This window comes from Vitis vinifera, chromosome 12, assembly GCF_030704535.1.
Source record: "Vitis vinifera cultivar Pinot Noir 40024 chromosome 12, ASM3070453v1".
NCBI classification, from domain to species: Eukaryota; Viridiplantae; Streptophyta; class Magnoliopsida; order Vitales; family Vitaceae; genus Vitis; species Vitis vinifera.
In genome coordinates this window covers 17,876,434-17,948,522 of record NC_081816.1, presented here as the reverse complement: position 1 = coordinate 17,948,522, position 72,089 = coordinate 17,876,434, and the positions used below count along the sequence as shown (strand labels likewise).

Here is a 72,089-nt window from a genome sequence, read left to right as displayed (position 1 = left end):
CTCCTTACAGCAACCCATCTCGGGTTCGATACTCACTTCGCATCATCATTAGACATATCATTATCAGTTCGTTTTGCTTCATTTGTCTCCTTATCGACATCACATTCACGTTAGGCATCTTCAGGTCCATGGCTCACGATATTTTCTATACATGTTGCATTTTATACATGAGGGCATGGGTTTTGATCATTGGGTATTTGAGCCTAGTTTCCCTTCATTTCTATCACCCTATCACCCTAGCCTTCGTTACGTCCTGAGTCTTAAGACCACCCTGAGGCCATGACATCACACATTGTGTTTGATAGCTCTTATGTGAGCGATACTTGGGATTGATTCGGGAGCATTCTGTTTGTGATGGACTAGGAGTTATGGTATAACCCTACACTGGGGCATAGCCATCTCAGAGAGTTTTTTTCTATCGGATGACCATTATGTTGAGGCATATTCTTCTCAGTCGATGACGGATTTTTGAGCCACGTCCATTCCTCGGAGGATATCAGATGTCCTTTTTCACATTGGAGCATGAGACATGATTGGCGCATTTCATCTAGAGTACTTTACACAGGGGCATACCCCTTTCGGTCGATGATGGTTTTTAGGCATAGTTGTTCCTTGGAGGCGATTAAATTCATTTCACATTGGAATATGGGATATGATTGGGCGATATCTTTGTTGTGATCACAGGAGTATAGCCTTCTCATCATTGTTGACATATTTTTTGAGATGATTGGATCAGGACACGGGCACTTATGAGAGCATGCAACGGAGTTTAGTCATTTCAGGGTTTGCTCTATACTGGGGCATAACCCTTTCATTGGAGGTTGATCTTAAAGACACCAGTTCACAGTGGGACATGCTCTTTCTTTAGAGGAGGTCAGATACTCTCTTCACGTTACCACGATGGCTTTGAGGAGCAGAGGTTCATTTTGATCAGATGATGTATGATTGGTTGCACTCCTCTCATCGACGTTTGATTTAGAGATGCTTACACTAGGGCATAGCCCACTCATCGATGATGATTTTGTGAGATGACAGTTTATGTCGGGCACTTACTTTCCAGAGATCATTCTGCACTGAGAGCTTACCCATTCTGAGATGATGCATTCACACTGGGGCATAGCCACCTTGCCGATTTTGACATTGAGACTCCATTTCGTGTTTATGATTGCTGTTTTCGATGGATCATAGAGTCATTGACACCTTAGGCTCAGTCTTCTCAGCGTACCTAGTTTGATTTGGATATTCACTTATCTTTGTTACACACCCATCCATCCTACATTGGACACTGTTATACCTGCACCCATCTTATCAGAGCCTTACATCTTTTGAGCCCACATATTTCATCGTCTTACATGACCTTATCCATTTCTTTTGTGATCAGAGGAGGATGCAAACCAGTCTCGGGCTTTCTAGTTGAGTTTTCACATGCCTTTGGACATTAGGTTCAACATCCCCCATGATGGTAGGGCCTGTTATATTGTTAATGCATTTGGGATGATGTACTCATATCGATAGTTGAGATGTTGTGTCTTGATTTGCTTACATTTCAGACCTAGAGTTTTGGTTAACATTTGTTTGATCCATTATTTTAGTTTTGCTTTGTCAGCATAGTTTCAGTGATGTTTGGACTTGTTTTAGCGCTTGTTCATTGAGGCTATGTATATCTTTTTCATTGCATCATCATTGAGCATATCCCAAAGTGTTTTGTTTGGCAAGATTCTATGTTTTATGTTAGTTACTATCCTACACTGGGGCATACCCCCATCCTTGAGTTCATCAGATCTTTTGCGTACTTTCTCACTGCTTGATCTATTTCTTGATCTTTATGGGTCGTCACACTGGGGCATACCCCCATCCTTGAGTTTGTTAGATTCTTTTGCGGTTTTTCACACTGCTTGATCTATTTCTTGATCTTTGTGAGTCGTCACACTGGGGCATACCCCCTTTAGGGCTTTTCTACTGGGGCATCCCCCCTCTCTTTGGGTTTACCGTGTCTCGTGTTGATTTCATGGTTGTCGGACCCATTTGTCGATCTTTATGAGTTATCACTTAGGGCATCCCCCTACTGTCATCTTGTTTAGGGCATCCCCCTACCATCAGTTTGTTTAGGGCATCCCCCTACTGTTAGTTTGTTTAGGGCATCCCCCTTCATTCAGATTTTCACCACCATAGATCAGACATCTATGGGCTTTGATCAGTTTTTCACCATCATAGATTTTCATCTATGAGCATTTGTTTCAGTTTCACCACCATAGATCAGACATCTATGGGCTTTCAGATTTTCACCTCCATTTTCACCACCATTTTCACCACCATAGATCAGACATCTATGGGCATTTCAGATTCACCATAATAGACTTTCATCTATGAGCATTTGTTTCAGATTCACCACCATGGATTTTCATCCTTGGGCTTTCGAGATTATCACCACCATAGATTTTCATCTATGGGCATTTCAGTTATTTCACCACCATGGATTTTCATCTATGGGCATTTTTTTTATTGTATCACCACCGTAGGTCTTCACCTATGGGCCTTCTAGTTTAGTGTTTAGAGTTAGGTTTTGGTTTGGCTTTTAGAGCCATTTTTTTCTAGTTTAGTGTTTAGAGTTAGCTTTTTGGTTTGGCTTCCAGAGCTATTATTTTCTCAGTTTAGCATTTAGAGTTAGCTTTTTTTTTGTTTGGCTTCCAGAGCTATTACTTTCTAGTTTAGCATTTAGAGTTAGCTTTTTTGGTTTGGCTCCCAGAGCTCTTATTTTTTAGTCAGTGTTTAGAGTTAGCTTTTTGGTTTGGCTTCCAGAGCTATTACTTTCTAGTTTAGCATTTAGAGTTAGTTTTTTTGGTTTGGCTTCCAGAGCTATTATTTTCTCGGTTTAGCGTTTAGAGTTAGCTTTTTGGTTTGGCTTCTAGAGCTATTATTTTCTCAGTTTAGCATTTAGAGTTAGTTTTTTTTGTTTGGCTTTCAAAGCCATTTTTTTTTCTAGTTTAGTTTTAGAGTTAGCTTTTTGGTTTGGCTTCCAAAGCTATTATTTTCTCAGTTTAGCATTTAGAGTTAGCTTTTTTTTGGTTTGGCTTCCAGAGCTATTACTTTCTAGTTTAGCATTTAGAGTTAGCTTTTTTGGTTTGGCTCCTAGAGCTCTTATTTTCTAGTTTAGTGTTTAGAGTTAGCTTTTTGGTTTGGCTTCCAGAGCTATTACTTTCTAGTTTAGCATTTAGAGTTAGTTTTTTTGGTTTGGCTTCCAGAGCTATTATTTTCTCGGTTTAGCGTTTAGAGTTAGCTTTTTAATTTGGCTTCCAGAGCTGTTATTTTCTCAGTTTAGCATTTAGAGTTAGTTTTTTTTTTTTTTTGTTTGGCTTCTAGAGCTGTTATTTTCTCAGTTTAGCATTTAGAGTTAGCTTTTTGGTTTGGCTTCCAGAGCTATTATTTTCTCAGTTTGGCGTTTAGAGTTAGTTTTTTAGTTTGGCTTCCAAAGCTATTATTCTCTCGGTTTAGCATTTAGAGTTAGCTTTTTTGGTTTGGCTCCCAGAGCTCTTATTTTCTAGTTTAGTGTTTAGAGTTAACTTTTTGGTTTGGCTTCCAGAGCTATTACTTTCTAGTTTAGCATTTAGAGTTAGTTTTTTTGGTTTGGCTTCCAGAGCTATTATTTTCTCGGTTTAGCGTTTAGAGTTAGCTTTTTAGTTTGGCTTCCAAAGCTGTTATTTTCTCAGTTTAGCATTTAGAGTTAGTTTTTTTGGTTTGGCTTCCAGAGCTGTTATTTTCTCAGTTTAGCATTTAGAGTTAGCTTTTTGGTTTGGCTTCCAGAGCTATTATTTTCTCAGTTTGGCGTTTAAAGTTAACTTTTTAGTTTGGCTTCCAGAGCTATTATTCTCTCGGTTTAGCATTTAGAGTTAGCTTTTTGGTTTGGCTTCCAGAGCCATTATTTTTCTTAGTTTAGTGTTTAGAAGTCAATCTTGTAATTCAGAGCCACTTCTCCAGTTTTTCGGCGTTCAGAGCCACCATCGTTTCTCAGCTTTGGCGTTTAGAGCCATTGTTAGTTTTTCGTTTGGTGTTCAGAGCCACCATCGTTTCTCAGTTTTGGTGTTCAGAGCCATGGTTAGTTTTTCGTTCTGCGTTCAGGGCCGCAGTTCACCCTCGTTCGGCATTTAGAGCCGTCTCTCCAGTTTTGGTGTTCAGAGCCATTATCCCTTTCCAGCTTGGCGTTCAGAGCCACTTCTCCAGTTTTTCGGCGTTCAGAGCCACCGTCGTTCCTCAACTTTGGCATTCAGAGCCATTGTTAGTTTTTCGTTTGGCATTCAGTGCCACTTCTCCAGTTTTCGGTGTTCAGAGCCACCATCGTTTCTCAGCTTTGGCGTTCAGAGCCATTGTCCCTTTCCAGCTTGGCGTTCAGAGCCACTTCTCCAGTTTTTCGGCGTTCAGAGCCACTTCTCCAGTTTTCGGCGTTCAGAGCCACCATTGTTTCTCAGCTTTAGCGTTCAAAGCCATTGTTAGTTTTTCGTTTGGCATTCAGAGCCACCATCGTTTCTCAGTTTTGGCGTTCAGAGCCATGGTTAGTTTTTCGTTCGGCATTCAGAGCCACAGTTCACCCTCGTTCGGCATTCAGAGCCATCACTCCAGTTTTGGTGTTCAGAGCCATTGTTAGTTTTTCGTTTGGCGTTTAGAGCCACTTCTCCAGTTTTTGGCGTTCAGAGCCACCATCGTTTCTCAGTTTTGGCGTTTAGAGCCATGGTTAGTTTTTCATTCGGCATTTAGAGCCATCTCTTCAGTTTTGGTGTTCAGAGCCATTATCCCTTTCCAGTTTGGTGTTTGGAGCCACCGTGTCTTCTCGTTTACTATGTTCAGATGTCGTCTATGACAGCCTCTACTTGGACAGGTGTTTGAGATCTGGTTGGCATTTAGATATCGTCATGCTTCTTCTTCTGGGAGTCGCCTCTTTGATGTGTAGGACTGATTCATTTGTGTTCGGATTACCGGGATCATGAGTTTGGCGATGATTGACTTGGTGTCACCTGATTTTTGACCTATTGTACCTCTGGTGCCACAATGGGGGCATATCCCACTTCATTTGGAGGTTTATGGATCCCTGCAGACTTGCACAATCATTATCACTTACCGGATGCTCACTGAGACATGGACATGATCGTTACCTCACAGAGCCCCCGAGATCCATCCAGCTAGGTCCGCACTTCTTGACACTTGGATGCCATCATGCCTCTCCATATGGGAGGTACATCTTGGACATATGTGCACGATTCAGTTATGGATTTGGACGACCAGTGTTAGATGTGCGACGATAGATGATCTCATGACATTTGTTCTTCGGACCTACCGTGCACCCTATGCCCATACTAGGGCATATTTTTTGTTTCGGATGAGATTTACGGATCTTCACGGAAGTTACATGTGCGACAACAAATGATTTCATGACATCTGTTCTTCGGACCTGCCGTGCATCGGATGCCATACTGGGGCATATTTTCCGTTTCAGATGAGATCTATGGATCTTCACTTATGTCGCATGATCGATGATAGATGATTTCATGTCGCCCGATTTATGACCTGTCATACGTTCGATGCCCACCCATACTGGGGCATATTACCGTTCTAGATGAGATTTACAGATCTTGGTGGGATTGTGCACTTATCCCCATTTGCGAGACGTGTGCCGAGACGGTGATCTATTCGCTATCTTTACGATGATTCCTCAGTGGAGCCTCTCGGGAGTTGCCCAGTCAGACCTACACTTCTCGGCACTTAGATGCCATCATGCTTTCCTTCTAGGAGACGCCCTTTTAATCTATCCGTCTGATTCAGTTATAGACATGGATGACTTGGATCGCACATTCGATTGTGGATGACTTGAGCCCATCTGATTTTTCGATCTGTCACATTTTCGATGCCACACTGGGGTGTATCCCCTGTTTCGTTTGAGATTTGTAGATTCCCCCACTGATTTGCATGACTACCCTCGGTTTTGAGATACACATCGGATTGATGATGCGATTTCATTGTGTCCTGATACTTTGCGGAGCCTCTCTGGAGCCTTTCAGCCAGATTCACGTTTTCTGATATAGTCGTGATTCCTGGACAGAGTCATCTCGGGCGCGTGGATTCCCTTGTTACCATTTTAGCGGGGTACATGCTAGATCCCTTGTACGTCCCCATGGAGGTACTCTTGAGTTATCAGGACAGATCGGGCATATACGATGCCATACTGGGGCATATCTCCCTCATTTAGCCAGGGAGGCGATCGTTCTCTCACAGACCCTTCACAGTTTCCATCCCTCAGCCGGGATATACTGTATTTGCCTTACTGATCGTTATTCTTATGATTTTTGTCGAGATGAGTTTTCAGTGGAGCACGATGTTCGGGTTTGGATCGCCCCATTGGCCAAGGCTATTCAGTAGATTATTATGTTAAGATCATGGTGTGTCTCTTACCAGACTACCCCTTGAGACTATTGGATTATCCGTTCGGCATGACGATAGGTTCTTCAGACAGAGCATCATGAGTTAGAGGAGTTCGACTTATTACGACGCTCTGACAGACCTCGTGATTTCTTCGGGCAGTTTCTGACTAGCTAGCAGAGCATCTTTCGGGACTCATAGAGCCTTTTTCAGACCCTTCCAGCGGATTGAGATTTGCAACGGCATGCCACACTGGGGCATATTTCCCTCTCACCATCACTTTTTAGCTTCGGCGTTCAGAGCCATCATCACTTTTTAGTTTCGGCGTTTAGAGCCATCACCGTATTTTCAGTTCGGCATTTAGAGCCATTTCTCAGTTTCGGCGTTCGGAGCCATCATCACTTTTCAGTTTCGGCGTTCAGAGCCATCACCATATTTTCAGTTTGGCGTTCAGAGCCGTCATCGATTTTCAGATCGACATTCAAAGTCGCATCCTCGGTTTCGGCGTTCAGAGTCGTTATCACTTCTCAGTGTCGACGTTCAGAGTCATCATCACTTTTTAGTTTCGGTGTTCAGAGCCATCACCATATTTTTAGTTCGGCGTTCAGAGCCGTCATCGATTTTCAGATCGACATTCAGAGTCGCATCCTCGGTTTCGGCCTTCAGAGTCGTTATCACTTCTCAGTTTCGGCGTTCAGAGCCATCATCACTTTGTTAGTTTCGGCGTTTAGAGCCATCATCATATTTTCAGTTCGGCGTTCAGAGCCATCATCGATTTTCAGATCGACATTTAGAGTCACCTCCTCGGTTTCGGCGTTCAGAGTCGTTATCACTTCTTAGTTTCGGCGTTCAGAGCCATCATCACTTTGTTAGTTTCGGCGTTCAGAGCCATCACCGTGTTTTCAGTTCGGCGTTCAAAGCCATCATCGGTTTTCAGATCGACATTCAGAGTCGCATCCTCGGTTTCGGTGTTCAGAGTCGTTATCACTTCTCAGTTTGACGTCCAGAGTCATCATCATCACTTCTCAGCTTCAGCGTTCAGAGCCATCACCATTCCCCAGTTTGACGTTCAGAGTTGACATTCTCAGCTTGACGATCATAGTTATTTAGTTTGGTTTGGTGTTCATAGCTAGTACTCGTTTTCAGTTTCGGCGTTCAGAGCCGTATCACCATCCGTTTTCTATTTGGCATTCAGAGCCATTGTTCGTTTTCAGTTTGGCGTTCAGAGCCATTGCACGTTTTCAGTTTGGCGTTCAGAGCCATTGCACGTTTTCAATTTGGAATTCAGAGTCATCGACCGTTTTTCCATTTGGCGTTCAAAGTCGTACTTTCAGTCTAGGCGTTCAGGGCCGTTATCACATTTGCACTTTGGCGTTCAGAGCCACTTTTTCAGTTCGGCGTTCAGAGCCGCTGATTCATGCCCAATTGGTGTCTCAGCTGATTCGTGTTCAGCTGGTGCTCCTTGATTGAGGGAGTAATCAACAAAATTTATAACCTATTACACCATATACTAGGGTAGTGATTCGACTCATGGTAGCTTAGCTTTAAAGGCGTATCAACAAAATTTATACCTTAAATACTATTACTAAAGTAGCCAAGCTACTATATCATAGTGGTTCTAGGATCGTTCACTGGGAAGGGTTTTCGCAAACACAAGTGATATTCAAATTAGGAAAATAGGTGATTTTCTTATGGATGTTAGCTTTAAAAGAAGATGTAAATGTTTTAGAAAGATTTAAACTAATCTAAGCTAACATTAAAGACTAAAATGAAAGGGTGTAAAAACAAGTTTCTCAAAGATAGGATAGTTATGCTCTGGCTCTTATGCAAATTGGAAATCTCAGGATAGGCTCCTCGCGTTGGGGTTGCAACTATGGTGATGCTTGCTTCCCGAACCGGTATGGATTTAGCAAATCAAGTTTTAATCCTTTAAAATGGCAAAACAGATGGTAGTGAATTTCATCAATGGTTATTCACCTTAAACTTCCTTTGAATGGCTCGTAAGAGATAACTAATGGTCTAAAGCCAAAAGCTTACCAAATATTGGCAACTCAAAGTCATTCCAAGTGATAAACTCACCTTTCAATGGCCATTGAAATTGGTTCTAACGGATTAATGCAAAACTTGGAATTGAAAACCTCACCTTCCAATAGCTCGTAGGAGATAACTAATGGATAGAAATCCAAAAGCTTATCAAGTATTGGCCGTTGGAAGTTGTCCAAAGGAAATAAAAACCAAACTTTGCCTTAATGAACCTTTAATGAAAAACGTCTACCTTACCTTCCGGGTGCGAGAAATTTCCATGGGATTGCATCCAAGCCATCACATAACATCCATACTTTGAGAAACTAAAAGTTTTAGCCAATCATCCTCTGAGGAAAAGCCCTCAGAGGCTGTTTGGCTTCCAAGAAAATAAAATAGTAAAGAGAAAAGAGAGACGAGAGAGCTCTGTATATCACTAAGTGTAAAACGTAACACGCATGTTCTATATTTTTCAAGAGGTGATTTCCACCCCTTATATAGTCTTTACAAAAGCAAAAGCTTGTGATTGGTTAGTTACAAGGATAAGAAAGGAAATTACATCAAAAAAGACATAAGAAAATATCTAAAGTGGAGTCGGCAAAAACAGAGGAAAATTCGCACCACGCATGGGTTATGCGAATTTTGAAGGTGTTATGCGAATTTCGCATAACACCTTGTGTCGTGCGAAATTTTCGCACAACCTGAAGCAGTTGGCTTCCGAAGGCCATATCTTCCTCATTTTAGCTCCAAATCGTACAAGGTTTGAAGCGTTGGATTCTTGACTTCCAGAGATTTGAAATGGTATATAGTATGTAAAAAATGGACTTCAGGAAGTGCTCCAGAAGTGCGAAAGAAGACTGAAGCTGCTGTCCTCTGATTTTTTCACTTTGCTTCACTTTGCTTCTCTTTGCTTCTCTCCTTTGCTTGACTTTGAACGACTTTGGCAAAGGGCTATGGAGCTCCAAAGCTTGGTTCTTCATGAATTTGAGCTTCCAAAAGCTTTGCCATTACTTGTCCAAGTAGCTCCTCCATCATTTGGCATGCTTGAATTGATTCATAAGCTGATAAAAACATGTAAACTTGCCACAAAATGGTTAAAACCAATTACTAAGGACCTTAATGAATTAATTGGGTTAAATGAATATGATTACTACTCAAAGGTGCTTAAAACCATTATAATTAGGTCTACAAAATAGCACTTTTTGGTAGTAATCAGGTAGCAAAGAAAAAGCTACTATAGTATAGCGGCTCTAGGATCGTTCACTGGGAAGGGTTTCCAAATTACAAATGATACCAATTCAAAGTGAATTGGTACTTTTTCATTTCAAGGTTAGCTCACGAAATAAAACAAAAACTTTGATTGGTAAAGATTTAGATTTAAAATGATTACAAAGCAAGTGATGGAAATTACTTAGGAAGAAAAACATTCCTTGGAGGGTCAGGTTCACTGGGGTGGTTCCTCATGCAAAAGACATAGCTCCGGTCAGTTGGTTCATTTCCTTGCGTTAGAGAATCAACATATAGTCAATTCTCTAACCGGTGTTGTACAGATATATCCTTTAATTAGATTTCAGCTTTAATTCCCTCTCACTGATGCAACTTGCAATGGTTCATGCCTCTCACGAGCACTTACCCTTCAAGATGATCTTTAACCTTGGACTTCCCTTCAAAAGCTCGCAAGAGATAACTAATGGATGTCTCCTTGGAGTCCAAAAGCTTACCAAGTGTTGGAAATTTTAGAAAATCCTACCTTCAAGTCACCTCCCAGAGGCTCGCAAGGGGTAAACTAGTGCATCTCCATGGTTGGAAATCACTTGCCTTACCAAGTGTTGGCCCAGGTGACTCTAAGGTGTTTTAAGTTAACTAAAAACATAGAAATCACTAAAGGATTTCACTTCCTCTTCATTAATGGCTGAAACCACAAATCTTTGCATTCTTGCACTTGGAACCTTCCCCAGCAACCTTAGCTCCAAGGAACTAAAGGTTTAATTACTCATTCTCTGGGGAAAATTCCTCAGAGAGTGCATAACTTAGTAAGAAATAAAAAATACAAAGTGAGAAGGTAAGGCAAAACAAAGGACCTGAACTTTACTTGCTTTTCCAAAACTTTACAAGAGGTCTCCTCTCCTGAGAACAGGCTCTCGAGAGGTATTTATATGAACATAATATAAAACTAATTATTACATGGATATTTTCTCTTTTTACTAACTTAAAAGCTAAGGAATCTTGTAATTGGTGGCTTACAAGGAGTATTTTGGGATTTAGACAACAAAAATCTGATGAAAAATATCTCCCAATGTCGGTAGCAAACATCGGGAAGCACTACGGACCATTTCGCAAGAGAAAATGATGTCTGTGAGATTTCGCAAACACTCAAAAAGGGTTGCGAAATCACTTCGCAGCAAAAGGCTATTCTCGCAGGGCTGCGAAGTTGGCTTCCATCTTGAGGTTCTCAGCTTCCAACTTGTCGCATATATCGGGCAACTTCAGGAGGAAATCCATCACACTGTACAAAAAGGCTGCGAAATCACTTTGCAATAAAAGGGTGATTTCGCAATACTTTGCAAAATGCTTCCTTCAGCTTAGAGTGATTGACTTGCAATGGCTGTAACTTATTCGTTTCTACTCCAAATTGTTCACCGTTTGAAGCATTGGATTGTTGACTTCCTGAGCTTTGAAATGGTATATAGCATGCATCAATTGGACTTCAGAAAGTGCTCCAAAAGTGGCTGTCACGACTGTCATCAAGAATATGCTTCATGGCAGTTTCTCTTTACTTTTTCTCCTTGCATTCCGGATCAACTCTTGGAAAAGGGCTTCAAAGCTTTAGTTCTTCATGTTTCTGGGCTTCCAATTGCTTTGCCCAAGATTCCAAAGAACTCTCCTCAATCTTGGATTGCTTTGGTGATCAAATTACTAACAAAAACACCAAAACTTACACAAAGTGATTAAAATTGATTGCAAGGGTTCTTATCATGCCAATTGAGTTAAAAGGCCAAAACTACTACTCAAAAGTGTTTAAAAGGATTAATTACAAGCTATCAAATAGCACTTTTTGAGTAGTAATCAGCCGTTTTTTAGTTTGGCGTTCAGAGTCGTGTTTTCATTTGGCTTACATTGTTTCCATTTAGCGTTCAGGGCCCTTGTTTCGTTTTGGTGTTCAAAGCCATCATTCGTCTTCCATTTGGCATTCAGAGCCCTCATTCGTTTTTCATTTGGGGTTCAGAGCAATCATTCCCATTTGGCGTTCAGAGCCATAGTTCATTGTTTCAGTTTGGCGTTCAGAGCCGTAATTCCCATTGGGCGTTCAGAGCCATCGCTTATCGTTTCATTTTGGTGTTCAAAGCCATCGTCCATTCTCCATTTGGCGTTCAGAGCCACTATTCAGTTTTCATTTGGCGCTCAGAGCCATTGTTTATTTTCCGTTTGGCGTTCAGAGCCATTGTTTTCATTTTTTGGCGTTCAAAGCCGTTCATTCCCAGTTCGATGTTTAGAGTCGTAGTTTCATATCCACATCCATAGCCATCACTTTCTTTTTCTTTAGTTTTTGGCGTTCAGAGCCGTTTTTCGTACTCATGCATGTATTTTGAGTCGCTATTTTTCTTAGTTTCGGCGTTCAGAGCCATTTTTCATGCTCATTCAGGCAGTTGATGCCACCACTTTTCTTTATTCTTGGCGTTCAGAGCCATTGTACATTATTCATTCAGGCACTTTGAGTTACCATCTTTCCGTGTTTTTTACGTTCAGAGTCATTCCCCCTCATTTGTATCATTCTGAGTCACAGTTCCTCGGTATTTGCATTCACTAACATTGCCCACTCCGGCTTTCATGGCTTCCCACTTACTCTCATTTTTCCTCACCTGGTTACCCTGTGCTTATCGCCTATTCGTCTGTTAGCCTGAGTGAGATTGCATTTCGCTAGTGTCCCTATGGGGGTCTCCTTGGTTCTTTGGTAGAGTTCACATCATTCCACTCACTATTCACACTTTCTTTTCACTCCAGTGTTCATCTCTTACACTCGTGAACTCTACCGAAGAGGGGCATATTTGTAGACCCCCTCCCGGGAAGAAGGGTTTTTCTTTTGGGCCATTTTTATTTTGCTATCATGATTACTCTTCTGACCACCCCAGGAATTAGACTGATGGGGGCGGCCAGATTAGATGGAAAATAGAAAAGGAGAAAAAGAGAGGGAAAATGGCTTGTAAAGGAAGATAGCACCGGCTGGGAGAGAGGGGGGGATCCAGAGAGGAACTAAGAGAGAAAACAGGGGAAAAGAGAAGGAGCATCCTCAGGTATGTTTGTTGAACCATATTTTGTTTGCTATAGACATCTTTTTGGGTCACTATAACCATGTGATGATGTATTCATTCCTTGTTCTCCATGTGAAATTTTATTTGAGAGTATTTAATCTTTTTTTTTTTAGCTCTCCTTTGTGTTTGAATCATATCCTTGGATCTTGTTTCCACCTGGTTCTCCCACCTATACCGAACCTATTAACTTCAATATAAAAGAGGGCTCATGTAGTGTTAATATTAAGCTCATTTGGATGCTATATTTTTTTTGGTGCTTGCTTCCTTGCTATTCACTCTCTGTTCTCGGAAGCTATCCGTACCACCAAGGAGAAAGGGTCATGGCCAGCATTCGCCTTTGGTCTTCGCATGGGCATAGTTGCTGAACCTAATTTGCGGCATTTTCATTGCCCAAAGAGTTGTTGGATTATTCTGCCAGGTTCATGACTGCCATCTCCAGAACAGAGAATGCGCTCTCTCACCTGAAATCTCAGCAGTCCCATTTCCTCCTGCTCCATTGGGGATGACACGACAACCTCTGTTCCTAACACAACCTGTCAAGCCTCCTCTCTCATTCCACTCGTCTTCATACTCGGTTTCCTCATTTCTTTTCCTCATCACCTTTTCTCTCTCTACCATCAAGCCCACCATGCCCACCATACCCACCTTCATACCCACTGAACCCGTGTCTTCTTTCATCACCCGTGCCTCTCCATCAAACCCAAACATCCCCACATGCACCCCTCATGCCTATCATGCTTGTACCTCCCTATACCCGACTCACCCATCATCTTCCCTATCATATTATCTCTTCTCTCCGCAGACCACCCCAGAGATTCAAAAGCCTTAGACGGTGCAAGGCACAAGGGTGACAACCAGGTTCAAGAAGAATAGGAAGTGGAGAGGACACGTCAGCGCCGGCCATGGCCGGATCGGCAAGCACCAGAAGCACCCTGGTGGCCGCGGAAATGTTGAAGGTATGCATCACCACCGCATCCTTTTTCGACAAGCACCACCCTGGCAACTTCGGGAAAGTCGGAATGAGGCACTTCCACAAGCTCCGCATCAAGCTCCACTGTCCTATCGTCCACATCGACAAGTTGTGGTCCATGGTGCCGCCGGCAGCAGGAACTCCCTCTGAGGGCGATTTCCAGGCGGAGAGGCAAGCAACGGAGGAGATGAAGTTTTGGGCTTGGTGGAGATGGAGCCCAGAGCCTTTTTTCTTAATGATGGACTTGGGCTTATGATAGAGATGGAGCCCAAAGCCCCATTGTTATTATTATTATGCTAGTTTGGGCTGGGTGGAGATGGAGCCTAGAGCTCTTTTTAATGTAGGATGTGGGCTTGGGCTTATGGATTGAGCTCTTTTTAATGTTGGACGTGGGCTTGGGCTTATGGATTGAGCTCTTTTAATGTTGGATGTGGGCTTGGGCTTATGGACTTGGGTTTATGATATCATCATTATTCATTATTATTATATTTACTATTATTATTATTATTATTATTATTATTATTATTATTATTATTATTATTATTATCATTATTAACTATTATCATTATTATTATTATTATTACTATTATTATTATTATTATTATTATTATTATTAATTCAACTTTCAAAATTTATATTCTCGTAGTTTAATTTCTCAAAGTTCATTTCTTATCATTACTATTATTATTAATTCAACTTTCAAAATCTATACTCTCGTAGTCCAATTTCTCAAAGTTCATTTCTTATAATTACTATAATTACGCATTCAACTTCCAAAATCCATATTATCGCAGATTAATTTCCTAAAGTTCATCTCTCATTTTCTTTGACAAATTTCAATTTAATTACCGAAGCTCTAATATTTTAAAGTTAATTCCATATACTCCAATTTTCAAATAAACTCCAATAATCCAGTTTTCACTCGAATAGTTTTAATCCCATTTCAGTTCCTAAATAATCTTCTGGTATTATTGATTTTACATAAGCAATAGTGAATTCTTCATAATTCTAAAACACGGAATTTGTGAGACTAGTTCGTGAATAATAAATTGGGCTTTGGTGGGGGGCCCTATGTTTGATCTCTATTGATTGTCAACTGTTGTGCTTAATATATTTTGCTTGATCTTCATTTTGCACTCCGATATGCATGAGCTATAATTTGTATTCGTTAATTATGTACTAATCTCATTTCTTGATAGCGCATTGTGGCTCGTGGCCCAGGTACACATACACTTTCATTCTGATACTTCACTATACATGTTCCGATTCTCATATGTGCATGATCATTCAAGATATTCATTGATTTACTCATCAATTGCCACATCAGCTTCATTTTATCAGTAGAGACCCGACTTTAGGGACTTAGAGGGGTGCTATGGTCTTCACCGTACCTTCCCGATAAGTAACCTGACCCCCGAGCCCAATCCGGTTTCGTAGATCGCCTTTTCCAAAACCAGGAGTCGCACTTAGGGTTTTTTTTTTCTTATTTTGTTTACCCTTTTAAAAATAAAACAAAAATAAGTGGCAACTCCAAGTCATTTTTAATCAACAAATCAATTTTTCAAATAAAAATTGAGTGGCCATCGAGTGGGAAGCGCATGAGCCGAAATGTGGGGTCCACACATCGTTCTCTCGTTTGTCCTCATTAATGACCTATAGTGGCACAAATTATTTGTAAAATCGACACTTATAAGAAACTATAATGCTTGGAGAATCCTGTGCCACATAATATAATGACAAATGTCCTTGGTAAAAAAACTTTCAAATATGGTTAACACAAATACTTATAACATGTTTGGACATGATTTAGAACAGGGATTTAACAGTTCTACTCCCAACTGGTGCAGGATTTATAAATAAACACAGTTGTAAGACTAGGGTGTTTGAGCATGATTTCAAAGTAAAAACTGATTCAAATCCACAGATCTGAGCGGTTGCAAAACCACAATTCATTCTTAGGGGCAAAGAGTCAGAAATTTATTTCAAAAGGGCAATATCGAGCTAAAATTTAGATTGCTGGTGACCATATTTTGTTTTATAAAACAGACACCACTATTTCATTTTTAGCCAGAGCTTTAACATCTCTTCACAAACCTGCAGTCCAGAAAGTTAAACATTTTGTTCCAATGGAGCAGCTTTGGAATGAAGTGTACTAAATGTACTAAATCGGGTTCTCAGGAAGAAGGATGGGTCACTCAGTTCCAATCCACTTCATTGCATCCTTAATTGTAGGATCCCCGTACCAATCTTCTGGTGATGTACTAATTTTTGTTACCAAATAATGAAGCAAGGGTTTAACCACCCTTAGAAGTAGAGAGAGTTAATGGAAAAAGGTAGCTTGATGCTTAAATTCTCAGATTTGAATGGAAAATCCTCATCAATTGAGCATTCAATGGTTCCATGCATCTATTAGTGTCAGTATATTGGCAGTTGTACAGAAATATACTAATGACTGATGCTAAATCAAAATGCATTGGTAATAAGACATGGCATGGACTAAATGCCTTGTAGGATAAAATCTTAGAAAGAGCAACAATTTGGGAAAACAACAACTTATCAATTTGTTAGTTAGGATAGCTCCAGTCCAATAATCGAGCTATTCAATAACCCAATTCAATCATGTCATTTCCTTTTCTGATGCAACCACCTGCTAAAAGACAAGGGTTTCAGAGCCTACATTTTAAGCATGCTTTTTCATGGTATAAGAAGATTCTACCGAGTACAGTTCCATAAAATATAGTTCTCAATTCAAAACCAAACATGATTTGTTAGTTTAAGAAATGAAGGAATGAAAGAGAGGAAGATACCTCAGGGGCCATCCGGAATGCAGTCCCTTTAAAAGATTTTATGTCGTTCAATTTGCAAAACTGAAAAGATATACAACCAGAAATATAATATTTAGAAGTCTAGCATTTTGAAACAATAGAGAGATAACTCTAGTAAAAAGAAACTAGCCTTTGCCAATCCAAAATCCACAAGTTTCACGGTTCCATTTACATCCACCAGATATCCCTCGAAGATGATACAGAACCAATTAGTCTTACAACAGAAACAATTTATGTGTAAGTAAATGTACAACATTGTGGCTTCAACTGTCATTCCAAATGTCTAATTTCCTGAAGTAACCTCAATTGATTCCCAATGTCCACCCATCTCTTCTTAACAATGCAATTATTAACCTTTGTTGCGCATGACCAAATCAATAAGCCTAATTTCCCTTATGACCTACTGGTGGTACTTCTGAGTCCCATGATCACATCCCTCCATGGTTCTAGCCTTGCTAGTTATGCCATTTACCATCTCAATAATATGAGAGAGAGAGAGAGAGAGAGAGTTTGTAGCATTGTAAATGGCTTTTGCATTAGGATTCTTTCAATTTGCAGGTTTCCATTCTGTAATCATGACCCAAAAACTCTTTTGAAGAGACACTCAAATCAAGTGAATCAGAGAGATAGAGAGAAAGTTGAATCATTATTATGTATGTTTTCTTATATGTTGCTTTTAAAGAAAATTTTGACTTACAAATTAAAAAAGAAAAAAGAAAAAAAAATTATATTATAGCAAGATCAAGCACTGAGGCAGAATATACAAAGTGATATATAATACAGCTAATTGCATGAAGTCAGATGGAAATGGACCACACCTCATATCATAACTTACATGCAGTCTTATGAAAGGATTAAACTACTAAGATACACAATAATCTCAAAACAAACAACGTAAACCCCACATGTGAAGACACAATGTAAGGTACACAGAAAATTGGGGATATCTATATCTATACCAAGGCTTTGGGTAGTTTCATCTTAGTTATCAGACAATGACCATGTTTAACATCCATGCTCCTGACTCTTCTTTTTGTTTTTTGTTTTTCCATTTTTCTTTTCCTGGAAGAGGGCAGGTGGGAGTGTTGAACTTTTCACTTCACCAAGCAGTCTGTAATCACAGAATTTAGTAAGCGGGCTAACCGGTGCAATCCAAATAATATTGAAGGTTTCAAGAAGATAAAAACAAAAATAAAATAATAAAATAAAAACTGAAGAACTTTCTCAATAGAGTGAACCAATTTTCCCTGAGTAAGAAGGCCATTTAGTTTATGCATATGCAATTCTCTTGGTAGCAAAGGCAGATAATTGAAATAATCAGCACATGTTTCAAGCAGTAATGGCATGTGGATAGAGCAAGGTATAAACAAATAAAGCACAAGCAATATAACCAAAAAATGTAGTAGTAAGATCATTTGAATCACCTGTGAACTACATTATGCTCATGTAGATATAACAAACCTTTCACAATCTGCCTTGTGTATTTAGAGGCTTGGGAGTCTGACAGTTTATGCTTTTGATAGAGATTTAAAAGTGAACCTCCAGTTGCAAGCTCAAGAAAGATATAAAGTTTGGTCTGGTAGTAAGGCTGTGGGAGGAGTTCAATTGGATTTGGAGCGTTGGAATCAAAGATCGGGGTGTCTGGAAGAAGGTGAGGCAAGAAACGAAGTGTGGGTGAGGATATTGGGGCTCTCAATTTCGCTATGGGCCCCGTCGGTGTTGAGAAGGGTGGAAGATGCTTGCGATGGGTTTTTAGACGTTGACCTACAGACGGAGAGCATGGAGAATTTGCAGTGGGCTAGGATATTGGTTAGATCAGACGACGAGAATATCCCTGGCTCGTTGGAGATAGGGGTTGAAGGGATGACATATATCCTAACCCTATGGTGGGAGGCGATACCATCGTTAAGGTAGGAAGAGGGGAGGAAACGCGGCCTGTGGAGTCGTCCAAGAGGGGATGTTAGTGGTGATGAAGTTCCACGCGCCGGGTCGCGAGTGGAGGAGATGGCGTGTGCGGGGTTCGAGGCGCAGCGTCAGTTAGAGGACGGGACGAGTCGTCTGACGTAGGACGTGGGTTCCGCAGTAATGGGCTCACAGATGCAAGTGGGCTTGCTGCGACGGCCCAGATCGAATACTGGGTCCGCGGTTCCAGGCCGGGAGATGAGTTGGGCTTTTGGGCCCTCATTGCCGTCAGGAAGTGAAGCCTCAAAGGGGGATCAGATTGGGTCGAGTCATCCTAGAAGCTCGGGGCGGGCTGCAAGCTCTAGGCTGGGCTACCTCCAGAATGGGAAAGCCATCCTATCCCAGGCCCATATCATGGACAGTGGGCTCTTTTTAAAAACCTTTCCCTCTAGCTCCAACGGTCATAATAAAGATGACAATATGGAGAGAGAGTTCGTCAGATGCAGAAAAGAAGAAATGGGGAGAAGGCAGCAACCGGATCTAAAACATCAGAGGACAAAAAGGATGCTAGAGGAAGAAGCTGCGAGGTATGGTTTAGATGTAAATCTGGGGGGTTTCAGGGCACAAGGGTCTTCCTCTTCTAATTTCTTTTGTTTTGGTCGGTCTCTGGAGAGGGAGGGTTACGACCATTCTGGGGTGCGAAGGGAGGGAATTTTGATTGGAAGTGGGTCACGAAGACCAAGTGTAGAAGAACATATAGGCAGAAGGGATGGCTGTTGGGACCTAGTTGAGGTCAACAGTGTCAAACCTCTGGGTAGAAATTCGGGGTGGACTGTAGACCAAATGGATTTCCAAGAGGGTAGAAAGGAAGATCAGCTGAAATGGGAGGAGAGTAGCCTGGTTAAATTCAGTCACTTTTTGGGTTTTTCAACGGAAGGTCTGGAGAAGGAAATACTGAGCTTTTTGGGCAAAATCAGGAAAATGAGGGAAAAGATTGTAGGTAAAGGTCTGTTGGAGACCTCAAGGTTTGAAAGGGAGCTTAAGAGACTGGAGTGCTCTGTTAACTATGAGAGGGACACTAAGAAGAAAGGCCCTATCCAGGGTAGAGGGAACCAAAGTGCAGTTGTCCAATGAATCTAAGAATATTGAGTTGGAATGTGAGGGAAGTGAATGATAGATCCAAGAGGAAAGTAATTAAGTCAGTTATCAGAAATCAAAAGGTGGACCTATTCTGTATTCAAGAGACGAAGATGCAAGTGGTGTCTGAAGAGGTGGTGAGGAGTCTAGGGCCGGGGAGATTTCTTGAATGGAAGGTTTTGAATGCTATGGGGATGGCAGGAGGTGTCTTGATTTGTTGGGACAAAAGATCGTTGGAGATGTTGGGGATGGAAGAGGGCCAATTTTCCATTTCCTGTAGATTCAGGAATGTGGAAGATGGAGCTATTTGGGTTTTCACGGGGGTCTATGGGCCTTTCTCCAGAGAAGATAGGGAGTGCTTGTGGGAGGAGTTTGGGGCAGTTAGAGGATTGTGGGAGGAGCCATGGTGCTTAGGAGGCAATTTCAATACAATGTTGTACCAAGCTGAAAGAAGTAGAATTGGGAGGGTTACTTCAGCTATGAGGAGGTTTGCCCAGATCATAGATGATCTAGGGCTAGTTGATGTCCCATTACAAGGGGGATCTTTCACTTGGAGTGGGGGGCTCAATAATCAATCGTGGGCCAGGTTGGATAGATTCCTAGCGACTCCCAGTTGGCTAGACCAATACAGTAGGGTTCATCAAAGAAGATTGCCCTGCCCAACATCGGATCATTTCCCGATTCTGCTTGAGGGTGGAGGGCTAAGGAGAGGCCCGTCCCCTTTCAAATTCGAAAATATGTGGCTCAAAGCTGAGGGGTTCAAAGAGATGATAGAGGGGTGGTGGAATGGGATAGTGGTTAGAGGCAGGTCGAGCTATAGGTTAGCGACTAAGCTGAAGGGGTTGAAACAAAGCTTAAAAATCTGGAACAAGGAGGTTTTTGGAAGATTGGAGAAAAACAAAACTGAAGCTTTACAACAAGTGGAGCATTGGGATTTAGTGGAAGAAGAGAGAAATTTAACAGAGGAAGAGTTAGGTCACAAAAAGGAAGCTAAGGAGAATTATACAAAGTGGGTGTCAATGAAAGAAGTGCACTGGAGATAACTATCAAGGGAATTATGGCTAAGGGAAGGGGATAGGAACACGGGGTTTTTCCACCGCATGGCCAATGCCCGTAGGAGAGTCAATGCCCTGGATAAAATTAAGATAAATGGGGTGAGGATTATAGAGGAACAAGAGATGAGGGAAGGAATTTCAAATGCATATCAGCAGCTCCTCTCGGAAAACTCGGGCTGGAAGGCAGATATAGGGGGTCTTTTGCTGAAACAGATCAGCCTCTCAGAAGCGGAAGCCCTTGAGCTTCCTTTTTCTGAGGCTGAAATCTATGCAGCATTAATGGGGATGAATGGGGACAAAGCCCCGGGTCCGGACGGATTCATAGTGGCGTTTTGGCAAAGTTGTTGGGAGATTGTCAAGGAAGATATTTTGGATTTATTCAAGGAGTTCCATGAACAGAACTCCTTCATTAAGAACCTAAATCATACCTTTTTGGTGTTGTTACCGAAGAAAAGGGGTTGGAGGACTTAGGTGACTACAGGCCAATCAGTTTGCTCGGGGGTTTGTATAAATTATTGGCTAAGGTGCTGGCCAATAGGCTTAAAAAAGTTATAGGAAAGGTGATTTCTCCTGATCAGAATGCTTTCATCAAAGGGAGACAGATTCTTGACGGCTCCCTAATTGCAAATGAGGTAATAGACTCTTGGCAAAAAAGGGGAGAGAAAGGTATGATCTGTAAATTGGATATTGAGAAGACGTATGATAGCATCAATTAGCAATTTTTGCTAAAGGTCATGCAAAAGATGGGTTTTGGGCCAAAATGGATAGGATGGACGTGGAGCTGTATCTCCACTGTCAAGTATTCAGTGCTGGTGAACGGGGTTCCCGCTGGGTTTTTCTCAAGTTCAAAAGGGCTAAGGCAAGTGGACCCACTTTCCCCCTACTTATTTGTCATGGGCATGGAAGTTCTAAGTGCGCTTATCACGAGGGCCGTTGAAGGGGGGTTCATCTATGGCTGTAGGATATGGAGAGGAAGAGGGCAGGCCATCAATATTTCTCATCTTCTGTTTGCGGATGATACAATTGTATTTTGCGAGGCAAAGAAAGAGTCTTTGTTGCATTTGAGTTGGATCCTCTTTTGGTTTGAAGCAGCCTCAGGATTAAAGATTAATCTGGACAAAAGTGTGGTTATTCCGGTAGGAGAGGTGGAAGGGGTGCTTGAAATGGCTGCTGAAATTGGGTATAGGGTGGGACAGCTGCCTACTGTTTATTTGGGGCTGCCCCTTGGGGCGTCAAATAGGGCCTCTTCCGTATAGGATGGGGTGGAGGAGAAATTGAGGAGGAGGCTTGCCCTTTGGAAGCGCCAATACTTATCCAAAGGAGGGAGAATTACTCATATAAAGAGTACGCTGGCCAGCATTCCCTTGTACCAAATGTCGGTATTCCGTATGCCTAAGTCAGTGGCTAGAAGGATTGAAAAGCTTCAAAGAGACTTCTTATGGGGAGGAGCCAATGGGGGGAACAAGGCTCACCTAGTCAAATGGGAGGCGGTGTGCGCGGATAAAGAAAAGGGAGGGTTAGGGTTAAGGAAGCTCATTTGCTTAAACAAAGCTCTTCTAGGCAAATGGATTTGGAGATTTGCGCATGCTAAAGAGGAGCTTTGGAAAAAAGTGCTTGAGGCTAAGTATGGGCAAGAGGAGTTTGGGTGGAGGACAAGGAAGGCAAATGGGGTGTTTGGAGTTGGATTTTGGAAGGAGATCTTGAAGGAGTCCTCTTGGTGTTGGGAAAATATGGTGTTCAAGGTGGGAAAAGGCAATAGAATAAGGTTTTGGACTGATCTTTGGTGCGGAAACAATGTGCTGTCCCAAGGCTTCCCGGACCTCTTTTCCATGGCTGCCCATAGGAATGTCACAGTGGAGGAATGTTGGGATCAGAATGTGGGTCAAGGAGGGTGGAACTTAAGGTTGTTAAGGGACTTTAATGATTGGGAGTTGGGCTTGGTGGGCAATCTTCTAGTTGAGTTGATGGATTATAGAGCAAATTTGGAAGAAGACTCGGTTTTTTGGAAGCAAGGAGAGGACGGGCTGTTTAAAGTCAAGAAAACGTATAGTGTGTTGGCAAATACTGAAGGAGCGGACTTCCCCTACAGCAATGTTTGGGTGGACAAAGTTCCAACCAAAATTGCTTTTTTTGCTTGGGAAGCTACTTGGGGGAAGGTTCTCACTTTGGATAGGCTGCAGAGAAGAGGGTGGCAACTCCCCAACCGGTGTTTCTTGTGTGGGTGCGAAGAGGAAACGATCAATCATATATTAATTCATTGTACAGTGGCAAAAGGATTGTAGGACATCATTCTTGCGTTGTGTGGTGTTCAATGGGTGATTACTACTCAAAAAGTACTATTTCATAGCTTGTAATTAACTCTTTTAAACACTTTTGAGTAGTAGTTATCACCTTTTAACCCAATTAACATATTAAGGACCCTTGTAATCAATTATAATAAAATTGTGTTAAGTTTTGGTGTTTTGATAGCTTTTTTATCACCAAAGCAATCCGAGATTGAGGAGAGTTCTTTGGAATCCTTAAGCAAATCTAGAATACAAGGAGTATGGGATCCTGCACAATCCACCCGGGTAGGAATCACACCCGGCTGCCGCCACTTTCCACCCGGCTGCCAAAAGCTTCACATCCGGCTGCCGCCACTTTACACCCGGATGTATCACATCCGGAAATCTGCTGCCGCCGCCTTTCCATCCGGATGTCTTGCATCCGAAATTCAGGAGCCGGATGGGAGAGGAAGACGTTTCAACTTCTCCGGACAGACATATCCGGATCCGCTATAGTGCTCACCCGGAGGATTTCGCAGCCAATTTTGCACAGTGCCGCGATGTTCTCCTGAAGCTTCTCGATATGTGCGACAGACATCTTTAGATATTTATCTTTAGATATTTTGCTTTAGATAATTGATGTCTAAATCCCCAAACTCTCCTTGTAACCCACCAATTATAAGATTCCTTAGTTATTAAGTTAGGAAAAATGATGAATAACCTTGTAGATATTATTATTGTAATTTTGATATAAATATCTCTCGGGAGCCTGTTCTCGCGACGAAGAAACTTTTGTATAGTTTTCAAAGGAAGAAAAATACAAAGCTTTGCTCTGCTTTTACCTTCTCATTTTGATTGTATTTTTCTTACTAGCCAAACAACCTTTGAGGATGTTTTCCCAGAGGATGAGAGGCTAAACCTTTGGTTTCTTGGAGTGAAGGAAGCTAGGTGAAAAGTCCAAATGCAAAAGTGGAAAACTCTTGTGCTTTAAATACAGGTAGTTGGAGTTCATAAATGGCTTTTAAATCTAAAGTTTTGCTTTAAATCCCTTAGAATCACTTTGAATGGCCAATACATGATAAGCTTTTAGATCTCTGTGGATACTTATTGCTAGATCCACTTAAGACCATTAGTTATCATGTACGAGCCATTGGAAAGTGGCTTAAGGTGAAGACCCATAGTGTCTAAAGCCATTAATGGAACTTGACTACCATTTCTATTAACTTTTTATGGATTAAATCTTCATTGTTAAACCTATACCGGTTTGGGAAACAACCATTCTTTATGTTGTTGTCCCCAATACGAGGAGAAAAATCCGGAATTTCCCACTTTGCATTCTGAACTTGATCCTAGCAACCTTTAGCTCCGGGAGACTTTCTTTCTTCCATTTTTACTTAGTTCTATGTTAGTTTAGTTTCAAACACCACTTTCAAAACAAATTTTATTTTCTTTTGAACTTTAAGTTTTTGACAAAGGAAATCATCAGATTCAATTTCTAATCTTGAGTCTATCACTGGTAGAGTGAAAACCCATCCCAGAGTTCGACCCTAGAGCTGTTATACTATAGTAGCTTTGCTACGCTAGTATAAGGTCATAGGATTTATAAACATTTTTTTATTAAAATACCCAACTGGGCATGAATCAGTGGGTCTTTCCAAAATCTGTAAAGGAGGTTCTTAGTAGTTGGAAAGGCTCTTTTATGGGGAGAAAAAGGAAAAAAGTGTGGAAATCCATTCCGCTATTCATTTTTTGGACAATATGGAAGGAGAGGAATAGGCTAGCTTTTAAGGGGGGTGTGTTGGATTTTCAGAAGTTAAAAACTTCGTTTGTGTACAATATTTGGGGTTGGGCTAAAGTGTACATTGATATGGAGTCGAATTCCCTAATAGGTTTCTTGGAGTGGTTAGCCTCCAAATAGGGATTGGGTTGTTTTGTTTTTTGTTTGTGGGGTTGGTAGCCTCGTATACTTCCTGTATGCTTTATGGCTTCTTTGCCTTTTTATATATTCACTTGCTTATCAAAAAAAAAAAGTTTGGTCTTGTCCTGGAATGGCAAGACATTTTGTGAGTAAGCAAGAAAAAAAATATGACATGAACTCCAATCCTCTTGATGCAGTACCAGAACCAGATCACAAAGGAACAGACAACAACAAAAACATGAAAAATACTAATTCACCCCAAAGAACAGAAAAATGTAACTACTGAGTATTTAGACTGTCAATTAGACAGCCTGCGAGGGAAATAAAAGATGCATATGATGCATGAATGTTTAGAAACATGCATTCAGAAGCAGACCTATAAGGCAAGAACATAGCTTGAAACAACAATAAGGCCAAATACCATGATAAAATAGCTGATACGATAAGTAGATGAGAGATTAAAAAAAGGTTCTTTAGAGGAAAAAGTGAACTTGAAAAATAACAGATGGGAAGCTCAACAGACCCCCTCATGAATTTTAGTCTAAGGTTTAGTTCTCATCAAGCAGCTAAAATAGAACATGCCGCTTTAAGAGTCATCCAGTCAGGGCAATCCTTCTATAGCCTCTGAAATAAAATTTTGTGATTAACATCCAAAAATATGATTGAAAATAATAACTCTAAAAGCAAAACCTTGGTTACTCAACATAAAGTTAGAATCCCTATTAACTCTCTAACAGAAACATGTACTCAGTCAACCTCATGAAGATTGCAACAGTGCTGCTGTGGCCTCAGATTTAGGCCTTGTTTGAGGATATTATTTTGCCTTTAACTCTGTTGAGGAACCGAAGCTAAAGCTAAAACCATTATTTTAAAGGGGCAATCTTGGCATTGGTGTCATTTCACTAAACATAAAACAATTTCCCACATAAACTGAAAAACAGCTTGCCCATACGTATGTGTTAAACTCCTTTTAAGGTTAGAAGTACTTCAGTGAAGCCAAAAACACATATTGAAGATCTTATTAGACTTAAGAAGGATCTTTTTGCTTCCAAAAAGTCAATCTAAATAGAGCTTTAGTACTGTTTATTTTTAGTTATGAAGAAATTAAGAAAATATACAAAGAATTTGTAAAAAGGAACAAGCAAAACAAATCCATCAAAAAAATTGCACAGGCTTATAAAAAGACAAATATAGAAGTCCACACACCAGAGAGCCTTTGGCTGCCCAACCTTAAGGAAATTAACCGCCAAAACACGGGGCATGATATCCCCAGTTAAACCAACCAAGAACAGGATCCATTTTTGGCCAACTAATAGCCTTTCTAATTCAAGGATCTAGGCTTCCAGGAAAAAGAGAACACAACTATCAAATTGCATGATCCTCAGCACCCAATGATTGTATCTTGTACAACACTCTCCGACTACTAGCCACCCAAGATAAAACTATTAGTTAATCCACCTTCACCATTAGAGCAAGAAATTTTTGCTTTAATAGTCAGCCCAAAACCAGCTTTCTTTGAGAACCTTGAATAAACTTGCCTGTGATCCTATATTAGATTGCCAATAGCCATCCAATCCCAATTTCCAAGGAACATCAGCAAAATTAAGCTTCAAAACACCAACTGTCAAAGCAGCTCACTACTATTCCAATTGGGAACGTAACTGATGTTGAAGGGAATTCTGATAAATTCTTGGTAACTAATATCCATAGTAATTCTCCTGAAATTCAGTAGACTAACTCTTCCTATCTTCAAATACCCAGGCATTCCTTTCTAGCTTCTTCTACCTGTCATAATTTATCCACCCAGTGAAACAATTTTGAGTAGCAATTACCCTCCCTGACCCATTTCAACCTAGACTCTTGCCTCTAGCTCTTCCCTCCCATAATTCCTCCAACCTTATTTTCCTTTTCATTCTAAGATATCAAAGTTCTTCCGTCATATGACCCATTCCTTCAATTGTGATTATCACAGTGTTCCTCTTGCCATAAATATCAAAAGTTTCTTTCTTCAATACTTTAAAGAAAGGTTTGATTGACTTAAGGCTACACAATAAATCTATGATTCCCATACTGAGACCTGAATCTCATGCAACATCCATAATAATATCACCAAATTTTGGGTGCAGCAACCACATCTTTTCAATGGAAAAGAGGGTGAGAATCATCTAATTAGTTAACCTCCATATCATGGAGCCATAATAAAATACTAGCCTAGGTAAGATTCTTGAATGATGTTGCACTCTGTTGAGATCAAGAACCTACCAAACTTCTTCAAACTGGGGTTTCTTGCTTATTTGACTATGGAAAGGCCTCACTCTAAGAGATGAATCAACTAAGCCACAACTTTTGATTAGCTCATCAGTGTCATTCACGCTACTGGGAATTCTAGACAAAATAGCTTTTCCCTAAAAGACCAAATAACATTGAACTCTCCTCAGTGCACCAAGTCAAAAGCTACCCTGAGCAGTTACTCAGCTTCTCCATAAGCTGCAATTGATTTGGTCCAAAACCTCAAACAACTATGGATCTTCCAGATAATTTTCAATCGAATTTTAATTGAACTTAAGACAGATACCACCAAAGATTCATGCCTTCTAAGGATTTTGAATCCCATAACATTAAGATCCTTTCTAAGTCCTCTTGAACATTGGGCCTTCATTAGAGTAGCCATTATACTAATAAGGACAAAGACTTTTGATGGTTATTCTATGAGGGAAAGACCTAACTAATGTTACTACATGGGGGTTCCCAAGTGAGAGCAACAAATTATCAGTCCCAAGTTTTAGTTGGCACTCTAGATTTACTGCAGAGGAGGGACGTATGCCCACATTTATGCCATAATTCATGTCTTCTTCCTAAAGCCAGGAGCATTCTGAGGAATATTGGGACTAGAAATCTGCCACTTGAGCACAGATGTAGTTAAAAGAATGAGGTAACTCTTCAAAGCTAAAAATTTTCCCGTCCTTTTCACCGGTGTTAACAGCCATCAACTCTGGGCTTTATCAACTGCCTCCACCAATGTTTCTTCCCTATAAATTAGGCCCAACCCAGCACTAGCAGCGAGTTAAGTCCTCCGAGGTACAAAGATGCCAGAGGACTCATGCAACAACTCTACAAGACCCAGATCAAGTTCCTAATTTTTTTTTATATATATCGATATATTCTCCCAAAGATTCAGGTATGAAATTGACAGGATTTCATGAATATACACACAAAATAAAAGGGAAAAAAAATCTAAGATTGCCACAATTGCAAAAATGCAAAATTGCAAATGGTAACCCTAATTCCAAGAGTGGTACATAACAAGAAGCCAATCCAACAAGAAAAATTTGAAAAATACCTTGAATGTGCCATAATATTGAACAGTGTGCTTATGTTGGAACCGACTCGAAAGAGAGATCTCCTGAATCATTACGAAAGAAATTAGGAAAGAACTCTCACGTATGTAGGCTGGATCAATATGAAATTGCTTTTGACTGCATAATATGAGTATGCAATTACTTAGAGGTTAATAAAGATGTATGGAAAATAGATTTAAAGAAGAATTGAACTAATACACAATCAGCACCTTTCATCCTTCTAACCTGTTGAAGTTGATCAATACTTTGCTGCCCGCCCGTCCTTGATCAGTCAACAAAACCTCATTCACAGCAAAAAAGCGTCCATCACTGCAAGAAAAAAAAAATTGTTATTCGATCCAATGGCCAAAAATGTTTTTTCCGTAGGTACCCAAGTGAACTTAAACTCACTATCTCAGAATTCACAAGAATTGAGAAGAGAGGGAGAGACGCCCATCATAGCCGGAGATGAAAGCCACCGGCCGCCGCCATCCGAAGGACTCTATCCGCCCACCGCCACCACCACCTCCCTCCGTCGACCACCACAGCCAATTCAACCGCAACTCTGACACTAGTTTCACCAACAGCCGCCCTTCCTCCCTTGGAATCAACCGCTCCTCCGCCAGCGATGCCCACACCAACCGGTCCTACCAACTCTCCGCCATCCGCACCATCAACTTCTTTCTCGCCTCCCATTCCTCTCCTCTCCCCCTCAAACCCCCTTTCCCCTCCGCCAAAGACATTTCTGAAACCCTAAAATTCCTTATCTCCCAACTCGATTTCCCCACAACCAAACTTGAAGACGATCTTCCTATCCTCCTCAAGCACCTCAATTGCCCGATTAAGCTCAACAAGTCCGCTCTCAAAGCCCCCGGAACCCCACATGCTTGGCCTTCCCTTTTAGGCGTAATGCATTGGTTGGTTCAAATCGCATTGTATAATGACCATCTTGTGTCGAATTTGGAGTGTTTTGACAATACTTTTGTGTATGCATTGGATAGTTACTTGCATTATATTCGCGGGGATGATGATGGGATGGAGGCGGTGGATAGGGAGTTTATGGGGAAGTTGGAAAGGGAGAGGGACGCAGTGGCGGAAGGTGTGAAGGCATTGGAGAAGGAGGTGGCAGGGAGAGAGGGGAGGTTGGAGGAATTGAGGTCGGGGCCTTCGGCTAAGGAGGTTGTGGAGAAGGAGAGGGGGTGTTGGAGGATGATGTGAAGAAATTTCATGCAATAATTGCAGAATTTTGAGGAAGGATTGCATCTGTGGAGAAGATTTTGGATGAGAAGGAGAAGGAGTTGGGGGTGAAGGTTGAAGAGAATAATAGAATTTGCGAGGAGAATGAAGAGCTGAAGAAGAGTGTTGAGTTGCAGACGTTTAATGCAAGAGATGCAGAGAGGATGAAGAGGAAGTTGCAGGCAGTTGAGAGAGATATCACGGAGGCTGAGGTTGCAAGGAATGGTTGGGAGGAGAAGTCTTGGGATGTTGACACGACAATTGGGCACAAGTTTGAGGAGCTTGAAGCTCTTTCAATTGAATGCAACCAGGCTCTCAGGAGGTTTTCTTTTCCTTATCCTCTTTGTTTGGCTTTCGTACCTCTATAATCCACTCCACTAGGATTTTCTTAATTTCTTAAGCTGCATACTCTAAAGTCTTTCTAGTAATCTTTAGTATGCTTTCTGATAATTAATGAGCATGGTAGAATCATGTTCTTTCTTAGGTTTGGTGTTGCTTGGAATTAATTTTCTCTATTCCATTGAAGTCTACTGTGATTCTTATCAACATTAGCTTATCTACCTCCATGAATTAGATTACAAGATTTTTTTTTTTTTTTTTTCGTTTTGACTTGTATGTCATTTATGGGTGATATGAAATATTTTCCTGTTCTCAGCAAATACATTAACATATACAACATTTTAGTATAACTTCAGTGAGAACATAAGATTTGTGATTACTACCAAAAAGTGCTATTTTGTAGACCTAATTATAATGGTTTTAAGCACCTTTGAGTAGTAATCATATTCATTTAACCCAATTAATTCATTAAGGTCCTTAGTAATTGGTTTTAACCATTTTGTGGCAAGTTTACATGTTTTTATCAGCTTATGAATCAATTCAAGCATGCCAAATGATGGAGGAGCTACTTGGACAAGTTATGGCAAAGCTTTTGGAAGCTCAAATTCATGAAGAACCAAGCTTTGGAGCTCCATATCCCTTTGCCAAAGTCGTTCAAAGTATGCAAAGAGAAGCAAAGAGAAAAAGCAAGCAAAGTGAAGAGAAGCAAAGAGGACAGCAGCTGCAGTCTTCTTTCGCACTTTTGGAGCACTTCCCGAAGTACATTTTTTATATACTATATACCATTTCAAAGCTCTGGAAGTCAAGAATCCAACGCTTCAAACCGTGCATGATTTGGAGTTGAAATGAGGAAGATATAGCCTTCGGAAGCCAACTGCTCCAGGTTATGCGAAAATTTCGCATAACACCTTCAAAATTTGCATAACCCATGCGTGTTGCGAATTTTCCTCTGCCTTTGCCGACTCCACTTTAGATATTTTCCTTTGTATTTTGGGATGTAATTTCCTTTCTTATCCTTGTAACTAACCAATCACAAGCTTTTGCTTTTGTAAAGACTATATAAGGGGTGGAAATCACCTCTTGGAATATATAGAATATATATTACGTTTAACACTTAGAATATTACAGAGAGCTCTCCCGTTTCTATTTTCTTAGTAGCCAAACAGCCTCTAAGGGCTTTTCCTCAGAGGATGATTGGCTAAAACTTTTAGTTTCTCAAAGTATGGATGTTATGTGATGGCTTGGATGCAATCCTATGGAAATTTCTCGCACCCGGAAGGTAAGGTAGACGTTTTTCATTAAAGGTTCATTAATGCAAAGTTTGGTTTTTTATTTCCTTTGGACAACTTCCAACGGCCAATACTTGATAAGCTTTTGGATTTCTATCCATTAGTTATCTCCTACGAGCTATTGGAAGGTGAGGTTTTCAATTCCAAGTTTTGTATTAATCCATTAGAACCAATTTCAATGGCCATTGAAAGGTGAGTTTATCACCTAGAATGACTTTGAGTTGCCAATATTTGGTAAGCTTTTGGCTTTAGACCATTAGTTATCTCTTACGAACCATTCAAAGGAAGTCTAAGGTGAATAACCATTGATGAAATTCACTACCATCTGTTTTGCCATTTTAAAGGATTAAAACTTGATTTGCTAAATCCATACCGGTTCGGGAAGCAAGCATCACCATAGTTGCAACCCCAACGCGAGGAGCCTATCCTGAGATTTCCAATTTGCATAAGAGCCAGAGGATAGCTATCCTATCTTTGAGAAACTTGTTTTTACACCCTTTCATTTTAGTCTTTAATGTTAGCTTAGATTAGTTTAAATCTTTCTAAAACATTTACATCTTCTTTTAAAGCTAACATCCATAAGAAAATCACCTATTTTCCTAATTTGAATATCACTTGTGTTTGCGAAAACCCTTCCCAGTGAACGATCCTAGAACCACTATGCTATAGTAGCTTGGCTACTTTAGTAATAGTATTCAAGGTATAAATTTTGTTGATACGCCTTTAAAGCTAAGCTACCATGAGTCGAATCAATTTGGCTCTATAGTTACAGCATGACTAGTTGGTGATTCCTAAGAAGGATCCAGCTATTGTTCTCTGCTTAAATTATTCCGGTGAACATGCCCTTGAGGCCTGGCTCAAGAGGTAAAGGTTTGGGAGGGTTTGTGGAAGTTTCAGGTTCAAATCCCAATAGGGACAAAAAAATTTACCTGACAAAAAAATTAAAATTTCAGTAGACAAAAATTCAGACCAGGTGAATGTAGTTGCTGAACCATTCAATCGCTTATGTCTTCTTGAGTCACATGCATTATTTCCACGTAGCCAAGTCAAACTTCATTTGTTTACTTGGGTTGTGATTCAACATCAACAATGGGTAGTTTCTGAGTTTTAATTTGCCTTACGTGCATTTATCTTTTGGGTGCATTACAGCTTTTGTATTGGTTTATGATTTCATGTTTATTCATCTTCTTTAACCTTTTGAGCTAAGTATTACTCTCAAACTGCTAAGCATTCTGGAGCTTTGTCAAAGTAAGAAAAATAAAAAGGTTTTTAAGGTTAGTTAATGTTCATTCTCGATTTGGCTTTAAAAAAAAATCTCCATTTAACATTTCCACCCTTGGCAACCTCTTTTTTTGAGGTAGCCTCCCCTCTCTCCTCCCTCCTCTCTCTCTCTCTCTCTCGGTATATGAATTTCAACTTGGAACTTTCCCATACCCACCCAACCCTTTGCCTACTGAGCCTTGCCTTAAGAGCCTATTGTATCCCTTGGGACCATGTTCTATTTAACTTTTTGAAGTAAACTAATAGTCATGAAGAGGCAACACTAAATACTTAATTTTCAGGAGCATCTTTGAATTGAAAAATTAGCATGCCACCTCATGCAACTCTTTCAACCTATTAAACTACAATCTATTGTGTGATTGAAGTATTTTCTCTTGGATGGTTTCCAGGTTAAAGTTAGGAAATGGTTTGCAGTATGTGTTGAATGCCAATGGGTCTTCGCTTGCTAAGGTTTTGGGAATTGATTACAAATGAACGCTTAAGCCTGCACTTGACTCCTTTGCTGATGACATAAATAAAAGCTCTATGTCAAAGTTGGAAGAGTTGATTTCTCTTCAGCAATAATCAGTTGAAAATGCTGATAAAATTGAAACTAAAAGAAATCGTCTTGCTGCTCTTCAATCCAGTAGTGATGAAGTAAGTGAATTAGAACTCATTTTTCTTGTTCAGCAGCTATGCATTTATATCCCTCTCATGAAGAATAAAAAACTATGTCTTTTTTATATGCTTTTAGGGTGTCAACAGGAGCAGCTAGATTTTCACTTTGTTTTCCTAAAAATTTTGAAGAAAGGTAAAAGTATTGGTGATGTTAGATACAAATTAACTCCAGAAGACAAATTTTGGAGAGGATGATGAATCCTCTACTCATAAAATTCTCAAAGACATTCCTGAATATCTTTGGTACAAATAACAAGATTGATCATGTTACAAGAAATAAGAACTCCGCAGCACATAAAAATTTTGGAAAGAATGACAGGCCCATAAAATTCTCAGACACATACATAAGGATACAGATGGAGGGGGTGTGCACATAGTTGGAGCCAATGATCCCCTATTGAATATGCAATTAACTGAAGTACAAATTAACTCAACCTCTTTTTGCTGCTCTCAGAAAAGGCCAAACTCTCTCTCTCTCTCTCTCTCTCTGTATCCATCTATCTATATAACAAATCAAAGCAGGTCTTCTTTACCTAGTGGTCTGACTTTGTTAGCAATACCATTTCTAAAGTACCAGCAGTAGCATATACAATTGCATGGTCATTATATTGCACGAATGCCACTCCATGAAAACTAAAGTTGTAACCGTAAGCTTCTTTGGTATTTTTTTTGCAATCTAAAAGACAAAATTGTTTGGAATCTTGCTTTCCCCTTCGTTTAATTTGTTTTTTTAATTTTGATTTACCTATCCAAAAAAAAAAATCTTTTCTTGAATTGTTAGTAGTTGAATGCACATAAGAAAATTTCTTGGAAAATCAATTACTGCGGTAAAATTGATTGGACTACAATTAGAATTGAAAAATGTTGTTCCTAGAAATTCCATTGGGATAGAATATTGCTAAATTCCAGAATGACTCAAATGAAATATGGGAGGGAAAATAATTGGAAAGGAGTATAGTACCACCCGATGGTCAATCTAAAATTTGGTACAAAGGGCAAATGGTGTCAGTTACACAAGTAGTTGTCACTTAAAATTTAATAGCAAGAGCTGCCTGGTCTAACCATCTGTCTAATGGGTGATCATAGTTTTAAAAGGTGTGCTTTAAGTGCGCCTTGTCAGCTTTACTCTTCCTTTGTAAACACTTTTATTTTTGAAATTTCTAATTATATACTGAAATGTATATAATTTCATTACTTTTTTATTGAATGCTTCTTTTAAATGTTTTGAATCTTAAATTTTTTATTGATCGGATTAGATTTTGAATCATATTTTACAAAATTAATGTGTATTCTAGGTCACATTTCACTTCACTCAGACGCACACCTTGTGTTGCGCCTTGCGCTTAAGCTATAGGAGACTTTGCATCTTAGGTGCGCCTTGCGCCTTTTAAAACTATGTGGGTGATGAAGGGGATAAGTTGAGAGATAAGTTTGTTATTCCTCCTAGAAACACTTCCTGGGAAGGTTGCTTTTTAGGAAATCTGAGTCGGTTGTGGGTTGGGGTTATTATTAAGGGACAATCATGGGCATTTTGTATCCATTCAGCTTTAGGGGTTGTACTCTTCTGGTTGTAGATGAAATCTTAGCTTTTGGATGCCCTAGATAGACATCCATTTTGTATCCATTGCTAAAAACAATTATTGTATATGAGCAGAGCATGTATTACCCACATTACAACTTTTTAGCATCAATGGACAGCTCAGGTTGTAATGTTCCTTTGAACTAATACAAAGGGTGACCCAAAAAGTGTGCTACCATAGTTATGTCAAATTGGTCCAGAGGACTTGGAAGTTAAATGTCCAATAGTATTTATCTAGGGTGCATGCCATTGTTTCTGAAGTCCATTGATCAGGGTCAGATGGATGCTGATCAAGGGCCAGCTTGTTGTATGGTTTTGATATGGTACCTAGGTGATGTGAAGATATGATGAATAACAAATATAGGGAAGAGTGAGAAGAAGAAAGAATAAGAAATAGGAACACGTGTTCATTTTCGGAATGCACATATCTTCAGGATGCCCTTGATGCACATACTCCAATTGCATAATTCTAGAATTGTGTCCACTTTTGGAAACCAGACATGTGCTTTAGAAAAGTGACCCAAATATGCTTTAGTATAATTCAGCTGAAAATAGGCGGTATTTTCAAATTGGATTAAAAGGGATGATTAAACTGTTGGACATATTGATGTAGGACAACCCTATGATGGTTGCCTACAATCAAATAAGTGGGCTACGGTTTTTATTTTTTAGGGTTTAACCGTTTAAGGAGAGGAATAAAGGATAAAGTTTATGGTAAAGAAATATAAAATGAAAAAACATTGAGAAAGAAGACATGGAGAAGAAGAGATAGAAACCTTTGAGTCTCATTAAGACCTTCTAAGAGTCTCACCTAGAAGAAAATCAAGTCTTACCATTGAAAATTGCAAAGTATGCAAGAAAACGTTATATTATTAATTATCAATCCATTACTTTGATTTACAATAATTAGCTTTATTTATAGGCTTCTCTAAGAAATTCAAAGCCTAATAGGATTCTAAGATAACCTATCATGACTCTAAGTCTCCTTTAAATTATTTAGCCATTCCTAATTTGATTCCAATAAATACTAGTTCTAATTTTATTCTAACTAATACTAATCCCACTTAAAGTTTATTTGTGTCTTCCTTTCCTTTTTGAATATACTTTGAAAGGCTTTCCCCCATCACATGTCTTGGGATTATGACATGTAGCTCCCTAAAACCCTAGATCTAGCTAGTAGCTTGGGTTGTTCCTTCTATTGGTCCCCTCATTTAGTGAATCAGGTTGCAGATTGATTGGCTAAATGTGGAGCCATGCAAATGGACTCTTTTGTAAGGTATGTTTTACCCCCTTCAAGTGTACATTGTCGCTATATTTTGTACAAGTTCTTGTATCGTCCTTGATTAGTATAGCTATTTTGCTACTTTTGTTAGATTTTTCCTCAATTTTTAATCATCCTTTATATTTTGAAAGGGTTTTTCATCCTTGGTTTGTAATTAAATTCATATCAATGAATGATTTGTTTTGGATTAAAAAAAAAAACAAAAAATATGTCGGAGATGTCAATTGTTATTGCACATAGGTTGTCAGGCCCCAAATTTTCAACGTAGCTTTGATGGCTTATAAAACACTTAAGAAAAATCATTTTTAGTTGATAATTAGTCCCTACAAAGGATTGACTACATTTGATTCTTTTTCCAAGTATATTTTTCAGCAAGTAATTTTCCAACTTGCTGATTGGAAATTATTGTCAAGGCTTTGACTATATTTGACATTAGCTTAAACAATGCTTGCATAACTATGCCATATAAGGTTATTCCATTATTAAAGAACTCCATTATTAGTGTCAAGAGCTATTGAGTACACTACTACAAAAATTGTATATAATGACGTTCTCTTCCTTGGCGCTTTTAAAAAGTGTCAATATTTAATAAATTTGTAACACACAATGGCACTTGGCAGAGACTTGATATATTATGGCGCTTACTTTTGAAATTTTTGTCACTTCGTACAAGCGTTCTTAAATAATTCCTGTTTTCATTTCCTTGGCACTTCGTAAAGCGTCATTTCTTAACACCCTATATATACCCATTTCTGAAATTTTATCCATACTGCCAAACAGGTCGAGCTCCCTTTCATACCCACCAAATAGATTGATGAGATACTGAAGATCTACCGACGATATCTTTTTCACACTGGTACCAACGCTCGTGGCAATCCATGAACGATCTCTTTGTCATGCTACTCTCTAACACATCATTTGACTCTGGTCATTTCACACTTTACACCTCTTTTCCATTCCTTGCGTTTTATTTCACTATATTTTCTTCTTTTTCTTGAGCCCTATTCTTCTGATCTACACCTTTTGTTTTATCTTTTATTTAGATTCACGCTGAAACTGAAAGATCAATAATCTCGTTTTCTATGAGATCTCGATTTTTTCTATTTCACCTGGTTCGTTAATCTTTCCCTCTTTAAGACGTTTGATTTTTTATTTTATTTTATTTTTGTAATTTGTTTGGAATTTGTAGATTTGCTGAAACTGAAGATAGCAATTTCGTTTTCCATAAGATCTTAATTTTTTTTCTATTTCCCTTGGTTTGCAAATCTTTCTCTCTTAAGACATTTGATTTTTTTTTCTTTATTTGTTTGAGGTTTGCAGATTTGCTAAAACTGAAGATAACAATCTTGTTTTCTACAAGATCTTGTTTTTTTCTATTTATCCTGGTTTGTTAATCTTTCCCTCTCAAGGCATTTGATGTTTTTTTTATTTTAATTTGTTTAGAGTTTGTAGATTTGGTATAATTGTTTGAGTAGTGGATTTGCTTGTGATGAGGGAAGTTGTTGGGAAATTTTGCAATTCTTCATAAATTAATCAGTGCAAGCTTGAGCTAATCTCAGTTCTCTCTTGTTTATGCCTTTCGTTTTTCTTTTAATTTCAATTCTTAAGAAACTAGATTGATGATGAATTGTATTGGAGTTGAAAATTGCATGCTACTTATTTGGTAATGGTTTATTTATTTATTTTTTAGGGATTTTATCATTATATTCTATTTTGAAAGAATTTTTAGGGTTTCCTTTTTAATATTATTATTACTATTTTTAAAGATTGGAGTAGATGCCAAGTCATGATTGAGTAACCCTGTGATTGATATTGAGGCATGAGTCTTTCATGTTCAATTCTATTAGGATATCAAAATGTCATGAGTAAGCAATTTTAAATTCCATTACTCTTGGTTTGCAATGAAACAAATAAAAAATTAAATTATCTGAAAATTTGAAACCATTCAAATTTTTATTCACTATTTAAAAACAAAATAAATTTTTAAACAGATATGAGAAGAAAACTACAGAGTTGTCATTTTCATTCCTCTGTGCCAGTTTGTGAACACATGTATTACTATTTTATTAAATTCATAGCTATCAGGTCAAAAAGATAGAAAGCAAGCATATCAGGTTGAGTTATTGGCATATTATAGTAGGACACATGTAGATTATTTTTGCAAAGTCAAAGAGAATGCATTAAAATCTTGGAGGGTCATTTAGTATCTTTGAGTGCCTTCCAACTAATGAATTTGATATTATTGTTATTATTATTATTATTATTATTATTATTGGTGTTAAAAAGAAGATAAAATTTATAAGTATTGGTGTATTTGGAGGTTAAAACCTTCTAAATATGTATATTTTTTTTTCTATAATTTGATTTTAAAAAATAATAAATTTACTTGGTCCTTTGTTGAGTAAGATGTCCATGTGATCTATGATTTATTTTTTCATCCTAAGTACTTAATCCTACTAAATGACCTAACTCCTATTTTCCCTTATAATTACTTTAATCATGTCTCCAAATGATACCAATGTTACCTTTTTAAATAGAGGAAAATTTTGAATTATAAATAAAAAATTTCAATAGAAAAAAATTGAAGTCATGGTGCTGAAAGACTAAAATCACTACTCGAAAGTAAAGCTGGAGCAAAAACAAAGAATGAAAAAGATAAGAAATTGATAGCTCCAAAATCTAGAACAAGATCCTTATTTTCTCTAGTATTCCCCTTTTTATATTCGACATTGTTTATCAACTAACCAATAGAATCCTAGGGTGAAAAGTTGGTTTTCCCTTAAATCATTCTATTGGCATATTCTAGGATTCAAAATGTTTGAAAACAGAAATAAATAAATGGGTTGCTCAACTTTCACCATCCCCCACCAAAGATTGGCATTGTCCTCAATGTCAAAGAAGTGAGTAGAAAGAGTTGAGGAGCAACTTTATGCATAGAAAAAGAAACTTAAATAAGAACATAAAAATTAAAAGGAAAAAAATAGAAAGATTACCTAGTATGGTGCAATCCAAGGACAACATTGTCATAAATCACTAGAGTAAATGGGAAGTAAAACTTATCAATATTAATTTCATGAGATATCCTACTACAAGTTGTGAAGTGTACAACTTGGGAATTGGGAAAGGAACTTCAGTTTTGTAGATGGTTGCAACATTTGACAAGGAATTTGGAAAGGTATTAATTAAAGTTTCATATTTGAGTGTCTCTTTTGGTTCTCTGGGTTATTGAATGTATTTGCATTTATTATTTTTCAAATTTTTGTTTTTTTCATTTGAATAATTGCTTGGAATATTCCATTGACTACCCTAGATTGAAAGATAAGACATGTAGTTATTATAATCACTTAGAGATATACTTGGTTTGGCAAATTTGAGTGGCATGTGGATTTGGGCCTTAAACCCCAAATACTATGTTTGAAGTTCGACTATCAAGAGTAGAGTACAGATTCTTCCCAATCCTAAAGTTTGTATGCTCATTCATATGAGCTTTACCAAGAACGTTGGAAACTTGGCACAAAGTAAAATGAGTTTCTGGTGTAAAGTACCACCTCCATTACTATCCTAAGAAATGTCATATACCAATACAAGCAGCTGAATTCTATTTTGCAATTTTGAATCATCATATATATATCTGTTTCTTAAAACCGAGCATATTACTATTGACCAATCTTCTGAACCTCATGACTTGTAGGAAAAAATTTATGCCAATTTCTTTCTCGAATATATACCATTTTATTGGCACTAAGGTTTTCTTCTTAATTATCTTGATGAATGCCTTTTTTTTTTGTTATTTTCTTATTCCAGGAAATTCCTTTGGTCATGGTTGGATGGAGACTTGGTGGTGCTGAGATTGTTTATGCATTAACCAAACTAGAAAAAAAAAAAAGGTTAAAGTGGAAGTAAGTGCTAACCTACATGCAAACATTGAATTTATTTTATTTTATTATTTTTCTAATGCAAAATTTCATATACCAATTTGATTTCCATTACATCTCGATATAATATAAACTAGCTATTCTTTGTTTCTTAAAATTAGTATGCTTAAGATTCAATTTAGGCTCCTCTTTCTTTTTAGTTTTTACTTTTTTGTTATTTCAATTGTAGAAACAAACAAAAGGGTCTTCATTCCATCTTTTTTTCTTGTATATATATACCCTTCCTTTATGCATGTTTCTTATGATTTGTGAAGTGGGATTTTGATATTTTTGGCTTTGGAAAAAATGGAAAAGTGGGGTTTTCTTCTCATGCTTTCTATTCTATTGTTTGGTCCTTTGATTAATGAAGGAATGACCATGGCTTATAGAGGCTAAGATAGATCATAAGAGTGGGGATATGTTATGTTCTTGTTCAAAATTGAGATAGGTTTGTTATGTTGTTCAATACTCGAGTTTTGGATTTATGCTCCTAGCAGATTCCACAAAGAATTTGGGAAATGACACTGACGGGCCTAGACACTACTTCACTGGATGATGAAGTAATTTTAAGTTGGGCAATTTGGGCAATTTTATCAAACCTAAATTCTTAGTCACTGAATAATTTGGGCAATTTTATCAATCCAATATTGAGTTTCATCACTAAAGCTCTAGGTTAGACAAATGCTTGTAGAAATAAACATTTTGAGCTCCTAACATAGATATTTTGTTTCTTTTTCTTTATTTGATATAAAATAGGAATATTTTATTCATGAAAAATACATAAAACAAAGAATAGAAAGAGGAGAGATCATTTCTAATTTTTATTTTTTAAGTGGGCCTTCATTTAAAGTCTTTTAAGGTCTCTTTAAATATTAAATATATAAATTATTTTATTGCTAAAAGTTACTTTAGATGGCTGACTAACCACAACTAATACTAGTTTAAAATTTTAAAAGTTTCACTATTCTTTATGTAGGTTCATAAATTTGTGTTCTCCTTCTTTCCTTACCATGTTTCTATTTTTATATATATATTTGAAAAATATTTATTTCTAATAAATGACAAGAGATCCAATTTAATATTTATTTCTAAGAAAAAAAAAACAAGAGATCCAAATTTCAATGTCTTATAATTATAAATCTTCATGAATGTTTAGTGCAATGAGATGCAGTGATTAAATAAAGTGGTCTTCTATTTTTGATATAGGAAAAAAAGGTTATCCTTTTATATGACAATTAGGAGTAGGAGGTAATGATTGTGACAACTAGGAGTAGAGACCTAGATGCACATAAGACATTGTTTTTAAAAGCAAGTATTTCCTACTATTTCCGAAGGTACGTAACCCACCACTATACTAGAAACTTCTCTCTCAAAGATAGAATAACTTGAAAGAATGACTAAATAGAAGATAAAATTTTATTTCTATTATTACTTTGTACAATTTAATTATTTACTTTTATAATTGCATAAGAGCTTTATGATATTCTAAACATGACAATGCTACATTTCATAGTTTTGTTGAAATAAAGTATAAGAATAAGTTTATATTTCTTATCCTTGGATTTTTGTCATACACTCACCTAATGATTTATATTTTCAAAAACTTTGAACAATCTCTTCTTATGAACCCGAGAAAAATAAACATAAAGGAACTAGAATAAAAATAAAAACTAATCAAGTAAATAAAAAATAAAAATATAAGAAATTAAAAATACAAATTAATGTTAACATTTCATAGTTTTCATCTTATTTGGACCTTGGTATTTTTTTGAATTGTACATTGTAAGTCTTATGTTATTCTTTTATTTGATAATGTTTTAAGAGTTCACTATTAAAAGTCTATAAGGAGTTGCCCTAACTCCTATGCTTCATTAATTAGCTTTTGAGATTTGTACTTGTTAATATTGATAGAAATTAACTTTGTGTTTCTTTCTTGTAAAGTAAACAACTATTATCATTGAATTTCTTGGAATTGGTGCTTTTGACATTGCTTGTTGGGAACATGCAAGTCTGCTAGTTGAATGATATTCATGTTAATCCACTAGCGGCATATTTGAGTGCATTTTTTTTTGCTTCAATTAATTTCTCTCATGAACTCTATATCAATAGATCAACATTACAATAAATGAGTATTCAAGTTCATTGCATTGCTTTTTAGATATATTAACTTAATTCATTCATCCTTCATGTACTTCAATTTCTCAATTTAGTTTTGATTTTTTAGAATAAATATTTTATTGACTCTTGTTTTTATTTTTATTAATAAGTTTAAACTCAGTAATTGATCAATTCTCAAATCTTATATATGATTATTTGGGCATTTACTTGCTAGTATGATTAAACAAATTTTGTTAAATTTTGAATTCATCATCTGGTTAGATTTGGTTAAAACTCTTCATCATATAAATTATTTTCAATTTTTTTCTTGCAATTTTCTCTCATTCTCTCTAGTATTTAAGAGGCTAAGGGGATTTAGGGTGGTAAGTAAACTTGATATTCTAAATTAATTTTTGTGAAGGTTGTAATTTCAATTATACTTATTGGTTGATATATGCATAATTTAGAGATTTTATATTATTCTTATCTTTGTTTATTGGTTGGAAAGGAAATTGATTAGCAAAAGAAGAGAAACCATTATGTTAAAGGAGAGAATATTGAAGACCATGAAAGATTACATCAATGACTCATTAAGAGGTTGAACCGTACTTTTGTAGATTATGGTTTATCTTAATCTTGTTGAATATTTTGATATAATTAACAAATTTATATGTGATTGGTGTATATAAATACTTACATTAATTATTTGAACTAAATTATTGTATATAAATATTTGGAGATATTTTAATCAATGAAATTCAATTTGATTTTATGGCTTGCAATTGTTTTTCTTTTATTTAATTATATGATAAATTCATTATTTTAATAATATGATATAAATATTATTTTTAATAGAAAATTATGGAAGATGACGCTTCTAGAAGTGTCATTGATAAAATTAATCAAAGACGACACTCATATAAGTGTCAATATAGGTGATTTTACAAAAATAATTTCAATAAAAAAATGTTCAAAGATGATGCTTTTACAAGTGTCATTGTTAACATTATTCAATTGTGACACTTTTTAAAGTGTCATTGAAAACATTGATAAAGATGGCGCTTCGTAGAAGCGTCATTGTTGATTAAAACATACAACGACAGGGCGGAAGAAGACGCTTTAGGGAAGCGTCATCTTTTACCTTTATTGACACTTAAAAAGTGTCATTGTTTCGCTTTTTTCTTGTAGTTCGTAGTGTCTTCCTAATAATGTGATTTTATTAATAAGCTATTGAATAGTATCATGCATCACAGAATCACTCGTTGTTTCTGATGGATCTGATGTTTAACTTGATTTTGCAACATAAATTATTGGGTTACACATTGTTTAATCTAATTGTTTTTCGTTCATGGATATTTATCTTCTGCTTGATTTTTGACAAGGCATCAGAATGAATTCTTTTTAGGCTATTGTTGTATGAGGTGGAAGCTCAATTAAATTTTTTGAAGAAGGAAACGCAAAACTACACCTCCAGATGTGCAACGGAAGCTAAGAAGTTGGTGGAGGATGCCGAGATAGAAACCCATAATGTAGATATTATGGAAAGAGAAGTGGCAGATGTTCTGGAGGTATAATTTTGTTTTGCTTCTCTTAAATAGTTAGTTAAGGATATCAATATTGCCAGGGTGGAACTCGTAAACCTGAAAGAAACTTATTTTAACATAAGTTGGTTTCCCTTTTCAGAGCTAAAAATTTCAACCTGGCTTTATAATTGTTCTTGATTAATGTGAATAATATTGAAAAATTCAAGGGATTCTGACTAGACTTTGATGTTGTCATGAAGACGTCCAAATTGAAGTTGTAGGAAGCAATCAAGCAAAATGAGGAAGAAATTCAGATATGTGCTTGGGAACTCTATGCTTTGGTTGACTCAGTTTCGAAATACAAAGAGCACAGGGTATCAAAAATTTCAGAGATGAAGAGCAACCTTTCAGAAACAGCAGAAGCTGTATCAGATTCTTACAAAGGCTCCTTGTCAGCACAGTTTGGTATCACTTTGGATACCAGCCACTGACCCAATAGATTATTCCTTTCTGTGATACAAGTTCTTTTTCTTTTTCCTTTTCTTTTAGGGTAATGGACTGATTTGTATTGTATGTATACTTATCTTAAATATTTGGTATCAGCAACTTGCCCTATGGTAACAGTGTGGCTCGGGTTGAGAATGGTATAAATGATGAGCCTAGGGTTGACAATGGAGCATGGGATCAGAGTTGATCTAAAGGTTGAATGGAAATTTGTACAATAAGGTTTTGGCAGGTGAGAAAATGAAAATGGATGTTGATGGAACTGAGAGTCTGAATGCCGTATGCACTAAATTTAGAGCATCAATAATTTGGGAATCAATACTTTATGTGATTAGAGACCTAAAAAACCATGGAAATCATGTTTGTAACTCAGGCTATTGTTTTGCATTTATTATGAAAAATGTATGTCAAAACCAATTTAACAAATGTAAATTAAAGCATGTGCCAGGATATAACTTTCCATTTTCGAGTTTAGCCCATCTAAGTGTGGGATGGAGATTAGAAAAAGGCACAATGAGATGAAAACATTAACAATGGGTTTCTGTTGGAAAATGTTTTTCATTTTTCATTTATTTTTATTCTCTAAAAATAGCTTTTATTCCTTTTTTTTTTCTTATCTTGAAAATGCCTTAAGTCAAAAGAAGTGAAAATCAATTTTAAAAATGGAAACTATAAATCACTTTGTTTGTTTAAATTGTTTTCATTTGTAAAGAAGACATAAATCAATATTTCAAAAAATAGAGTTTTAAAAATAGAAAATCTGGAAACACCAATTTGGTGTTTTCATAATTTTCTTAGGAAATACTAAAATCGTTTTCTAAAAAGGTGAACAAAAAAGGAATAAAATCATGTGAAAGACTTTATGATGCCGGTTTGTCGTGTTCCTTTTTATTTTATTTTTTATTTTTTATATTTTTATATTTGTCTTTTGATTAAATAATTTATTTAAAAGCTATGTTTAAGTTGGTGTTAGGTAAAACTTATTACTTATTACTTAATTATTTAAGTTGATTTTAAGTTAAATGGTTCTTAAGCTATAAACTTAAAACTTTTATTCTAAATTGTCAAATTGTCATATTCATCCTTAGTAATTTTAATTAATAATTATATTTCCACTAATCCTAAACAATAAATTTATTTGTTAAATATTCATATTTAAAGCATTTAAGATACAAGTACAATCATAAAATATTTATCATAAAAAATGAGTCATAATTGTAGACAAATAAGGTAAAAAAGATTTGAGATTAAAAATAATTTAACTATTTTAACTTAGAGTTAATTTAATTGAGACTCTTCAGGTTTAATGTAAATACATTAAGTCATCATAAGTTTCAAATTTCATCAATTAACATCCCTATAAATGTATTATGTATATAAATTTTATTTTTTAACGAATAAAATTTAGTTTTTAGTAAATTGTTAAACACTCCTATCTAAAATATTTTTACTTGAAATCTTAAAAATAAAATAAAATTTTTAAACGAAATAAATTCATAAGGGTGCTAGTTGATGAAATTTGAAAACAATGGTAATCGATTGTATTTATATCAAACCTCAAGGGGTCTCAATGAAATTAACCCTTTTGACTTATTACTTAAAATTAAAAATAACTTTAAGTTGTAATATTAAGTTATTTTATCAAACATGTTTAATCTCTTTAATGACTTAAATTAAATTATTAAATTATATTTAGTCATTAAGTTGATTTACCAAACACCTTTAAATTAACTATTTTGACTTAACACTAAATTTCTATTATAATATTAAGTTATTTTACCAAACATAGTTAATTTACTTAATAACAAATTAAATTATTAAGTTATATTAAATTGGTTTACCAAACACCATCTAAAAGATGTTTAAAATTACATTATCAAAATATATTTTTTATATTAATTTTAGAATAAAATCCTTCTTTGCTTCAACTATATAGTAGGATCTATCCCTTCTTAGTTTCTCTATTAAAGAAAATGGCACATACAAAACTAAATGACTTTATTACTTGAAAGTCCAAAACAAGATATAATTTGGGTGTTTTAGAGTAAGAAAAGACAAAATTTAGTTTATAAAATCTTAGCTTTAAAGCAAGTGAAAAAACTTCTATAAAGGAGATACTTTGCATATCATTTGGTCTACAATTATCTCATAATCAATTACGAGACTACTAAAAACAAAGAAGCATCTAAAATACCTTAATAGATGATATTTAGAAGCAAAGAATTAAAGTCAAATCACCAAGCCCTTGATTAATCAAAGTAGAAATATTTGGAATATTGAGGTTTGACCAATTGAAATAATTCAACCATTTTAACTTACCTGAGAACATTTTGTTTGAAGAAAGATCATATCATTAATTCATAAAATTCAATTAGAATCCACAATTGTAAGGTAGTGATAGTATTGAACCATGAATATTCCACACATGTATACGGGCCACATTAATAGATATGATTCCATCAAGAAGTATTATTGGTATCTTGAAACACAAAGACAAGCAATTAGGTTATGTTAAGTTCCCAAAAAGTATTAAAAAAAATATTAAGAAAAATAATTTTTTTTTATATTCAGTATCTCATGGAAAATAGGGGAAAAAATTAAATATTATTATTATTGTGTGTGTAAAATGGGTTTGAAATAAGAAATAAAAATTATTTATTAATTTTAAATATGATTTTTTTATACTTCTTCATATTTTATTTCCTTATACTTTTTCTCTTTATTTTATTTTCCTCAAATTTTTCAAAAAACCAATCATAACATTAGAGAATTTGTTAATTGACCATGAATCAATAACAATTAAGTTGGATTGATTAAGTTGAAAGTTGGCTCTAGAGAGTAATAAACCATTGAAGTTGACAAACCAAGCCAAGTAAGATTAAAGAATGATATTAATTTAATACTTTTGAAAAAGAGTTTAATGCAAACGTATTTCAAAATAAACACTTGAGTTAAAATGTGTGAAATGTAAAAGAGACCTTTGTCACAACGTGAAAGACTTAGCAACTTCAAGAGACTTGAATTGTCTATGTGCAACATCAAGGTAAATTACAAACCCATAAGAATTACCTATAACCACACATCTTATAGGCAAAAACATATATTAATTCAAGTTTTCATTTTTTAACATTCCTAATTCACACTTTCAATACACAAATTGTAGCATCTTTCTTGATGGTCATGATGGTAACTGAGACTCATCATATGCAAGAGTACACCACCTTAACAACATTTGGAATCTTACTTGCAACTTTGAGATTAACTTCTCCTCATTGTCCTTAGGTTTCCAACATTTCAATTTCATAAACATAGTACAACAAACACACATTATAATTATTAACGCAAGAATATTTCACACAGTTGTGTTTGATTTCCGAGATTCATTTTCATGTTCCTTCATACTTTCTTGGATTTTTTCATGAGGATTTTTCTTCCCTCGTACTTTCTTGGAATCACATATCATTAGATACACTTCATGCTAATGAAGCAAGAATCATACCCCTAAAATGTTCAAATTATAACATAATCATCAAAGGAACTAAAAACATATTTAATGGGTGTTAACCATTAACTTAAGAATTAATTCGAACGTATATAAATTGTTGTTTACCTATATCAATAGCAAGAAATTTATAACTAACTCTTATGGAGTAAATGGAGGATGTAATATAATGATACTTAGTGCCTTATACCAAGCACATGAGAACAAATATATATCCAAGTTAATTATGGATTGCGCTACAACTTTTTTTTTTTAACCTCCTAAAATATTAAACTTATGTTTCTTTTTTAATAATTAAGGAACCTTCCATGACTAAACCCTTAAGACTCTCAATAGAGACCCAAACCTCAGAGTGCTAATCACCTGCAACAACTAGCACTAGGTAAATTCAAGGTATCATTGATGGCAGGATTCGAACCCAGAACCATGTGCCACTTACTAGAACCACACTTCTCAGTGTTCGCTTTAACCAATTAAGCTACCCTAGTGGTTTTAAACTTATGTTTGGTTCCTATCGAGTACCAAGGAAACAATAAAAAATGTCAAGGAAAATGATAAATGTTTGGTTTCATTGTGAAAAATATGAAAAAAAAATTAAATATAATTAAAATTAGTTAAAACTACATACATTTTAAAATTATTTAATTTTTATATAATGAAGCATAATAATTGAAATAAGATTAAAGAAACATATGAAAATAATTGATTAACTTTAAATATAGTTTTTATTCTTTTTTACTTTGTATTTCCTTGTAATTTTTTTTTTCTATTTTCTTTCCCTTATATTTTCCCTTTTCCAAAAACCAAACATAATCGAACAAAAAAACGATCAAGGGAAAGAGAAAATAGTAAAGAAGTTGAAGAACTTTAATCAATTTTCTACACGTACTAAAATGACAAATGAACAAAATTACTTACCAATAAGTTGATAGGAAAACATAAACTCCACCAACAGCTACCACATGCGATTTCGTTCTCATCAGTACTATCACAAATTTCACTTAAGATTAGTATGATCAATTGTTAAGTAAACTTCATGAGCATATCAGAATCATAAGTAAATATAAGATCAATCCAAAACTTCCATCTTAGGAAATAGACAATAAGTATACATGTTTAAACATATTTTAGCATGCTTAAAGAAATTTAATTCTTAAATACAAAAACCATAAACAATTTGACTCTTAAAACTATTAAAATCAATATATGAGAGTTTTATTATTTACTTCCATCAAGTAAGTTTCTACATATATCTACCTCATAATACATTCAAATTTAACTTCTAATTTGTGTACATGATCTTCTCTAACTAATTTTGATAACTTATTCAAATTTTATCTTCAAAGCAAGTAGAAAAAATTAATTAATTAATTAATGTCTAAGAAGGTAATGAAGAATCCCTAGAGCTTCATAATCACTTTGTAGAGGTTTTTATTTAACTAATTAAATAAATAAATAATGGAAAAAATTAAAAAGCAATTCACTCTACCATATCCATGCTATATCTAAAAAAAAAACTATACATGTTTTTAAACTAATGATGACTTTCAAAGTTAGCTAAAGTTATTTTTCATAGTTTTTTTAAAGTGAAGAAATTCTATGAAATGTAGTACATGCATAGTCATGATATTAATCACTACAAACTATGTTTGAATCTTAGAGAGTGCTTAGGAAATAAAAAAACATTAAGGAAAATTATTTTTTTATACTTGGTTTTCCTATAGAAAATATGAAAGAAAATAAAATATAATTAAAATTGAATAAAATTTTATATATTTTTAAATTATTTAATTTTTTTATAATGGAGAAAAATAAGTGAAATGAGTTTAAAGAAACATATAAAAATAGTTTATTGACTTCAAAAATAATTTCAAAAGGAGAGAAGTTGGAATACATGAAAAAGGTTTGATAGTGCACCTGGTTGGATGCTTCCAATCCTCCACTACTACATCAGGTAGGGAATCATCCCGTCTTCTCTTACGGTTTCCATTAGTGTCTTCAAGTACTACTGATCCATTGTCACCAAAATTCCCGAGAAGATCTAACGTGGCAATAAGGTAGTGTTCATCATCTTGATTAGCCCCATGAACATTACCATTGGTATCTTGTAATGCTGATCCATTGTCACCAGAGTTCTAAGGATGCTCTAACATGGGCATATGATTTTGTTGATCTCCCGCAAATATAAGATTGATGCCGCATTTTTTTATGTCTATCCAATAACTCTCAAATGAAGCATTAATATGTGTGTATTTATGGTGATGTACTTTCGGAATAGCAATCTTAGGATACCACCAAACGCATACTTGATCTATCAAATCTTTAAAATAATCATGGCACATGAAAAAAGAATCACTAAGGTGATCAGGTCGATAAACACATGCTACAACAAATCCTAGGAAGTTCTGTTATTACTTCAGTTCCCATGTTCTGATACCTTATCCACTCTGGAATTCCACTACTTTCAGGAATAACAGCTCTGAGTTTCCAGCATTTCAACTCCTGCACAAATTATTATGTAAATATTGACTTTATATAAAAAAAGGTTTAAGTGGCATAATTAAAAAAAAAAATATTACATTACCTCTGTTGTGGATTTCAACCAGTTGAGGTGGCAAAGCCAGAGCAGACCTGATAAATCTTCCTTGCTTGTGCAATGGTGTGCGTCTATTTCTTCTAGACTTGAAGGAAGCACCAGAATCTGTCCAGCCATTTTGCATTGACTGATATTAGGTTTTTGCAGATTGCAAAGCTGATTGTTTATTAATCCTTCCCACAGGTCTGAGCAACCACCGAGGATGAGTCCTTCAAGAAATTTCAACCTAGAAATGTTGATGGGAATATCCTTAATAGTAGTATTCCGTAAACAAAGCTCCTTTAAACTTTTCATGTGCCCTCCCTTCTCCGGAAATTTCTCAAACTTTGAGCAGTTAGAGAGATCAAGAATCTTAAGAGAATCCAAGTCTCCAATGCTATCAGGCAGATCCTTAATAGCAGTATTATTTAAATAAAGCTGCTTTAAACTTTTCATGTTCCCTCCCTTCTCCGGAAATTTCTCAAACTTTGAGCAATCAGAGAGATCAAGAATCTCAAGAGATTCCAAGTCTCCAACGCTATCAGGCAGACCCTTAATAGCAGTATTTATCAAATAAAGCTTTGTTAAACTTTTCATGTTCCCTCCCTTCACCAGAAATTTCTCAAACTTTGAGCAATAAAAGAGATCAAGAAACCAAAGAGATTCCAAGTCTCCAATGCTATCAGGAAGATCCTTAATAGCAGTATTATTTAAATGAAGCTCCTTTAAACTTTTCATGTTCCCTCCCTTCTCCGGAAATTTCTCAAACTTTGAGCAATCAGAGAGAATGAGAATCTCAAGAGATTCCAAGTCTCCAATGCTATCTGGCAGATTCTTAAGCTTATCACAACTTCTCAAACTTAAGGTAGTAAGCTTCTTCATATTTCCAACAGATGGGTGAATATCGATCAAGCTTATACAACCTTTAAGAATTAGTCTCTCCAAATTTGGCATACTTGAGAATTCCGACATTTGAATGAGCTTAATTGAGTAACTTAGATCAATGACCTTTAACCTTTCAAGATACTGTACAAAAAGAAAATTAGTTTCAATAAAGGCATAACTATCATAAATTTCAAAAGCAATACAAAGAAAAAGAAGTCATTATTAAATGATAATAATACCTTATGCCCTTGCCACAACTGTTTTATGTTGCTACACTTCAAGCGAAGTTCAACAAGCTTCCCTCCATCAAAGTTTGATGGTAAAAAATCTAAAGGATATCCATCCCAACAAAGATACCTTAACTCATAAGAAGGAAATTTAAAACCCCGGCCAAGTTGCATTTTAGAAGCATGTTTCATTATATCATCATAATAATCCTCCTTCTTCGTGTCAAGATCGTTATAATCGTGATCTGAATAAACTTTGAGCAATCGAAGTCTAGTTATCTTTACGAAAGCATTTGAATTCAAGCATACTCTTTTTAATTTAGACAAGTCCAAGGATATTGTTTCAACTCTTTTTATTCCCTGAAAAAGAACATCGATAAGACAAACATAAATACAAACTAACTCAACTTATATGGATATGTAATTTCTTATACAACAATGATATTATTGAAGTTTATATCTTCAACTAGTGCTTAAGTGAATTCATGCACTTGGCTCTTACCTCATATGCTATAAGTGCACGTTCAAAATCACAGGGATCCCACAATCTGCTCCATTTGTTTGGCTCATCAGGAAATTTTTCACGAACAATTTCCCAGCCCATATGTTGTATCAAATCATGCATACATATTTGGTTGTATGGGAGAGTTATAAGACACAAATCATTTATATTTCTTATTCCTCTTTCTGCATGGAAATCACAACCATCCAATATTCTTGACACAAAATCCCTATCTTCACCTTTAAAAAAACATGCAACATCAAGAAATATATTTTTTCCTGTACGATCTAATCCATCATAGCTTCGTTTAAGCACATTGTGAATTTTCATTTCAGGTTCTCTGTCCAATTTATTCAATTCACTTTCCCATTGAGGTATTGTCTTCTTGAATAAGAGAGAACCTAGAACTTTTAGAGCTAATGGAAGCCCTTGACAATAGCCTACAACACGATGTGAGAGGTTTCTATAGTCTGATTTGGGAAGATTTTGTTTAAAGGCATACAAACTGAAAAGTTCACAAGCTTCTTCAAAATTCAATCCCTTAACCTCATATAAGTCATCCACTTCTTGTACAACTAACACATGTTTATTTCTAGTTGTTATGATGACTCTACTTCCTTCTCCAAGCCATTCACGATGTCCAAGTAAATATTATAATTGACTTGGATCATCAACATCATCAAGAACCATAAAAACTCTTTTAGATAAGAGAATGTCCTTTATCATACTTGCTTTGTGGGCAACACTATTTATATTTTGAGTCCCCTCTCCCTTTAGGATATCACCAAGAAGTTGATTTTGTAAGTGAGATAAACCTTGGGTATTGGAAACCTCCCTAATATTTTCAAGAAAGCTCATACATTCAAATTCACAAGAAAGTTTATTATATATAACTTTTGCGATGGTAGTCTTACCAATCCCCCCAACTCCATATATCCCAACGATACAAACATCACTTGATTCCATATGCAACCGTAAAATCATCTCTTTTACATGGGAATCTATGCCAACTAAATTGGCACCAGCATCAAGCCTCTTACATTTCAATCGACGGAATATGCTATCAGTTATTTCTTTAATTTGATTGGACTCATACCTACCAATTATAAAAGAACAACATGCTAAGCAATGAGCCATAATTGTAAATAAAACACATTAAATTTGACATCTTTACGAGAAATAAATTAAAGTAGAATAGAATATATCAAAGATATTAGTTCATTTACATTTTTATGACATTTTTCTTTGTATCAAGTATGCATGAGAACAAAATTAAAACATGGATTTTGAATTTTGTTAGTTGTGGTGCTTGTGTGGCATTAGATTCAAATGGAATTTTGTGCCATGATAGAGGACGATGATTATGAATAGAGATATTACTTTATCATTCATGCACTTTTCAAAAACTCTTTAACAGCCCATGGCAATTAGAAACCTTGTAGGTGCAAATGTTTTATTCTTTGACATTCGTTTTATATCTTGTAATGCATGAAGCCTCATTGTAGATATAGTACTCAACCTCTTAATATAAGAAGTTTTAGATTAAAAACCCCATGTTCAATTCCTCAAGCTTCAAAACTTATTTATCCCACAACATCATCTCCTTATTATTCATTTATATGATAAAAATTAAAAATTAAAGGCTTGTAAACAAGTTATTCATTTGTATTTTATTTTGAGTTGATTTCCTTTAGCATCATCTATAAAGAATTAACTTCCTAACCTACGTTCTTTATTGTCTATATATATACACACACAAACTCTTTGGGAAGTTGAATTCCTACTAAACAATTTACGTTACATAATTTTGTTATTGGTAGTTGTTACATAATTAATCAAACTATTTGATCAACTTGTTCTCAAATAAAATTGGTTAAATAATTTTGTTATTGTTACTTGTTACTCGTTGCATAATTAATCAAATTATTTTTAGAATTTGATTAAGTTGTTCTGTTGATACACAAAAGATTGGTTAATTGAAAATTTTGAAGCTCGTTAATACATAGTAATAGTCATTAATTTTATTGTTACTTGTTATATAATTATCCACACAAAATTTCAAATAAATTGATTAATTTTTGTAACATTAACGCGGATTGAATCTTGAAAATTGAAAAATTAGTAATAAATTTTGATTAAATTATTTTAGATATAGATTCTCATAAATTGATCTAAAATAGTAAAACACATTAATTGGGTTTTAATAAGTTCATTCTACCATTTATCATGAATTCTAACTCAATATAATTGTTATTCTACTATTCTTTTTATACTAATGTCAATGCAACCACTATTAACAACAACAAAAACAATAATATTAATAACAAACAACAATAATAACAATAATAATAATAATAATTTAATTTGTAAATAAAACCCACTAATGAATGAAAATTGAAAGAAACTTAAATTGCATGGCCATTAAATTAGTATAGATGTCCTTCATATAAATTGACTGCTTCTCTGGTCCAATCAATAGTCGAATTTCCTATTTTCTCCTTATTCATGCCCATTAAATTAGTATAGATTCCTTATAAAAGAATATCAAATACATTTACACATAAAAGACTTCAACTAAAAGCATTTTGAGGAGAAATTTGTGCTTAAGGAGTAACCTCCAAATAAAAAATTTGAGCTTTTGTATTTTTATAAATATTTCAATCCACATCATCAATCTATAAATGCAAAACTAATCATTCATATACTTACACTTAGTTGAAAGGAAATTAAAGTTACCCTTCTAGTAGATGCCATCCAGAAAGATTGGCTGCTTCCGTCAAGGCCGTCCTCCACCTTGGTATCTTGTCCTTCTAGTTTTCTTCATAACCGGCAAGGGCCTCTCCAAAGCTTCCTTCTTGCTTTCGCACATGGGATGGATCCACATGATAGAAAATTGGGAAAACAGCATGTCCCAGATATTTGTGGCACTCCATGATCTTTACCAACTCATCCAAACACCATCTCGAACGAGCATAGTTTTCAGAGAAAACAATTACGGAAGACCTTGATTCTTCGATGGCTTTCAAGAGTTCTGGAGCAATCGCTTCTCCTCTCCTGAGTTTATCGTCTCTGAAGGTGTGAATCCCTCTCCTACCCAAAGCACTGTAGAGGTGATCAGTGAAATTATAGTGGGTGTCTTCGCCTTTAAAACTAAAGAAAACATCATAAGTACTTGTTTGAGGGATGGAAGGAGTAAAAGAAGAAGAGGCTCTAAAGGAGCTTGTGGAAGCCATTGTGGGTTTCTATCTCAAAACTATAAGACAGTTTTTAGGCTTGGTTTCTCTTCAAGATGGTGAGCAATTGAGGGAAGTGGAGAGGAAAGTTAGGGACAGTTGTCTGTCTCTCGGGTCATTCAATATTGAATTAAAGTAGCTGGCTGACACTCTCTCTCTCGAGCCATTCAATCGTATCATTACGGTCCTGTTTTTTATTTTATTTTTTGGGAGAATTATGTTTTGGGGGTTGATGACCCCCAAATTAACAAAAGTTATATGTAACTCTTCAAATTGAGCCCAAAACTCAATGAAAGTATGGAAATTGAGTTGAAGGATATCATCCTTCAGTATTTCCAAAAATGCCCTTTGTTGATTTTGAGAAAAAAAATTAATATTTTTGAAAAATACTTTTATTTAATTTAATATTTTTGAAAAAAAATTATTTAATTTAATATTTTTGAAAACTACTTTTATTTAATTTAGTATTTTTGAAAAAAAAATTATTGAAAAAAGTTATTTAACTTAATTTTATAAAATATTTTTGTGGACCCCGTATTTCGGCTCATGCGCTTCCCACTCAATGGCGAGCTCGATTTTTATTTTGAAAAATAATTTTATTTATTAAAAGAATGACTTGGAGTCGCCACTTATTTTTGTTTTATTTTTAAAGGGGTAAACAAAATAAGAAAGAAAACCCTAGGTGTGACTCCTTGTTTTGGAAAAGCTTGGTCTAAGAAAAACCGGATCGGGTTTGGGGATTAGGTTACTTATCGGGAAGGTACGGTAAAGACCGTAGCACCCCTTTAAGTCCCTAAAGACGGGTCTCTACTAATAAAATGAAGCAATCATGGCAATTAATTAATCGAGCATGGATACTGAATGAATATCACTCAAAACAAAATAATTGAATGAATAGGAGAGGTAAATAATGTACCTGAGTGATGAACTGGTTTACTTCAATGAAAACAAATGTTAGCAATTCAACACAAAATAATTGTATGTGTATCATAGAATAGTGTAAATCAATCACATATAGCAATCAAATCAATCAATCCACCAATCGATCATAAAATCACGCGTGTGGGGCCTCCACCAAAGCCCAATCTATCTTGCATTAAAGATGAGTGACAGTTCAGGAGACTTGGTCGTCAGTATTATCGGAGTTTGCCTTTTGATTGTGGGCGAAAATGGATCCGGCAAATCGCGAGTGTCTGACGAGCCAAGCTGTCCCGGGAATCTGAATTGTCGGCTGCGAATGCCTTCCGGGTAAGCGCTATAAGAGGATTCGGACATGTTTGACCAGGGAAGTTGAATCGTCTTTCTCTCCCATCCGGAGAAGGTGGAACATCGGCCGGACAGAATTCCGGATATGAGATATCCGGAGAAAGTGGAACGTCGACCGAACAGAATTCCGGATGTGAGATATCCGGAGAAAGTTGAACGTGGGGCGGACAGAATTCCGGATGTGAGATATTCGGAGAAGGTTGAATGTCGGGCGAACAGAATTCCGGATGTGAGATATCCAGAGAATGTGGAACGTCGGCCGGACAGAATTCCGGATGTGAGATATCCGGAGAAGGTGGAACGTCGGCCGAACAGAATTCCGGATGTGAGATATCCGGAGAAGATGGAATGTCGGCCGGACAGAATTCCGGATGTGAGATATCCGGAGAAGGTTGAACGTCGGGCGGACAGAATTCTTCCTCGGGTGGAATGAGCTATGTCGCGCGTCGCAAGGGGGATCGTCTGCGTGTGCAAGGGAGAGAGAGCCACGTGGCATTTTTTAGGGAGGATCCCACAGGTAGGTGAAGGTTTAGAGAGAGAAACGGGTTTGGTGGTATGGTTAAATGGGTGTACACATGGGTATGGTAGAACATGGTTATGAGTAGCATGAAGGATGGGTATGGGTTGTATGGATATGGAGGCTTGGGTGAGTGGTTTTAATGGGTATGTGAAGGAGTGAAGGATAGCATGCACCCGTGAGACTCCATGTAAGTGAGGGAGTGGGATGGAGAATGAATGAGAGGAAAATGGGTGTGGTGGAGGATGCTTGATTCCTGCAAGCTTGAGTGAGGAAATGGGTATGGCTGACGCGAATAGTGAAGAAAGCGTAGGCATGTGGTAACCGTGTTATTCATCATGAGAACATGAAGCCTGTGCTTGGATAAGTTAAACTTTTCTCCATGCACATGGGCCATTTACAAGGGAAAAAAAAACGAGAGCAGCAAAGAGGACCAAAACAGAGCATATATGGGCAGATAATCACATTCAACCCAAAACCATCTTGTGGCTCTTGATGTCCACAGCAAACCAACAAATAAAACCCAAAAACTATCAAGAAACAGGATAGATCTCTTGAGAATGTACAAAATAGTGCGGAAATCATACTTGGATCGAACTAACAAGCTCTTTCCCTGCTCCCCGCGACTCTGCCTATGCCTCTCCTCCCATTCAGCTTCCCCCCCCCCCTCCCCCCTCCCCCATTTTTCTTCTCTCACCCCGGAAAACCAGCACCTACTGTGTTGTTCACCACCTCAGCCTCCCTGGCGTCCCAACTACCGCCATGGCTCTAGTCACGTCCTCTACCACGCGTCTTCAGCAGCTCGCTATCTTGAAGCCGGTCCCCTCCCACTCCCAATGTCCTCCTCCAGGTGATCCTTAAAGTGGCGGGAAAAGACCCCAAAATAAATTAAATGAGAATATATATATGAAAACCAAGCCTAAAAGAGGGGTCTACAATTTTATATGTGTTCTTAAAGGGTATATTTGTCCGTTACTATTTCATATCCTTCAACTCAATTTGAAGAGTTATATGGACCTTTTGTTAATTTGGGGGTCCATCTACCCCCAAAAGATAATTCTCCCTTTTTTTTTCTTTAAGGACATAAAAAATATTAATAAAAAATTAAAGTAAACAATAGATAAATCTTGCTATCCATGAATATTATAATTTATTATAAATAAATAAATAAAAGTAAACTATAATAAAAGGAAATGATTTTTTTTGGGAGCTTTATTTTTTTTTAAGAAAAAAAATAGTTTTATTTTTGGAAAAAGGAAGAATAACAAAATAGCAATTAATTCCAACAAAAATTTTGATAATATTTTGAAGAGATGATTACTAAAATAAAATTTAAATATATTAAATATTAAAAAATAAATTTTTTTATATACATATATCCATATATAATTAAAAAATAATTTAATCATTAAAAAATTAATTCATTTCATGAATGATTTAAGAGAGATCATATATATTTTTTTAAACCAACAAAATTATTGTTTTTCTTAAATAAAATAAATTTTTACATGAAAATCAATCTAATAAATAAAATAAATAACGTGAATAAAAACTTGTTAAAAGAACAAATATTTTCTGCAAAACCATCTAGATAAAACTTGAAAGTTTTATGACTTTATTCTAGTTGACACAGATTCTATAGAAATTTCCCACTTTCAGAATGAAAGTTCTACAGATATTTGTTATTCAAAATATAAAATTTTCAAAGTGCTTACTCACAAAATGTGGGGTCAGTCTCCTGATACTCATAAAATGTTTTCAGAAAACTCCAAACCAAAGTCATATGATTATTATGATTATATGGACGTTTGGTATTTTACCTTTTATTTTTGTCCCTTTGATCACTCATGGTTTTTCCATTGGGGGGATGAAATTAAAAATCAAAATGATTTTCCAAATTGGTTCCAAGAATGGTGGTTATTCTTTGGTGCCACTCAGGACATCCTTTGTCCTCAAATTAAGGAAGGTTTCAATTACTTTGTTGAACATGGTAGTCATCTTCTTCCGGCTTCATGTTCAAGAGTAATGTTCTTCCTTTCAAAGTTTCAAATCCCTTGGATTCTCTGCTGGGACTTTGTTCTCCTACATATGATTCCTGCTCCTTTTCCTGCGCATTTGGCCAGGAAATTTAAAATCAAATGGTGGTCAAGCTTTACCGCCTCAAATTCTTAGCAAATTCCTGCTACCCGTCAGTGGATCTCAGGAAAAAATGTTTCTTCAAATCCCTCTAGTTCAAAAATTCTTGCTCCAGTCCCAATGGATGCTTTGCTTCTTTCTCGAACTGCTTTTCCTTTTGATAAGGAGTTCATTAAGCATCTCAAACTTCTCAAAAAGAAAGCTTCAGAAACCTTATCCCAGTACTCTAGTTCTGGTTCTGATAATGATGATACTGCATCTTCTACCTTTTTAAGAGATGTCAATGAAGACATGTGTCGTGGATATCCATACACACCCTTGGGTTGATGCATCCAAGACTTCATCAAATGGTTCCATTTTCAAAACTCTGCAAAAGCGCCAGATTGGCTTGCCCGTCAAAGTTCCTTTAAGAGATGTTGTGCATGACTTATGTGCCCATCAATTTTTGGGATACTCTTGTCCCAGTTTTTCAAAAGATCATCGTCTGCTCAAGCATCTCCAATCCAAAGGAATGGGATTGCTCACTTTCAAAACAGATGACAATGATGATAGCAGCATGACAGAAGTCTCCTACAACGACATGTTGCTAAATAGCTCAAATCCACAGTTCAAATCGCTTTTCAAAACTATGGATCATTTCAGTGGGCACCGAAACCGCCTTTCAAAAGTCAAGACAGCTGTACAAAGAGACAACAAACTCTCGGTGGATTAGAAAAGATTTCAAATCCGCGAATTTCAAAGGGTTTCAATTCTGTTTCAAAGAGTCTATATAAGGACTCCACTTCTCATTTGTAAGGCATTAACAATTTTTAAGAGAGAATTCTAATGAGAGAAGCTTGTGAGATTTCCTCTGAAAGCCTTGTATTGAGAAGCTCAAAGTTTTATTTAAAGCTTGCTTCAAAGATTGTAAGTTTTAAATTTCAAAATTCTTGTATATGTTCTTAGTTTGAATGAAATTTCAAATTTCAAATTCACTATGTAATTGTTTTGAGTGTGCATCATATTCATCTTCTCTTTCATCTTCTTCTTGAAAGTCTAAGTACTTTTTAGAAGCTCTGTCATAGTTATCTGGATTTTAAGTGAGACTGCTGTGACTCCTCCAGATTTAACTGGGAGATTTCTTCAAAAGGATTTATTGATTTTCAATCTGAAATATTTATTTTTTGTTCATTTTCAAATCATCAATCTAATAAATAAAATAAATAACGTGAATAAAAACTTTATAAGCCTATTAGAATTATAATATAAAAAATATATTACAATATAAAAAGTTGAGACATGTGGTTATGGGTTACCTTCCTAAAAGTGATGTGGAAAGTTAAGAACAACTCTCTCTCTATTGACATAATGATTTTTTTCTTTTCTTTTTTTTTATGTTTTTTATTTTCCTTGGCTTTATTCATACTCTCTTATTTTACTATTATCTTTTATATATTTTTTTCTAATATTTATAGGAATGAGTTTTGTTATTATTATTATTTTATTTATATATTTACTAAACTATTATCCTTTTATTTAATGCAAAATTAGAATATTGATCGCAATCGAGTGATTTCATCCTATTTCAAGGCGCTAAAAAGCAGAGGGAAAGTTGTGTTTTCATGGGCCAATATGGTAATAATATTGTTTTTGGAACCCAGGTTTGTGAAAGTTGAAAAACATCTGTTAATGTGGAAACTTATATCAGATTCATGCACTCTGAGCCGGCTGTGTTTTTTCTACCAAAATTGCCCCTCCAGGTATCCACGTCAGTAGCCCATCTCAACACGGGCTGAAACTGAACCGGTTGTCTTGTGCAAAATCAAATATTGAGCTTCCCACAAAAACACCCTGGGCGACCGACCGTTCATCCTCCCTTTCTCTCATTTGGTACCCATTCCTCTCATCTTTCTACAGTCCGTCACCAAGGCGAAGCAGAGGTTTCTACAAGAAAACCCTAGTCGATCGACCGTTCTTTCTTCACTCTCTCTCATTTTGGCACCCATTCCTCTCATCTGTCTTCACTCAGTCACCAAGGCGAAGCAGAAAGTCCCATAAAAATAGTGTAGTCGAGGGTTCTTTCTTCCCTCTCTCTCATTTGATACCCATTCCTCTCATATTTCTTCACTTCGTCACCGAGGCGAAGCAGATTTCAGTTGAGAAGGCCTTAATCCGATTTGTCACATCTTAGATTTTCTCTGTCGAGGTAAGCCATTCGTTCCGTGTTTTGCATTCGCATTCTCATTCATGAAAATCTGCTGTTTGTGTGGGTTTTTTCTGAACCAGGCGTGGCTCAAATGTTGGCATTTAGGAGTTGGTACTGAAATTTTAAATCTGTTGGTAATGAATCATCATCGTCTTTTTCAAATCTGATTTTATACTGTTTTATTTGGATTGACAAATTATCGCAACTCTGTTGTTTTGATATAAAGTGAAGGCAAGAATATGGGTTGGGAATTGTTTCGTTGAAAAAGGCATTTGTTTTGGTTTTGGTTTAGAACTGAGAAAAACATATTTTGAATTGATTAGTGAAAAAGGAATTTTTTTTTCCCAGTGGTGTTTTTGGGTATTGGGAAACAATGCATTTTTAGTGAAACCCATTTATTGGATTGTGTTTTTGGATTGAGCTATGCAGTGGATGACCAAAAGGGAACATTTTTTCGGGATGAAGTTTTCATTTTGAGAGCGAAAAAAGTTCTTAAGAAATGGTGATTTTTAGATAGGAAAGTTGTTCCAAATTACTCAGTTTTTTGGGTTTTTGTGATATTGATGGTTGATGGGTGCTAAAGTTTTCGTTGTGTTTTTTTGTTTTTGTTTTATATGTATAGTTTCAAATCACGTCTCATTTCTTCAAACATATAGTAACATATGTATGGTTACTATATGTTAATGTTCTTGTTGATTAGTAATTGATATTGATTCAGAGATCCGTTTTAGAAGATGGTAATAGGAAAGGCTATATAGGAACTATTGGTATCCATGCATTGGTTTAATTCCCTTCATAACATAAATAGAAAATAGGGAATGCTGGTCAGAATGGATGAAATGCATTTTTATCTATATATTGTTTGTTTTGGTGATCAATTGGTTAACCTTATTGTACTGGTAAGTTAAGCATATGTACTACCTCATTATTCCTGAATGTACGACCTTAATCGACTGTATGTACTGCATTAGTCAACATCAAGTACTACCTGAGCCAACCTTGGGTACAAGCTGTGTGATGACTGGAAACTTCATTTTTTAATATTTAAATAATTCATATGTGAATAAAAGTTGTCTTTATTGTTAACCCAATGGGGTTCAGTTTGTCAAACATAGGACCTACAGGCTGTTTTCAAGTCATGCATAAATTAAATTGTATTCACTTCCACATACAAGCTATCATGACATTATGTGTTTGACTACTCTGCTCATTTGGTTCCCCTTACCTTTACTTGAGACTGTACCATAGGTACTATCTTAATTAACCTTAGGTCTAACCTTAGTAATCTTTAAGTACTAGGTTAGATATCCTTAGGTACTACCGTAGTTGGACTTGCACACTACTTGTGTGCATCGGCCAATTAGCATGTTTGAACCTTAATTGTGTGCATCAGCCAATTAGAATGTTTGAACCTTAAAGTCTATGGAATCAACATGCATAATTCCTTAATCTTTCGTTGTTGTATTGTTTTTAACAAATCTTTATGTCAATAAGGAAATGGAAGAGGAGATGTTTTGTTACATTCATGAAAGTGGTGAGCTTGTTAAGACTGCTGTTGGGTCCGTTGAATACAAGGGAGGTCGGACCAATTGCAGTGTTGTTAGCAAGAATATCTCACAATTTGTATGTCCAATTGAACTGAACTTGGATTCCAATTCCATTAAATTGGAATTCATAGTCAAGTTTGACCCATCATGTCTATTGCCACTGCATAATGATGGCGACATAGTCAATATGTTCAAATTCAACGACATGTTTTGTCATGTCTACATCTCCTAGTGTACTGAATGTGGTGATGACCTCATTTGCCCTACTAGGTACCTAATGTCCTTCCACAATAATGTTCCCTTTTGTATAATCGCTTTTCACACTTAGATTGATGGAGGATCAAATTCTTTCCTTACGTTTTTTGTAGTGGCCCAACCCCCATTGTTACTTCAAACTCAGCTCATGTTTCCTCTATTGGCGAGCCCCCATTACACATCTCTAATGAGTCGCCCACAATTAAGTCATTTGGGTTTTCCCAAAGATGTGCTATGACAAATACTGTTCAACTTCAACCAAGCCAGTTCGAACATTCAATTGTAGGTAGTGGACATACCTTCCCAAATGCGTCGGAGTTTCGAGATGCAATCTATTTGATGTCTTTGGCTAGAAAATTTTGATATTCTTACAAAAGGAATAGTCCAAAACACACGACCGTAGTATGCACAATTGAAGATTGTCCTTGGAAAATCACTGCGCGTGCAATAGGGGATTCAAACATTGTTCAAGTACACACATTCCGAAATGTGCATAACCATTGCTTGGAAGATGTTGTCTTGTCTCAGCCTTTAGTGAGATCCACTTGTGCATCGTTGGTCATTGATGATGTCATTCGATCTACTCCTGAATACCAACTTTGTTTACATTTTATTTTAAAACTCATCGTTATTGCAATTCCATAATTTAATGCTTATTGTTTCGTATACTACCCTTGTACAGCTCTTTTATATGGCATTCTTCTATATGCCATCAGTTATTGTTGAGGTGACCCGGCCGCTTGCTGCCGCATGGAGTGACGATGTCATAAAGCGCCGCTTAGTGGCTGAAATATCAACTTTCGGTGGATATGGGCATGTGGATGTATGCTATAAATGAACATAGCTTTTCGTATTAGTTAAATGACCATAGTAGCTTATTCAAGTCAGTCCCAATTTGTTGCTTCTCTAATTCAACTGATGGTGCATTGTGCAGGCACAGGAGCAGCCACAAAGCACACCTCACATATTGCTACCATCAGTAGCCTCGACCTCCACAGCCGGTGATGATGCTACAGAGGTATTGCATAGCCACTAACCACTCATACATGTTGTTCCATACAGACTCCATACAATACTATGCTTATAATATTTGTTGTTCCACTTTATAACAGGTTATTAAAGCCCGCATCAGTGAGACATCAGAGACTATGCTTAGATTAGCTTTGTCTTTGGTGCGGGATGTGGGTGCATTATGTTGCCGGCCCGGTGGATCAGAGGGGAATTCTTCCATCCCTTGCCCATCAACAGAGCACCACACTAAAGATCAACCAATGCGGCCAACACCAGTGAGGTAGCCATCAGCTGAGGAAATTGAACTAGAAGACAACCTCGTACCAACCCCCCATTCGTCAGTTGGAATGGGACCATCACTAGCTCCCACTTATTCCGAGCCACTGGTCCCACAGTCTCAGGCAGAGGCATCTCTTCCAACTGAAGTGATAGTAGAGGATGCGGAAGAAGGTGTAGGCGCAGGTGGGAGTGGCAGCCAAGCCCCTAAACCTTCATCGATGAAGAGATATAAGCGGACCGCTAAGAGGATTGTCAAGCGTCCTCCCGCTTTCAAAAGTCCGTTTGTCACCCAATGTGTTAAACAATTCCCAAAAATACCTCATGTAGATCGGGTAGTAGCAGATTATGCTTTGGCTGAAATGGGTGATCCTAGGTACACTTAAGATTTCTAAAACTCATTCTTATAATCATTTTATAGGTCAATAACTCTACATCATAATGACAAATTTACTTTCATGTCATTGTAGTGAGATTTTGTGCGACATGTATGAGATGTACATTAGACGGGAGGAACTTTCTTGTCTAAATGCAGGGCGGTGGGTTAATTCAATGGTAGGTTACTTATCCTTAAGCCTTACTAAATTCACAATTAATAAATCATATGAATCGATAAAGTGTTGATGGAGGTTGTAAAATATGTTATTTTACACAACTTTGGCAGATTGTTGCGATTGTCTCTCGCATGATGAATGGACAGCAAGCACCACCAGCTCACACACACTTTTTTAAGCCTTCGTTCTCGGTGAGCCCTCTAATATCCTAAATTCACTTGGTCTGAAACTAGAAGAGTAGATGTTGATGTTTGTATTGATTCACCTCACCCTTGAACAGGTTGTTTTGAGCAACCTCAAATCTAATGCAACCACGCAAGTCATCCTGGAAAGATGCGCTATGTATCTGGATCCTGACACATTGGGCCATGATCTTAGTTCATGTGACATGGTAAATGAACATAGCTAAAGTTCAATTCCATAGTAATAAATGCAAGGGTATTGGGAATGACTATAAAGTAATGACATAAAAGCTAATAACTCTTGAATTGTTATGCAGATGTTCATCTCGGTTTGCGAGAATAATCACTGGCACGTGCATGTTGTTAATTTTGCAGCTGGAAGAGTTGAGATACTTTCGTCATTGCCCCTATGGCGGGGCAACAACATCAGTGCTGCAACACGACGATTATCAATGGCACTCCACAAAGCACTGCATGCATATAGAATCCATATGGATGCGGATGTCTCAAGTTTTGTGCATGTCCAACCACACCTTCTCCAACAGCTGAATGGGTAAAGTATTCAGATATTCCAACAAAAACAAACATTTCTAAATAATTTGATTTATCAGATTTCTATCATCTAACACATTTCTGATGTGTTATAGGTCCGATTGTGGTGTCCTCGTTCTAAAGTTCATGGAATTTTGGAATGGGGCGACCTTAACTACTTCAGTGGCAGAGGTTAGAGTTGGTTTACACTGTCAAACTTAGACTATTTTTCTTTGTTTTTTTCCCAACCGCATGGAATAATTTTTTCCCATTTCCGTAGGACAAGACGAACATGTACAGACTCCAGCTAGTGTTGCAACTAGTGCTCAATGAACGCAATAGTGTCAGAGATACAATTATGGCCGCATGTCATTTGTGACTTCATAGTTCATGATAAGTTTCTTCCTATCTGCTGCTACGTACCGAAATGACCAAGGGTTGATTGTAGTTTGTCCAAAATTTATTAATTCATATCATGTTGTGTGCTGATGTGATTTGTTCCAATTGTAAAACCATTATTTATGTTCTATATGTGATGTATCTGATGAAGTATTCCACATCCCATTGTAACAGTGGCAGTTGGGTTATGCTGAATATGAGGACTTTATGTACAAGAATGGCCAACGTGTAAGGGAAAGGAAGAGTACCTGGTAATGCTGCTGCTGGAGCATATGGGATGCAGTAACAGCAATGTAATAGGGCTGTTCATTTTTCCTTCAATATTGTAAAGGAAAGGAGTAGGAACATAGACAACACTCAGTATTTGTTCTTTTATTATAGTTAAGGGTGTTGGTCAGTGTTGTATTGGCGACTGATTGGACAACAACTGTGATTGTAAGATGTGATCCAAAGTGATAGGTTTATTATGGGGTATGGTACTAATTTCATAAGAGAACAACAAACATAGACTGGAACCTATTTGTTTGTACACTGATGCAGTTTCAGTTTATCCTTCTATACTCACATTAGTAAATTGTTTGACGGCTTTTCTTTCATATTTAGTTATTGTGTAAGCTTTTACATAGCATCTTCTGTTAATGTTATTGGTAAGTTGGGAGGTTTGTTTGGTTTGATTTACTACATTAGAAACAGTTTGCTGGTATACCAATAGTTTGCAATGGCGCCCTTCAAATCCTGATCTACCAGGGTTCAGGACTATTGCGCATCCTCATTGGCAAAGGCTACTCAAGGTTCCTAAATGATTGTGCATTTTGCTAATTTTGTGCTTCAAACCATGTACAGGTTGTTATAGAAAAAATAAATGTGGTAGAAAACCAATAAATATTTGCTTCGCATGATCACCTTCCGTATCCAACCAAAACCATCGTAACTTGACATAACCAGAAAAATGAGAAAACAACAGTATGATTAAATAAATACTGAGAGTGAAAAATTGTCGGGAGAGCAAAATTTATCGAATATGGTTTAAGGTACTGTCATGCTGCAATAGGTAATGAAATTAACTAATAAAAATCTAAAGCCACAGAATGGCTACATTTCTCGCAGGTGCGTTAAGGTAGTACCTGAGGTACATTAAGGTAGTACCTGAAGACCATTAAGGTAGTACCTTATGTGCATTAAGGTAGTACCTGAAATTTCTTATGATTACATCAGGTCGATGGAGTCACCTATGACAACATAACAACGTCATGCTACAATAGGTAATGAAATGAACTAATAAAAATCTGAAGTCACAGAATAGCTACATTTCTCGCAGGTGCGTTAAGGTAGTACCTGTGGTACATTAAGGTAGTACTTGAAGACCATTACGGTAGTACCTTAATTGCATTAAGGTAGTACCTGAAATTTCTTATGATTACATAAGCTACCGATGGAGTCGCCTATGACAACATAACAACGTCATGCTACAATAGGTAATGAAATGAACTAATAAAAATCTGAAGTCACAGAATAGCTACATTTCTCGCAAGTACGTTAAGGTAGTACCTGAGGTACATTAAGGTAGTACCTGAAGACCATTAAGGTAGTACCTTATGTGCATTAAGGTGGTACTTGAAATTTCTTATGATTACATAAGCTACCGATGGAGTCGCCTATGACAACATAACAACGTCATGCTACAATAGGTAATAAAATGAACTAATTGTGTCTGAAGTCATAGAAGAGCTACATTTCTCGCAGGTGCATTAAGGTAGTACCGGATGTACATTAATGTAGTACCTCAGGACTATTAAGGTAGTACCTGAGATGCATTAAGGTAGTACATGAAATTTGTTATGATTACATACGCCACCGATGGAGTAACCTATGAGAACATAACAATGTCATGCTGCAATGTGTAATGAAATGAACTAATTGTGTCTTAAGTCACACAACAACAACATTTCTCAAATATGCACTAAGATAGTACCTAATGTACATTAATGTAGTACCTCAAGACCATTAAGGTAGTACATGTTTTGCATTAAGGTAGTACCTGATGCGATGAAACAATTCTGGCTTCGTTGACAAAAGATGTACACTACAAATTCCAACAAACATTACAAATTCACAAACACTACCAACAATTTCTACTAACCAACACATAATTTATGCATTTTAGTTTTAATTATTATTATTATTATTATTATTATTCTCAACATATTTGATTGAATTATCAAGTTTTTCGCCAATATATGATATTGCCTAATTATATTCATCAATTATTACCATCAGTATAAAAATCTGAATAAATACACAAGTTTTCCACCCAATTTCTAAATATGTCCACAACATTTTTCCATTTCATGAGTCTCCAATACACAAAAATATTGAGATCGAACAGCCGCTCATGCGATCCAAAATCGACATTCGCCTCAACCTATGCCCTCACCAATGGAGGAAAAATTGCAAATACAACAACCACTCCAAAATCACTCTTCTGCTCCATTTTAAACAAAAAAAATATTAAAAAAACAACCCTAAATACAAATTAATTACCTTCACATTTGATGTGAAGGTTACAGAAAAATGTGATCCAATGAGAAGAACACGAGATTTCTTCTTCATGAACCCAATATATCAGAGTTGTCGTTTCCATTCCGGTTCGCTATCCTAAACCAGATTTTGAGTCAACACGTACCCTCCTCAAGCCGTCTTCTTAACTCGACCTTGTTTCAATGAAGTGCTCCATTTGGTTCTTCACAATTACCACAAGCAACAAAAATTTCGATTCAGGTTTTCAAGTAAAGGTTTATACTTTCAAATGTGTGAAATTTTGCAAATTTTCACACCTTCTTCGTTCCAGAGGGGTGACGAAATTGGGATGATCGGGTCCAAATGGTTAGGACTTTGAGAGGAGAAGGGGCTGAAGATAGAAAACTAGATTGGAGTTTGGGATTAAAGGCTTCAGAAATTAAATGAGAGAAATTGTTGAAAAATATACAAGATTCTCTGCTTCGCCTTGGTGACGAAGTGAAGACAGATGAGAGGAATGGCTGCCAAAATGAGAGAGAGGGAAGAAAGAACGGCTGAACGCTAGGGTTTTCTTGTGGGAACCTCTGCTTTGCCTCTGTGACAGAGTGTAGAAAGATGAGAGGAATGGGTACCAAATGAGACAGAGGGAGGAACAACGGTCAGTCGCCTACGGTGTTTTTTGTATTTGATTTTGCAAAAGAAAACTGGTTTAGTTTCAGCCCGTGCTGAGATGGGTTGCTGACGTGGATACCTAGAGGGGCAAGCTCGGTAGAAAAAACACAGCCGACTCAGAGTGCATGAATCTGATATAAGTTTCCACATTAACAGATGTTTTTTAACTTTCACAAACCTGGGTTCCAAAAACAATATTATTACCATATTGGTCCATGAAAACATAACTTTCCCAAAAGCAAAAGTGATTTCTTATTAAATTTGTACGCAACTTGTGGGTCGGAAGCTTTTTATAATCCTAGGGACCCATCAACCCTTTCCTCATAGTTGTTTCTTCCTTTTTAAAAAGACTCGAAATCTGTTGGCACAGTTCTCAATAAAAAAAAATGAAAGCATCCCATTTTTTAAAACTAATCATTCACTTTTTTTCAACCAACAAAATATCCATTTTGGATAAAAAAAAAATATTCTCCTTAATAAAAATAATATTTATATTTTTTTAAAATAAAAATATATCTATTAAAAATAAACATAAAGCTTAAATTAAAATATAAATACAAAAAAAAAATAATAAGTTAAACAATGAGAGGATGAATTGATATACTTAGAATTAATGATATATTTATTTTTTTAATATTTTATAGACAAATCTTATTATTGATAAATATTATAATCTAAAATAAATAAATAAAAGAAACCAGAAAATAGGAAATGATTTTATTAATTTAAAGTAGCGAATTTAGTGTAGGAAGAAACTTAGTTTTTAAGCAAAAAAATAATTATTTTTGGAAGAATAACAACATAGCAATTAATTTCAACAAATAATATTCTAAAAATATCATGAATAAAATAAAATTCAAATAATAAATATTAAAAAAAAAAAAACCTTGTGCATGTGCATATATCTATATATAATCGAGAAATAACTTAAAACCAAATTAAAATTATTATCAGTAAAAAATTAATAGTTTTCTAATAAAAATAAATGATTTAAAACATGATACCTAATGTCATAGAGAACATAGTATGGAAGACTATCAGGATTAATAACTTACAAATACTTATGAGTTATTAACCTCTAAATTTTTAATAATTTGATGGAAAAGGAATTCCAAAGCAATGCAATGCCTAATTCATCCAAACTTGCAACAATGCTATCACGAGGGTGACCTCTTAGTTAAACAATTTATGCATTCCCTCCAAATGTGTGCTTTTGATTGGTACATGAATCTTAAGTATGAGTCTATTAATAGTTGGGATAAAATGAAGTACAAAGACAATTACTTTTTCTAACCAACGATAAGCATAATGGAGTTCACAAATATCAAGCAATAGAAAGATGAGCATATAGGGTATGCATTAAGAGCTTCTATATATCCTCCAAGGCAAGCGACTCTACACTTTTGAAGAGTTGTTCACATGAGCACATGACATAAAACCTAGTATAAAAGCAAATGCAAGTAAAAATATGTTATCCATTGGATTGTGATCAAAGTGATAGAATAAAAGAAAAATATTTTTTTTTATAATGAGTATTTCTCCAAAGAATTGTACCCTACAAAAGTTCTAATACATATTTGTTTGCATAGTTTCGTATCTTTTTGTTTATTTTTTACAAGATTTTTAAAATTTGTACCTACAAGCTTACTTTAACAATTATAATTATATTCATAAAATTAAATTTTCATATCAAACTTGATTTAACTAATAGAATAATATTTCCTTTTTACAAATTAAAATAAATTGACAAACTACAACCAAAATCATCATTTTTTTATTATTAAAAAGATACAAAAACTATCTTCTTTTCCCTGTTAACATGAATTACAAATTAAAATTAAATTAATTAGCAAAAAAATAATTTTCTAGTTAAATCAAACTACAATTTTATTTTTAATTAAAATGAATATCCAACTTATATTTTTCTATTTAAACCAGTTTTTGATAAAGTGCTCCTTAATTTATTTATTGTTCTACATAAATTATTGAGTGAAAAATAATCTTATTGTGATGAATTGAATGTAATGCCAAAATACTTCAAATAATAAATCAATATTTCACATAAGTGATGTAGCAAGTGGATTGTTTTTTAATCATCAAAATTTTATCTCCACTATTTGATTTTTAAAAAAATCATCAAATTGTTGATCAAGGATGCATTTACTAAAATAAAGTTAAAAAAAGGAACTAAATAAAATATTGAGTTCAAGTATGCATTCCCATATTATAAATGAACTTATTTGATTAAAAAAAAAACAAAGGCAACAACAACAACACAAGCATACAAACACATTTAAAGTTTAAGTAAATACAAGTTTTAAAATTTAATGAAAATTATTTATAAGAAAATCAATATATGTTAATAATTATTTTCTAGAAAAGTGATACAAAAATTTTTCAAAAAAAAATGAATAATGTATTGAGATGCTTTGAATAATTTTAAATAAATAAATGCAATTAGATTTAAATAAATTTGGTATAATTTTAATGGAATGTTAACCACAAGTGGATTAAGAAGGATTTAGATTATTTTTAATTAAAAGTTATCTAATTGATGCAAAACATTGTTTTTCTTTTTTGGAGCGTCTTCATCTTTTTCAAATAATTAAAAATTGGGTATTTAATTTTAGAAAATATGAAAAAAAAATTATTTAAAATACTCTTATTTAAAAAAATTTATTTTTATATTTTAAAATTCTTAATAGAATTTTATTTCTATAGTTCTTTAGGGACAAAATAACTTTATTTTTCTTGAAAAACATGTAAATGACTACAAAGACAATAACCTTTAAAAAAGGAGAGACAATATTTTTAAGATAATGGGCTATGCCGAGTCAATAATTTTGTTCTATACTTTATATAAAAAAGAAACTTGAAATTTTTAGGAAGCTTTATGAAAGGAGGGGAATGACAACACTTTTAAGATAATGAGCTACGTAGAGTCAATGATTATCTTTTATACTTGATATGATAAAGAAGTTTGAAAATTTTAAGAAACTTCATAAAAAGAGGGAGCGACAATACTTTTAAGATAATGGGTTAAGTAGAGTCAATGATTCTTTTATATACTTTCAATTCCCATTTATCTGACAATTTAACATTGGATAATAGTGAGATTGGTTTGGCAAGAGTCAAGAGTCAATGATAATTTTTTTCTCACGTTTCTATTTTGGATTTTTCTTTGTATTATAGATAAAATCTCTTTATTTGAATAGTTTTTTTCTCTAGTTCTTATTTATTACCATTTGATGCTTTTTAAATATCTTTAAG

At 35.9% G+C, this 72,089-nt stretch overlaps 2 protein-coding genes, 1 long non-coding RNA gene and 1 pseudogene across 3 annotated transcripts; 2 read left to right on the top strand and 2 right to left on the bottom strand.

Moving 5' to 3' along the window:
* Window positions 1-16,666: 16,666 nt before the first annotated feature.
* On the bottom strand, window positions 16,667-28,463 carry LOC104880989 (uncharacterized). Its single transcript, XR_002031189.2, has 3 exons — window positions 28,377-28,463; window positions 28,149-28,284; window positions 16,667-16,719 (listed from the first exon to the last, which is right to left on the bottom strand). It is a non-coding gene; the product is annotated as an uncharacterized LOC104880989 (long non-coding RNA).
* A 150-nt stretch (window positions 28,464-28,613) lies between these two features.
* Window positions 28,614-43,977, top strand: LOC100265270 (kinetochore protein NDC80 homolog; annotated as a pseudogene).
* Window positions 43,978-49,713: 5,736 nt separating this feature from the next.
* On the bottom strand, window positions 49,714-54,851 carry LOC104881016 (disease resistance protein RUN1). Its single transcript, XM_010659571.3, is given in 5 exon segments — window positions 49,714-49,851; window positions 49,934-50,950; window positions 51,049-51,396; window positions 51,539-52,634; window positions 54,275-54,851. Coding segments are annotated over 5 exon segments (3,096 nt in total). The 5' UTR covers window positions 54,772-54,851.
* A 9,888-nt stretch (window positions 54,852-64,739) lies between these two features.
* Window positions 64,740-65,966, top strand: LOC109123486 (putative ubiquitin-like-specific protease 1B). The gene is made up of 4 exons (XM_019223398.2): window positions 64,740-64,909; window positions 65,018-65,253; window positions 65,348-65,423; window positions 65,512-65,966. Exons 1-4 carry the CDS (start codon window positions 64,760-64,762, stop codon window positions 65,608-65,610), a joined length of 561 nt encoding a protein of 186 aa, XP_019078943.2. The 5' UTR covers window positions 64,740-64,759; the 3' UTR covers window positions 65,611-65,966.
* The last annotated feature ends 6,123 nt before the right edge of the window (window positions 65,967-72,089 follow it).

Excerpts from the sequence above, each read along its gene's own strand:
- LOC109123486 (XM_019223398.2), top strand. The coding sequence starts at position 64,760 with ATGTTGATGTTTGTATTGATTCACCTCACCCTTGAACAGGTTGTTTTG. Across the intron at positions 65,254-65,347 it reads CTTCTCCAACAGCTGAATGG|GTCCGATTGTGGTGTCCTCG; the intron begins GTAAAGTATTCA and ends GATGTGTTATAG. Across the intron at positions 65,424-65,511 it reads TAACTACTTCAGTGGCAGAG|GACAAGACGAACATGTACAG; the intron begins GTTAGAGTTGGT and ends CCATTTCCGTAG.